This window comes from Hypomesus nipponensis, chromosome 14 (assembly GCF_054491055.1).
Source record: "Hypomesus nipponensis isolate SF chromosome 14, ASM5449105v1, whole genome shotgun sequence".
NCBI lineage: Eukaryota > Metazoa > Chordata > Actinopteri > Osmeriformes > Osmeridae > Hypomesus > Hypomesus nipponensis.
In genome coordinates this window covers 7,749,949-7,822,037 of record NC_140374.1, presented here as the reverse complement: position 1 = coordinate 7,822,037, position 72,089 = coordinate 7,749,949, and the positions used below count along the sequence as shown (strand labels likewise).

General features: G+C 42.2%; 1 long non-coding RNA gene and 1 pseudogene across 2 annotated transcripts; both read left to right on the top strand.

Annotated features, from left to right (window-relative positions):
• The first annotated feature begins 33,869 nt into the window (after positions 1-33,869).
• Positions 33,870-44,165, top strand: LOC146258475 (uncharacterized). Of its 2 annotated transcripts, XR_014729789.1 has the most exons (4): positions 33,870-34,477; positions 43,665-43,740; positions 43,834-43,915; positions 44,051-44,165. It is a non-coding gene; the product is annotated as an uncharacterized LOC146258475 (long non-coding RNA). The 2 variants fall into 2 exon arrangements; XR_014729788.1 differs by lacking the exon at positions 33,870-34,477 and having other exon boundaries at positions 42,869-43,740.
• A 24,588-nt stretch (positions 44,166-68,753) lies between these two features.
• Positions 68,754-69,686, top strand: LOC146258474 (uncharacterized; annotated as a pseudogene).
• The last annotated feature ends 2,403 nt before the right edge of the window (positions 69,687-72,089 follow it).

Genomic DNA, 72,089 nt, shown 5'->3' with positions numbered 1-72,089 from the left:
CTTGTGAAGATTAAAGCGCTTCACTTCTTGGCTTGAAATAAAGGCCCTTGTGGATGTTGATGTTATTGCATTTCAGATTTGGTATCCCATTGGAAATTCTGCAGCATTGATTTTTCTATACAGTTACAATTTGTCAAGAATATACATTTTTCAATGGTTCGCAATGCTTTACATGTAAGCCAGTCAAACAAGTTCATATGAAGACTCTTGAGAATGTTTAGTACACAAATCTGAGAAAAAGTTGACTCTAAGATGAAAGGTCGATTTTTGGTGAATCTTTGAAACATGCATGCTTGGCTAATTTCTAGGGAAATTTACAATGAAATGTGTCCCCTGCTCCTCCCCGCGCATGCTCCAAATTCTCAGACACTCATTCTTCCCTTGACACGCGCGGGCTTGGCAAGACACACACGCAACATATCAGGACTGTGTGGGCTGACCAAGCCCCCACTCATTCCTTGAATATCAGCATAGGCCCTTGAGGACCTTGGTGTCATTGCATTTCCTACTTTGTATGCAATAGTAAAAAGGTCTCCAAATCCTGACACATTGACAGTACAGGCCAAGAGTAACTACCACACTTTACCCAAAGCCCATGTGGATCCTGTTGGTATTGCATTTCCGATTTTATATGCAATGGTAAAAAGTTTTTAAAATCCTGAAACATTAATAGTATAGGCCAAGAGTAACTACCACACCACAAATGTCCCACCATTACCCATAGGTGGCGCTACAGGCCACGCCTTAATGCATAAAGATACAAGGCTTTCTGGAATGGATAAGCTCACCAAGCCCCCTTCCTTCACTTACTGGCTTGAAATAAAGGCCCTTGTGGATCTTGATGGTATTGCATTTCAGATTTGGTATGCCATTGGTAATTCTGCAGCATACATTTTTCTATACAGTTACAATTTGTCAAAAATAAACATTTTTCAATGGTTCGCAGTGTTTGGAGGAATCCGCCATTACTGCTTGCAGTTATATTTATTAGGATTCCTCCGTAAGGAGGAAACCTATTGTTATTGGTGGTTTTATTATTAGGATTCCTCCGTAAGGAGGAAACCTATTGTTATTGGTGGTTTTATTATTTGTAATTCTTGTACCATGGGAGTCAATGGCAGCCCCTAGACCCCATCGACAACTTTTTGTGAAATTTGGCACACTCATTAAGGACAGTTTCTTCTATACCTACACCAAGTTTCATGTCTCCCATTAGACCACTCTAGCGCCACCAATGGGTCAAAGTTGGACTTGTGTTTACACACGCAACTTTTGAACCGTATGACTCATTTTCAAAAATGAGGTACCATTGGATTCCCTGGATCAAGCCGAGTTCAACGCACACCATGGCGTTAATTTCCGGTTATATAGATTTCCCGCCATTTCCGGTTTTATCAAAAACCTTTGAAAGCCTACTCCTCCTACAATTTTTGTCATATCTTCTTCAAAATCACCAGAGATGATCTTCAGACCAAGCCTCACAAAAGCTATCAAAGGAATTTTGATCCTCATAACCGTCTGTCCGGTACAGCCAATCAAATTCATCAGAAAAGCCGCCAAACAGGATGTGAAGTCATGTCTCAGCAAATCTTTGAGATATCAACACTAAACTTGGTAGATCGGAGGAAGACACTACAACATGTTACCATGTGCAAAGGCAAATTCATATCTCAAAAAATGATTGATATAAAGCAAATTGAACTTATCGCTAACGCTAAAATGATGCTTTACACATCAGCCATTCAAAAACTGATACTCTGATTCAATCACAAGTTCATATGAAAACTCTTGAGAATGTTCATAACACAAATCTGTGAAAAAGTTGACTGTAAGATGAAAGGTCGATTTTTGGTGAATATTTGAAACATGCTTGCTTGGCTAATTTCTAGGCAAATTTCCAATGAATGTCTCCCTTGCTCCTCCCCGCGCGTGCTCCAAAATCTCACACACACTCAGCCTTCCCTTGACACACGCGCGGCCAAGACGCACACGCAACATTTCAGGAGAGTGTGGGCTGACCAAGCCCCCACTCATTCCTTGGTCTTTAGCAAAGGCCCATGTGGCTCTTGATGGTATTGCATTTCCGATTTTGTATGCAATGGTAAAAAGGTCTCAAATCCTGAAACATTGATAGTGTAGGCCGAGAAACACTTTAACAAAAGCCCATGTGGATCTTGTTGGTATTGCATTTCCGATTTTGTATGCAATGGTAAAAAGTTATAAAAATCCTGAAACATTGATAGTATAGACCAAGAGTAACTACCACACCACAAATGGCCCACCATTACCCATAGGTGGCGCTACAGGCCACGCCAAAAAGCACAAATATACAAGGCTTTCTGGAATGGATAGGCTCACCAAGCCCCCTCCCTTCACTTATTGGCTTGAAAAAAAGGCCCATGTGGCTCTTGATGGTATTGCATTTCCGATTTTGTATGCAATGGTAAAAAGGTCTCAAAATCCTGAAACATAGATAGTATAGGCAAAGAAACACTTTAACAAAAAGCCCATGTGGATCTTGTTGGTATTGCTTTTCCGATTTTGTATACAATGGTAAAAAGTTATAAAAATCCTGAAACATTGATAGTATAGACCAAGAGTAACTACCACACCACAAATGGCCCACTATTACCCATAGGTCTTCCCTTGACACACGCGCGGGCTTGGCAAGACGCACACGCAACATTTCAGGAGAGTGTTCCTTGGTCTTTTGCAAAGGCCATGTGGATCTTGATGGTATTGCATTTCAGATTTTGTTTGCCATGGTAAAAAGTTCTCCAAATCCTGAAACATTGATAGTAAAGGCCAAGAGTAACAACAATACTTTAACAAAAGCCCATGTGGATCTTGTTGGTATTGCATTTCCGATTTTGTATGCAATGGTAAAAAGTTAAAAACATCCTGAAACATTGATAGTATAGGCCAAGAGTAACTACCACACCACAAATGGTCCACCATTACCAATAGGTGTCGCTACAGGCCACGCCCTAAAGCACAAAGCACTTCACTTCTTGTGAAGATTAAAGCGCTTCACTTCTTGGCTTGAAATAAAGGCCCTTGTGGATCTTGATGTTATTGCATTTCAGATTTGGTATCCCATTGGAAATTCTGCAGCATTGATTTTTCTATACAGTTACAATTTGTCAAGAATATACATTTTTCAATGGTTCGCAATGCTTTACACGTAAGCCAGTCAAACAAGTTCATATGAAGACTCTTGAGAATGTTTAGTACACAAATCTGAGAAAAAGTTGACTCTAAGATGAAAGGTCGATTTTTGGTGAATCTTTGAAACATGCATGCTTGGCTAATTTCTAGGGAAATTTACAATGAAATGTGTCCCCCGCTCCTCCCCGCGCATGCTCCAAATTCTCAGACACTCATTCTTCCCTTGACACGCGCGGGCTTGGCAAGACACACACGCAACATATCAGGACTGTGTGGGCTGACCAAGCCCCCACTCATTCCTTGAATATCAGCATAGGCCCTTGAGGACCTTGGTGTCATTGCATTTCCTACTTTGTATGCAATAGTAAAAAGGTCTCCAAATCCTGACACATTGACAGTACAGGCCAAGAGTAACTACCACACTTTACCCAAAGCCCATGTGGATCCTGTTGGTATTGCATTTCCGATTTTATATGCAATGGTAAAAAGTTTTTAAAATCCTGAAACATTAATAGTATAGGCCAAGAGTAACTACCACACCACAAATGTCCCACCATTACCCATAGGTGGCGCTACAGGCCACGCCTTAATGCATAAAGATACAAGGCTTTCTGGAATGGATAAGCTCACCAAGCCCCCTTCCTTCACTTACTGGCTTGAAATAAAGGCCCTTGTGGATCTTGATGGTATTGCATTTCAGATTTGGTATGCCATTGGTAATTCTGCAGCATACATTTTTCTATACAGTTACAATTTGTCAAAAATAAACATTTTTCAATGGTTCGCAGTGTTTGGAGGAATCCGCCATTACTGCTTGCAGTTATATTTAGGATTCCTCCGTAAGGAGGAAACCTATTGTTATTGGTGGTTTTATTATTTGTAATTCTTGTACCATGGGAGTCAATGGCAGCCCCTAGACCCCATCGACAACTTTTTGTGAAATTTGGCACACTCATTAAGGACAGTTTCTTCTATACCTACACCAAGTTTCATGTCTCCCATTAGACCACTCTAGCGCCACCAATGGGTCAAAGTTGGACTTGTGTTTACACACGCAACTTTTGAACCGTATGACTCATTTTCAAAAATGAGGTACCATTGGATTCCCTGGATCAAGCCGAGTTCAACGCACACCATGGCGTTAATTTCCGGTTATATAGATTTCCCGCCATTTCCGGTTTTATCAAAAACCTTTGAAAGCCTACTCCTCCTACAATTTTTGTCATATCTTCTTCAAAATCACCAGAGATGATCTTCAGACCAAGCCTCACAAAAGTTATCAAAGGAATTTTGATCCTCATAACCGTCTGTCCGGTACAGCCAATCAAATTCATCAGAAAAGCCGCCAAACAGGATGTGAAGTCATGTCTCAGCAGATCTTTGAGATATCAACACTAAACTTGGTAGATCGGAGGAAGACACTACAACATGTTACCATGTGCAAAGGCAAATTCATATCTCAAAAAATGATTGATATAAAGCAAATTGAACTTATCGCTAACGCTAAAATTATGCTTTACACATCAGCCATTCAAAAACTGATACTCTGATTCAATCACAAGTTCATATGAAAACTCTTGAGAATGTTCATAACACAAATCTGTGAAAAAGTTGACTGTAAGATGAAAGGTCGATTTTTGGTGAATATTTGAAACATGCTTGCTTGGCTAATTTCTAGGCAAATTTCCAATGAATGTCTCCCTTGCTCCTCCCCGCTCGTGCTCCAAAATCTCACACACACTCAGCCTTCCCTTGACACACGCGCGGCCAAGACGCACACGCAACATTTCAGGAGAGTGTGGGCTGACCAAGCCCCCACTCATTCCTTGGTCTTTAGCAAAGGCCCATGTGGCTCTTGATGGTATTGCATTTCCGATTTTGTATGCAATGGTAAAAAGGTCTCAAATCCTGAAACATTGATAGTATAGACCAAGAGTAAATACCACACCTCAAATGGCCCACCATTACCCATAGGTGGCGCTATAGGCCACGCCCAAAAGCACAAAGATACAAGGCTTTCTGGAATGGATAGGTTCACCAAGCCCCCTCCCTTCACGTATTGGCTTGAAAAAAGGCCCATGTGGATCTTGATGGTATTGCATTTCCGATTTTGTATGCAATGGTAAAAAGGTCTCAAAATCCTGAAACATAGATAGTATAGGCAAAGAAACAGTTTAACAAAAAGCCCATGTGGATCTTGTTGGTATTGCTTTTCCGATTTTGTATACAATGGTAAAAAGTTATAAAAATCTTGAAACATTGATAGTATAGACCAAGAGTAACTACCACACCACAAATGGCCCACTATTACCCATAGGTCTTCCCTTGACACACGCGCGGGCTTGGCAAGACGCACACGCAACATTTCAGGAGAGTGTGGGCTTACCAAGCCCCCACTCATTCCTTGGTCTTTTGCAAAGGCCTTGTGGATCTTGATGGTATTGCATTTCAGATTTTGTTTGCCATGGTAAAAAGTTCTCCAAATCCTGAAACATTGATAGTAAAGGCCAACAGTAACAACAACACTTTAACAAAAGCCCATGTGGATATTGTTGGTATTTTTTTCCGATTTTGTATGCAATGGTAAAAAGTTAAAAACATCCTGAAACATTGATAGTATAGGCCAAGAGTAACTACCACACCACAAATGGCCCACCATTACCAATAGGTGTCGCTACAGGCCACGCCTTAAAGCACAAAGCACTTCACTTCTTGTGAAGATTAAAGCACTTCACTTCTTGGCTTGAAATAAAGGCCCTTGTGGATCTTGATGTTATTGCATTTCAAATTTGGTATCCCATTGGAAATTCTGCAGCATTGATTTTTCTATACAGTTACAATTTGTCAAGAATATACATTTTTCAATGGTTCGCAATGCTTTACATGTAAGCCAGTCAAACAAGTTCATATGAAGACTCTTGAGAATGTTTAGTACACAAATCTGAGAAAAAGTTGACTCTAAGATGAAAGGTCGATTTTTGGTGAATCTTTGAAACATGCATGCTTGGCTAATTTCTAGGGAAATTTACAATGAAATGTGTCCCCTGCTCCTCCCCGCGCATGCTCCAAATTCTCACACACTCATTCTTCCCTTGACACGCGCGGGCTTGGCAAGACATACACGCAACATATCAGGACTGTGTGGGCTGACCAAGCCCCCACTCATTCCTTGAATATCAGCATAGGCCCTTGAGGACCTTGGTGTCATTGCATTTCCTACTTTGTATTCAATAGTAAAAAGGTCTCCAAATCCTGACACATTGACAGTACAGGCCAAGAGTAACTACCACACTTTACCCAAAGCTCATGTGGATCCTGTTGGTATTGCATTTCCGATTTTATATGCAATGGTAAAAAGTTTTTAAAATCCTGAAACATTAATAGTATAGGCCAAGAGTAACTACCACACCACAAATGTCCCACCATTACCCATAGGTGGCGCTACAGGCCACGCCTTAATGCATAAAGATACAAGGCTTTCTGGAATGGATAAGCTCACCAAGCCCCCTTCCTTCACTTACTGGCTTGAAATAAAGGCCCTTGTGGATCTTGATGGTATTGCATTTCAGATTTGGTATGCCATTGGTAATTCTGCAGCATACATTTTTCTATACAGTTACAATTTGTCAAAAATAAACATTTTTCAATGGTTCGCAGTGTTTGGAGGAATCCGCCATTACTGCTTGCAGTTATATTTAGGATTCCTCCGTAAGGAGGAAACCTATTGTTATTGGTGGTTTTATTATTTGTAATTCTTGTACCATGGGAGTCAATGGCAGCCCCTAGACCCCATCGACAACTTTTTGTGAAATTTGGCACACTCATTAAGGACAGTTTCTTCTATACCTACACCAAGTTTCATGTCTCCCATTAGACCACTCTAGCGCCACCAATGGGTCAAAGTTGGACTTGTGTTTACACACGCAACTTTTGAACCGTATGACTCATTTTCAAAAATGAGGTACCATTGGATTCCCTGGATCAAGCCGAGTTCAACGCACACCATGGCGTTAATTTCCGGTTATATAGATTTCCCGCCATTTCCGGTTTTATCAAAAACCTTTGAAAGCCTACTCCTCCTACAATTTTTGTCATATCTTCTTCAAAATCACCAGAGATGATCTTCAGACCAAGCCTCACAAAAGTTATCAAAGGAATTTTGATCCTCATAACCGTCTGTCCGGTACAGCCAATCAAATTCATCAGAAAAGCCGCCAAACAGGATGTGAAGTCATGTCTCAGCAAATCTTTGAGATATCAACACTAAACTTGGTAGATCGGAGGAAGACACTACAACATGTTACCATGTGCAAAGGCAAATTCATATCTCAAAAAATGATTGATATAAAGCAAATTGAACTTATCGCTAACGCTAAAATTATGCTTTACACATCAGCCATTCAAAAACTGATACTCTGATTCAATCACAAGTTCATATGAAAACTCTTGAGAATGTTCATAACACAAATTTGTGAAAAAGTTGACTGTAAGATGAAAGGTCGATTTTTGGTGAATATTTGAAACATGCTTGCTTGGCTAATTTCTAGGCAAATTTCCAATGAATGTCTCCCTTGCTCCTCCCCGCGCGTGCTCCAAAATCTCACACACACTCAGCCTTCCCTTGACACACGCGCGGCCAAGACGCACACGCAACATTTCAGGAGAGTGTGGGCTGACCAAGCCCCCACTCATTCCTTGGTCTTTAGCAAAGGCCCATGTGGCTCTTGATGGTATTGCATTTCCGATTTTGTATGCAATGGTAAAAAGGTCTCAAATCCTGAAACATTGATAGTGTAGGCCGAGAAACACTTTAACAAAAGCCCATGTGGATCTTGTTGGTATTGCATTTCCGATTTTGTATGCAATGGTAAAAAGTTATAAAAATCCTGAAACATTGATAGTATAGACCAAGAGTAACTACCACACCACAAATGGCCCACCATTACCCATAGGTGGCGCTACAGGCCACGCCAAAAAGCACAAATATACAAGGCTTTCTGGAATGGATAGGCTCACCAAGCCCCCTCCCTTCACTTATTGGCTTGAAAAAAAGGCCCATGTGGCTCTTGATGGTATTGCATTTACGATTTTGTATGCAATGGTAAAAAGGTCTCAAAATCCTGAAACATAGATAGTATAGGCAAAGAAACACTTTAACAAAAAGCCCATGTGGATCTTGTTGGTATTGCTTTTCCGATTTTGTATACAATGGTAAAGAGTTATAAAAATCCTGAAACATTGATAGTATAGACCAAGAGTAACTACCACACCACAAATGGCCCACTATTACCCATAGGTCTTCCCTTGACACACGCGCGGGCTTGGCAAGACGCACACGCAACATTTCAGGAGAGTGTTCCTTGGTCTTTTGCAAAGGCCATGTGGATCTTGATGGTATTGCATTTCAGATTTTGTTTGCCATGGTAAAAAGTTATCCAAATCCTGAAACATTGATAGTAAAGGCCAAGAGTAACAACAACACTTTAACAAAAGCCCATGTGGATCTTGTTGGTATTGCATTTCCGATTTTGTATGCAATGGTAAAAAGTTAAAAACATCCTGAAACATTGATAGTATAGGCCAAGAGTAACTACCACACCACAAATGGCCCACCATTACCAATAGGTGTCGCTACAGGCCACGCCCTAAAGCACAAAGCACTTCACTTCTTGTGAAGATTAAAGCGCTTCACTTCTTGGCTTGAAATAAAGGCCCTTGTGGATGTTGATGTTATTGCATTTCAGATTTGGTATCCCATTGGAAATTCTGCAGCATTGATTTTTCTATACAGTTACAATTTGTCAAGAATATACATTTTTCAATGGTTCGCAATGCTTTACATGTAAGCCAGTCAAACAAGTTCATATGAAGACTCTTGAGAATGTTTAGTACACAAATCTGAGAAAAAGTTGACTCTAAGATGAAAGGTCGATTTTTGGTGAATCTTTGAAACATGCATGCTTGGCTAATTTCTAGGGAAATTTACAATGAAATGTGTCCCCTGCTCCTCCCCGCGCATGCTCCAAATTCTCAGACACTCATTCTTCCCTTGACACGCGCAGGCTTGGCAAGACACACACGCAACATATCAGGACTGTGTGGGCTGACCAAGCCCCCACTCATTCCTTGAATATCAGCATAGGCCCTTGAGGACCTTGGTGTCATTGCATTTCCTACTTTGTATGCAATAGTAAAAAGGTCTCCAAATCCTGACACATTGACAGTACAGGCCAAGAGTAACTACCACACTTTACCCAAAGCCCATGTGGATCCTGTTGGTATTGCATTTCCGATTTTATATGCAATGGTAAAAAGTTTTTAAAATCCTGAAACATTAATAGTATAGGCCAAGAGTAACTACCACACCACAAATGTCCCACCATTACCCATAGGTGGCGCTACAGGCCACGCCTTAATGCATAAAGATACAAGGCTTTCTGGAATGGATAAGCTCACCAAGCCCCCTTCCTTCACTTACTGGCTTGAAATAAAGGCCCTTGTGGATCTTGATGGTATTGCATTTCAGATTTGGTATGCCATTGGTAATTCTGCAGCATACATTTTTCTATACAGTTACAATTTGTCAAAAATAAACATTTTTCAATGGTTCGCAGTGTTTGGAGGAATCCGCCATTACTGCTTGCAGTTATATTTAGGATTCCTCCGTAAGGAGGAAACCTATTGTTATTGGTGGTTTTATTATTTGTAATTCTTGTACCATGGGAGTCAATGGCAGCCCCTAGACCCCATCGACAACTTTTTGTGAAATTTGGCACACTCATTAAGGACAGTTTCTTCTATACCTACACCAAGTTTCATGTCTCCCATTAGACCACTCTAGCGCCACCAATGGGTCAAAGTTGGACTTGTGTTTACACACGCAACTTTTGAACCGTATGACTCATTTTCAAAAATGAGGTACCATTGGATTCCCTGGATCAAGCCGAGTTCAACGCACACCATGGCGTTAATTTCCGGTTATATAGATTTCCCGCCATTTCCGGTTTTATCAAAAACCTTTGAAAGCCTACTCCTCCTACAATTTTTGTCATATCTTCTTCAAAATCACCAGAGATGATCTTCAGACCAAGCCTCACAAAAGTTATCAAAGGAATTTTGATCCTCATAACCGTCTGTCCGGTACAGCCAATCAAATTCATCAGAAAAGCCGCAAAACAGGATGTGAAGTCATGTCTCAGCAAATCTTTGAGATATCAACACTAAACTTGGTAGATCGGAGGAAGACACTACAACATGTTACCATGTGCAAAGGCAAATTCATATCTCAAAAAATGATTGATATAAAGCAAATTGAACTTATCGCTAACGCTAAAATTATGCTTTACACATCAGCCATTCAAAAACTGATACTCTGATTCAATCACAAGTTCATATGAAAACTCTTGAGAATGTTCATAACACAAATCTGTGAAAAAGTTGACTGTAAGATGAAAGGTCGATTTTTGGTGAATATTTGAAACATGCTTGCTTGGCTAATTTCTAGGCAAATTTCCAATGAATGTCTCCCTTGCTCCTCCCCGCGCGTGCTCCAAAATCTCACACACACTCAGCCTTCCCTTGACACACGCGCGGCCAAGACGCACACGCAACATTTCAGGAGAGTGTGGGCTGACCAAGCCCCCACTCATTCCTTGGTCTTTAGCAAAGGCCCATGTGGCTCTTGATGGTATTGCATTTCCGATTTTGTATGCAATGGTAAAAAGGTCTCAAATCCTGAAACATTGATAGTGTAGGCCGAGAAACACTTTAACAAAAGCCCATGTGGATCTTGTTGGTATTGCATTTCCGATTTTGTATGCAATGGTAAAAAGTTATAAAAATCCTGAAACATTGATAGTATAGACCAAGAGTAACTACCACACCACAAATGGCCCACCATTACCCATAGGTGGCGCTACAGGCCACGCCAAAAAGCACAAATATACAAGGCTTTCTGGAATGGATAGGCTCACCAAGCCCCCTCCCTTCACTTATTGGCTTGAAAAAAAGGCCCATGTGGCTCTTGATGGTATTGCATTTCCGATTTTGTATGCAATGGTAAAAAGGTCTCAAAATCCTGAAACATAGATAGTATAGGCAAAGAAACACTTTAACAAAAAGCCCATGTGGATCTTGTTGGTATTGCTTTTCCGATTTTGTATGCAATGGTAAAAAGTTATAAAAATCCTGAAACATTGATAGTATAGACCAAGAGTAACTACCACACCACAAATGGCCCACTATTACCCATAGGTCTTCCCTTGACACACGCGCGGGCTTGGCAAGACGCACACGCAACATTTCAGGAGAGTGTTCCTTGGTCTTTTGCAAAGGCCATGTGGATCTTGATGGTATTGCATTTCAGATTTTGTTTGCCATGGTAAAAAGTTATCCAAATCCTGAAACATTGATAGTAAAGGCCAAGAGTAACAACAACACTTTAACAAAAGCCCATGTGGATCTTGTTGGTATTGCATTTCCGATTTTGTATGCAATGGTAAAAAGTTAAAAACATCCTGAAACATTGATAGTATAGGCCAAGAGTAACTACCACACCACAAATGGCCCACCATTACCAATAGGTGTCGCTACAGGCCACGCCCTAAAGCACAAAGCACTTCACTTCTTGTGAAGATTAAAGCGCTTCACTTCTTGGCTTGAAATAAAGGCCCTTGTGGATGTTGATGTTATTGCATTTCAGATTTGGTATCCCATTGGAAATTCTGCAGCATTGATTTTTCTATACAGTTACAATTTGTCAAGAATATACATTTTTCAATGGTTCGCAATGCTTTACACGTAAGCCAGTCAAACAAGTTCATATGAAGACTCTTGAGAATGTTTAGTACACAAATCTGAGAAAAAGTTGACTCTAAGATGAAAGGTCGATTTTTGGTGAATCTTTGAAACATGCATGCTTGGCTAATTTCTAGGGAAATTTACAATGAAATGTGTCCCCTGCTCCTCCCCGCGCATGCTCCAAATTCTCAGACACTCATTCTTCCCTTGACACGCGCGGGCTTGGCAAGACACACACGCAACATATCAGGACTGTGTGGGCTGACCAAGCCCCCACTCATTCCTTGAATATCAGCATAGGCCCTTGAGGACCTTGGTGTCATTGCATTTCCTACTTTGTATGCAATAGTAAAAAGGTCTCCAAATCCTGACACATTGACAGTACAGGCCAAGAGTAACTACCACACTTTACCCAAAGCCCATGTGGATCCTGTTGGTATTGCATTTCCGATTTTATATGCAATGGTAAAAAGTTTTTAAAATCCTGAAACATTAATAGTATAGGCCAAGAGTAACTACCACACCACAAATGGTCCACCATTACCCATAGGTGGCGCTACAGGCCACGCCTTAATGCATAAAGATACAAGGCTTTCTGGAATGGATAAGCTCACCAAGCCCCCTTCCTTCACTTACTGGCTTGAAATAAAGGCCCTTGTGGATCTTGATGGTATTGCATTTCAGATTTGGTATGCCATTGGTAATTCTGCAGCATACATTTTTCTATACAGTTACAATTTGTCAAAAATAAACATTTTTCAATGGTTCGCAGTGTTTGGAGGAATCCGCCATTACTGCTTGCAGTTATATTTAGGATTCCTCCGTAAGGAGGAAACCTATTGTTATTGGTGGTTTTATTATTTGTAATTCTTGTACCATGGGAGTCAATGGCAGCCCCTAGACCCCATCGACAACTTTTTGTGAAATTTGGCACACTCATTAAGGACAGTTTCTTCTATACCTACACCAAGTTTCATGTCTCCCATTAGACCACTCTAGCGCCACCAATGGGTCAAAGTTGGACTTGTGTTTACACACGCAACTTTTGAACCGTATGACTAATTTTCAAAAATGAGGTACCATTGGATTCCCTGGATCAAGCCGAGTTCAACGCACACCATGGCGTTAATTTCCGGTTATATAGATTTCCCGCCATTTCCGGTTTTATCAAAAACCTTTGAAAGCCTACTCCTCCTACAATTTTTGTCATATATTCTTCAAAATCACCAGAGATGATCTTCAAACCAAGCCTCACAAAAGTTATCAAAGGAATTTTGATCCTCATAACCGTCTGTCCGGTACAGCCAATCAAATTCATCAGAAAAGCCGCCAAACAGGATGTGAAGTCATGTCTCAGCAAATCTTTGAGATATCAACACTAAACTTGGTAGATCGGAGGAAGACACTACAACATATTACCATGTGCAAAGGCAAATTCATATCTCTAAAAATGATTGATATAAATCAAATTGAACTTATTGCTAACGCTAAAATAATGCTTTGCACATCAGCCAGTCAAAAACTGATACTCTGATTCAATCACAAGTTCATATGAAGACTCTTGAGAATGTTCATAACACAAATCTGTGAAAAAGTTGACTGTAAGATGAAAGGTCGATTTTTGGTGAATATTTGAAACATGCTTGCTTGGCTAATTTCTAGGCAAATTTCCAATGAATGTCTCCCCTGCTCCTCCCCGCGCGTGCTCCAAAATCTCACACACACTCAGCCTTCCCTTGACACACGCGCGGCCAAGACGCACACGCAACATTTCAGGAGAGTGTGGGCTGACCAAGCCCCCACTCATTCCTTGGTCTTTAGCAAAGGCCCATGTGGCTCTTGATGGTATTGCATTTCCGATTTTGTATGCAATGGTAAAAAGGTCTCAAATCCTGAAACATTGATAGTATAGACCAAGAGTAAATACCACACCTCAAATGGCCCACCATTACCCATAGGTGGCGCTATAGGCCACGCCCAAAAGCACAAAGATACAAGGCTTTCTGGAATGGATAGGTTCACCAAGCCCCCTCCCTTCACGTATTGGCTTGAAAAAAGGCCCATGTGGATCTTGATGGTATTGCATTTCCGATTTTGTATGCAATGGTAAAAAGGTCTCAAAATCCTGAAACATAGATAGTATAGGCAAAGAAACAGTTTAACAAAAAGCCCATGTGGATCTTGTTGGTATTGCTTTTCCGATTTTGTATACAATGGTAAAAAGTTATAAAAATCCTGAAACATTGATAGTATAGACCAAGAGTAACTACCACACCACAAATGGCCCACTATTACCCATAGGTCTTCCCTTGACACACGCGCGGGCTTGGCAAGACGCACACGCAACATTTCAGGAGAGTGTGGGCTTACCAAGCCCCCACTCATTCCTTGGTCTTTTGCAAAGGCCTTGTGGATCTTGATGGTATTGCATTTCAGATTTTGTTTGCCATGGTAAAAAGTTCTCCAAATCCTGAAACATTGATAGTAAAGGCCAACAGTAACAACAACACTTTAACAAAAGCCCATGTGGATATTGTTGGTATATTTTTCCGATTTTGTATGCAATGGTAAAAAGTTAAAAACATCCTGAAACATTGATAGTATAGGCCAAGAGTAACTACCACACCACAAATGGCCCACCATTACCAATAGGTGTCGCTACAGGCCACGCCTTAAAGCACAAAGCACTTCACTTCTTGTGAAGATTAAAGCACTTCACTTCTTGGCTTGAAATAAAGGCCCTTGTGGATCTTGATGTTATTGCATTTCAGATTTGGTATCCCATTGGAAATTCTGCAGCATTGATTTTTCTATACAGTTACAATTTGTCAAGAATATACATTTTTCAATGGTTCGCAATGCTTTACATGTAAGCCAGTCAAACAAGTTCATATGAAGACTCTTGAGAATGTTTAGTACACAAATCTGAGAAAAAGTTGACTCTAAGATGAAAGGTCGATTTTTGGTGAATCTTTGAAACATGCATGCTTGGCTAATTTCTAGGGAAATTTACAATGAAATGTGTCCCCTGCTCCTCCCCGCGCATGCTCCAAATTCTCACACACTCATTCTTCCCTTGACACGCGCGGGCTTGGCAAGACATACACGCAACATATCAGGACTGTGTGGGCTGACCAAGCCCCAACTCATTCCTTGAATATCAGCATAGGCCCTTGAGGACCTTGGTGTCATTGCATTTCCTACTTTGTATGCAATAGTAAAAAGGTCTCCAAATCCTGACACATTGACAGTACAGGCCAAGAGTAACTACCACACTTTACCCAAAGCCCATGTGGATCCTGTTGGTATTGCATTTTCGATTTTATATGCAGTGGTAAAAAGTTTTTTAAATCCTGAAACATTAATAGTATAGGCCAAGAGTAACTACCACACCACAAATGTCCCACCATTACCCATAGGTGGCGCTACAGGCCACGCCTTAATGCATAAAGATACAAGGCTTTCTGGAATGGATAAGCTCACCAAGCCCCCTTCCTTCACTTACTGGCTTGAAATAAAGGCCCTTGTGGATCTTGATGGTATTGCATTTCAGATTTGGTATGCCATTGGTAATTCTGCAGCATACATTTTTCTATACAGTTACAATTTGTCAAAAATAAACATTTTTCAATGGTTCGCAGTGTTTGGAGGAATCCGCCATTACTGCTTGCAGTTATATTTAGGATTCCTCCGTAAGGAGGAAACCTATTGTTATTGGTGGTTTTATTATTTGTAATTCTTGTACCATGGGAGTCAATGGCAGCCCCTAGACCCCATCGACAACTTTTTGTGAAATTTGGCACACTCATTAAGGACAGTTTCTTCTATACCTACACCAAGTTTCATGTCTCCCATTAGACCACTCTAGCGCCACCAATGGGTCAAAGTTGGACTTGTGTTTACACACGCAACTTTTGAACCGTATGACTCATTTTCAAAAATGAGGTACCATTGGATTCCCTGGATCAAGCCGAGTTCAACGCACACCATGGCGTTAATTTCCGGTTATATAGATTTCCCGCCATTTCCGGTTTTATCAAAAACCTTTGAAAGCCTACTCCTCCTACAATTTTTGTCATATCTTCTTCAAAATCACCAGAGATGATCTTCAGACCAAGCCTCACAAAAGTTATCAAAGGAATTTTGATCCTCATAACCGTCTGTCCGGTACAGCCAATCAAATTCATCAGAAAAGCCGCAAAACAGGATGTGAAGTCATGTCTCAGCAAATCTTTGAGATATCAACACTAAACTTGGTAGATCGGAGGAAGACACTACAACATGTTACCATGTGCAAAGGCAAATTCATATCTCAAAAAATGATTGATATAAAGCAAATTGAACTTATCGCTAACGCTAAAATTATGCTTTACACATCAGCCATTCAAAAACTGATACTCTGATTCAATCACAAGTTCATATGAAAACTCTTGAGAATGTTCATAACACAAATCTGTGAAAAAGTTGACTGTAAGATGAAAGGTCGATTTTTGGTGAATATTTGAAACATGCTTGCTTGGCTAATTTCTAGGCAAATTTCCAATGAATGTCTCCCTTGCTCCTCCCCGCGCGTGCTCCAAAATCTCACACACACTCAGCCTTCCCTTGACACACGCGCGGCCAAGACGCACACGCAACATTTCAGGAGAGTGTGGGCTGACCAAGCCCCCACTCATTCCTTGGTCTTTAGCAAAGGCCCATGTGGCTCTTGATGGTATTGCATTTCCGATTTTGTATGCAATGGTAAAAAGGTCTCAAATCCTGAAACATTGATAGTGTAGGCCGAGAAACACTTTAACAAAAGCCCATGTGGATCTTGTTGGTATTGCATTTCCGATTTTGTATGCAATGGTAAAAAGTTATAAAAATCCTGAAACATTGATAGTATAGACCAAGAGTAACTACCACACCACAAATGGCCCACCATTACCCATAGGTGGCGCTACAGGCCACGCCAAAAAGCACAAATATACAAGGCTTTCTGGAATGGATAGGCTCACCAAGCCCCCTCCCTTCACTTATTGGCTTGAAAAAAAGGCCCATGTGGCTCTTGATGGTATTGCATTTCCGATTTTGTATGCAATGGTAAAAAGGTCTCAAAATCCTGAAACATAGATAGTATAGGCAAAGAAACACTTTAACAAAAAGCCCATGTGGATCTTGTTGGTATTGCTTTTCCGATTTTGTATACAATGGTAAAAAGTTATAAAAATCCTGAAACATTGATAGTATAGACCAAGAGTAACTACCACACCACAAATGGCCCACTATTACCCATAGGTCTTCCCTTGACACACGCGCGGGCTTGGCAAGACGCACACGCAACATTTCAGGAGAGTGTTCCTTGGTCTTTTGCAAAGGCCATGTGGATCTTGATGGTATTGCATTTCAGATTTTGTTTGCCATGGTAAAAAGTTATCCAAATCCTGAAACATTGATAGTAAAGGCCAAGAGTAACAACAACACTTTAACAAAAGCCCATGTGGATCTTGTTGGTATTGCATTTCCGATTTTGTATGCAATGGTAAAAAGTTAAAAACATCCTGAAACATTGATAGTATAGGCCAAGAGTAACTACCACACCACAAATGGCCCACCATTACCAATAGGTGTCGCTACAGGCCACGCCCTAAAGCACAAAGCACTTCACTTCTTGTGAAGATTAAAGCGCTTCACTTCTTGGCTTGAAATAAAGGCCCTTGTGGATGTTGATGTTATTGCATTTCAGATTTGGTATCCCATTGGAAATTCTGCAGCATTGATTTTTCTATACAGTTACAATTTGTCAAGAATATAAATTTTTCAATGGTTCGCAATGCTTTACACGTAAGCCAGTCAAACAAGTTCATATGAAGACTCTTGAGAATGTTTAGTACACAAATCTGAGAAAAAGTTGACTCTAAGATGAAAGGTCGATTTTTGGTGAATCTTTGAAACATGCATGCTTGGCTAATTTCTAGGGAAATTTACAATGAAATGTGTCCCCTGCTCCTCCCCGCGCATGCTCCAAATTCTCAGACACTCATTCTTCCCTTGACACGCGCGGGCTTGGCAAGACACACACGCAACATATCAGGACTGTGTGGGCTGACCAAGCCCCCACTCATTCCTTGAATATCAGCATAGGCCCTTGAGGACCTTGGTGTCATTGCATTTCCTACTTTGTATGCAATAGTAAAAAGGTCTCCAAATCCTGACACATTGACAGTACAGGCCAAGAGTAACTACCACACTTTACCCAAAGCCCATGTGGATCCTGTTGGTATTGCATTTCCGATTTTATATGCAATGGTAAAAAGTTTTTAAAATCCTGAAACATTAATAGTATAGGCCAAGAGTAACTACCACACCACAAATGGTCCACCATTACCCATAGGTGGCGCTACAGGCCACGCCTTAATGCATAAAGATACAAGGCTTTCTGGAATGGATAAGCTCACCAAGCCCCCTTCCTTCACTTACTGGCTTGAAATAAAGGCCCTTGTGGATCTTGATGGTATTGCATTTCAGATTTGGTATGCCATTGGTAATTCTGCAGCATACATTTTTCTATACAGTTACAATTTGTCAAAAATAAACATTTTTCAATGGTTCGCAGTGTTTGGAGGAATCCGCCATTACTGCTTGCAGTTATATTTATTATTATTATTACACTTCTTCTGTCATTGGAGTCTATGGCAGCCCCTAGAACCGTATGGTAAAAAGTTGTGAAATTTGGCACACTTATTAAGCACAGTCCCCTCTTTATATTCACCAAGTTTCATGTCTCTCATTGGAGCACTCTAGCGCCACCAACTGGTCAAAGTTGGACTTGTGTTTACACACGTAACTTTTGAACCGTATGACCGATTTTCAAAAATGAGGTACCATTGGATTCCCTGGATCAAGACGAGTTCAACACACCCTATGACGTCAATTTCCGGTTATATAGATTTTCCACCATTTTGAATTTTAAGGAAACACGTTTTTTCGCTTCAACTACTTTTATTTTTTTCAAATCTTCCCCAGAATTGGCACACATTATCATCAGACCAACCCTCACAGAAGTTATCAAAGGATATTCGATTTTCAAAACCGTTTGTCTGGTACAGCCAATCAAAATTGGCAACAAAGCAACCAAACAGGAAGTTGCGTCATATCTCAGCTAATCTTTGAGAAATCAACACCAAACTTAATATGATGACTCGGAACCCTCTTCTGAGGCTGTCCAATTAATTTGGTGTCATGTGATCACTGGGCGTGGCCGCAGGAAGCAAAAATGTGTTTTGGCCAATAACTGTTGATTTGTTTGCTTTTATGAAGGGATTCCTTTGTCTCATGATATGTTGGGACATCCCGTGTGTGATACATGATAACTTATGATAATAGCCGAATTGATCCGGCCGCCATTTTGAATTAATTGAAAAACGTTTTTTCTTTACTCCTCCTACACATGTTGTCCAATCTTCACCATATTTGGCAGAGAGTATCTTCAGACCAAGCCTCACAAAGAGCTTCACATGATTTTTTGATTTTCAGAACCGTTTGCCCGGTACAGGGAGTCAAAATGTGCCATTAAGCCAGCAAACAGGAAGTTGGGTCGTATCTCAGAAAATCTTTGATGGATTCACACCAAACTTGATGCATGCCCTCGGAACCCCGTTCTGAGGATTTCTTAAGTGTTTTATGGGTCATTTGACTGCTTGGCCACCACATTGCTGCTTGCAGCTATATTTTTCTTTTTATGATCTGTCATAAAGGAGCATGACCCCTGAAGTGTCAAGTTTTTCTTAGTAACATAATCCAAGCTTGTGTTTATTGCATGGAAAAGGTAATGAACAGTTGAAAAGAATATGGTAAGAGACTGGTAACGCCATGGAAACAAACACGGCTTCCTTTTACAGTCCAGTTTCAGATTACTTACTGAGTACATAGCCATGTTTTACCTTGTATCGTCTTGCAACGTATAGTACAAGTTCATACGAAGGGTAACATTGACAAAGTGGTATTCGCTCACAAAGAATATGGTAAGAACCTGGTATCACCATGGTAATAAACACGTCTTCCTTTTACAGTCCAGTTTTAGATTACTTACTGAGTACATAGCCATGTTTTACTTGGTATCACCTTGGAACTTAAAGTACAAGTTCATACGAAGGGTAACATTGACAAAGTGGTATTCGCTCACAAAGAATATGTTAAGAACCTGGTAACACTATGGAAACAAAAATGGCTTCCTTTTACAGTCCAGTTTCAGATTATTTACTGAGTAAATAGTCCAAACATGCGCAGGAACATACCCAGTATCCAAGAAGATTTACTATGATAGTAGAGGAAACTCTTCCCGCGGAGGTAGGTATACCAGCCAAGTAAATGAGGCCATCATTGATAAATGTATCTGAAAAGGTATTTTATTGGAAAGTACTATCTTATATTCTCATTAGACGTGGACTGTTACCGACATCATAGGAAGGACATACATCCATCCTACTCTCACTGCTGTAAAAAGTTAGTCTACTGTATAAAAAAAAACTTGGTATTAAAATGAACATGGCTTCAGTTTACCAAGTAATCAATATGCTTGGTCAGTGGTTCTCAACCCTGGTCCTCAAATACCCCCTGTCCTGCACGTTTTACATTTATTCATTTAGCAGACGCTTTTATCCAAAGCGAATTCCAAGAGAGAGCTTTACAAAATGCATAGGTCACGATAATAACAACAAGATAGCCTCAAAGCATTGCGGGTAGCCAAAAACAAGAAGCACACATTGTTAACAACCAAAAAAAAAGTGCTAAAGGGAAGAAACCATACGAGCATGTAGTTAAGCAAGTTACTATTAAACAACATGAATCTCTAAGTGCAAGTGTACCTGTAGGAAAGCAAGCAACAGTAAAATAAAATAAAAAAATAGGATTAACTAAAATAGAATACAACAGTTTAAATCAGCTACCACTAACCAACAACAGCACTACAGTATATACATACTATATAATACATTTCTGTCATGCAGTCCATGATTGAAACAATGTACTGTATTTACTGTAATTTGCTGAATACTTTCATTTGTCTCCACAAATGTATTTGCTGTGTTTACAGTATGTAGCGTACTATACAGTTTTCAGAAATATGTTCTGATTTTCTGTGAAAAATGCAACCTTTACATAGACAACATATAAACATATTAATGTACTTGTACGTACTCTACTGGAACAATATCTCTGACAAACTCAAGCAGGTTATATCATTAGAAAGGGATAGTTAGTGTAAAAATGTTTTAAATGTTGCACTACAGTGTATAACTGGTTCAAACAGAGTCCAATTTTATGAACCATGTGTGTGGCATAAGGTGACAGAAATAGGTATTTATTAGGGCTGTCAAAGTTAACGCGTTAAAAACTCGTTAATGCAATCTCATTTTAACGCGACAAAAAAAACAGTAAAAATAAGATTAACTAAAATAGAATATTTTGCAGCGAATACAACAGTTTAAATCAGTTGCCACTAATCAACAAGAGCAACAAGTCTCTCAGCAAGAGTCATTGTGATCCTTGAGGAAACTAGCATTGGGTTCAGCAAACCATTCCTAAGTACCGTTGTACTGCCCGGTGTGCGTCTTGAGCCTTGTCTTGAAAGTGGAGAGACAGTCTGTGTCTCTGATGGAGGTGGGGAGTTGATTCCACCACTGGGGGGCCAGGCAGGAGAAAAGCTTGTGTTGGGACCGGGCGGTCTTGAGCGGTGGGACCACCAAGCGGTTGTCTGAAGAAGACCGTAGGTGGCGGGTGGGGATGTAAGGCTGCAGGAGAGACTTGATGTAGTCGGGTGCAGTCCCGTTCACTGCTCGGAAGGTCAGTACCAGCGTCTTGAATCTGATGCGGGTCGTTATGGGTAGCCAGTGGAGGGAGATGAGGAGCGGGGTAATGTGGGAGTGTCTGGGTAGATTGTAGAACAGGCGGGCCACTGCGTTCTGAATCCTCTGAAGAGGGCGGGTTGCGCATTCTGGGAGACCGGCGAGCAGCGAGTTGCAGTAGTCCAACTTGGAGAGGACAAGTGCTTGGACAAGCAGCTGGGTGGAGTGCTCAGGCAGGTATCTCCTGATCTTCCGGATGTTGTAGACGGTGAATCTACACGACCGGGAGACTGCAGTAATGTGGGCCGTGAGGGAGAGCTCGTCATCCATGGTAACCCCAAGGTTCCTGGCAGAGGATGAGGGGGCACCATCGCAGATCCCAGGGTGATTGAGAGGTCGTGGGAGATGGAGGGGTTTGGCCGGGATGATGAGAAGTTCTGTTTTGGCGAGGTTCAGCTGGAGGTGGTGCTCGGTCATCCAGACGGAGATGTCTGCGAGGCAGGCCTCAATCCTAGCTGAGATCCCCGGATCGGTCGGGGGGAACGACAGGTACAGCTGTGTGTCGTCAGCGTAGCAGTGGTAGGGGAAGCCATGGGAGGTGATGATTGGTCCAAGTGAGGTGGTGTACAGAGAGAAGAGGAGGGGTCCAAGGACGGAGCCCTGCGGGACACCAGTGGAGAGCTGGTGAGGGTCTGACAGTTTGCCTCCCCAGGAGACCTGGTAGGATCTTCCCAACAGGTAGGACGAGATTCACTGGAGTGCAGTCCCAGTGATGCCCATCTCAGAAAGTCTGGAGAGCAGGATCTGGTGGTTAACCATATCAAACGCTGCAGAAAGGTCCAGCAGAATGATGACGGATGACCTCAAAGCCACTCTGGCAGACTGGAGGGCTGTGGTGACTGAAAGGATGGCAGTCTGTGGACTGGCCGGTCTTGAAGCCTGATTGGTTGGGGTCAAGCAGGTTGTTCTGAGAGAGAAAGTTAGACAGTTGGTTAGATACAGCACATTCAATTGTTTTAGAGAAAAAGGGTAACAGTGATACCGGTCTGTAGTTCTGGAGGACCGCAGGGTTAAGGGAGGGTTTTTTGAGAAGAGGGGTAACTCTGGCCTGTTTGAAGGCAGAGGGGAAGGTGCCAGAGGTAAGAGAGGAGTTTAGGACATGGAGCAGAAAAGTTATGATAGAGGGGGAGATGGTTTGAAAGAGAGGAGAGGGGACAGGATCAAGGGGACAGGAGGTGGGGCGATGAGAGAGAATGAGGTCAGACAGCTCTGCCTCGGACAGGGGAGAGAAAGAGTTTAGACATTTAGTTGGGTCAGTCATGGAGGGTGAGGGGGTAGGAAAGGTGGGTTTAGGGAACCAACTGCTAATGTTGTCAACTTTTTTCTCAAAGAAGGAGGAGAAGTCGTCTGCTGTCAGGGTGGAGGGAGGGGGTGGGGGAGGTGGGTTAAGAAGGGTGGAGAAGGTAGAGAAAAGTTTGTCGGGGTTTGAGGCAGAGTTAATTTTGTTAAGAAAGTAGAAGGTTTTAGCACCAGTTATGTGAGAAGAGAAAGATTTAAGGAGGGAGTGATACTTATCAAGGTCCAGACCGTCTTTGGACTTGCGCCATCTCCTCTCAGCTGCTCGAAGGGTGGACCGTTCTTCACGAATAACATCCGTAAGCCACGGGCAGGAGGGGGAAGATCGTGCAGGCCTGGTTGACAGGGGACAGAGAGAGTCAAGTGATGCAGTTAAAGTGGTTAACAGGGTGTTAGTGGCAGTGTTAGTGGGGTGGGACGAGAACCCGTCAATGGGAAGGAGGGAGGATGTTACTATAGAGGAAAAATGGGAGGGGGATAGGGAGCGGAGGTTGCGCCGGAAAGTTACGAGGGGAGGGGAGGTAGGAGGGGTTGGAGGGAGAGAGACAGAGAATTGGATAAAGTAGTGATCAGAAATGTGCAGTGGGGTTACAGAGGTTAAGTCAGTGATACAGTTACGTGTCAGGACAAGGTCTAGCTGTTTGCCTGCCTTGTGGGTCGCCGGTGTGCTCAGCAGCTTCAGGTCGAAGGAGGTCAGGAGAGACAAGAAGTCGACGGCCAGCGTTCCTTGGAGGTGGATGTTGAAGTCCCTAAGGACTATCAGGGGGGTTCCATCATCCGGGAGGACGCTGAGGAGCATGTCCAGCTCCTCCACAAAGTCGGCTAGCGGTCCTGGTGGGCGATAAAGAACAATTAAGCATGCTTTGATAGGATCAGTTAGCATCACATAATGGTGTTCAAATGATTTGAGAGTAAAAGAGAGTGGTGTGGATGTGTATTTAATATGTGGGGAAAGAAGCAAACCTGTCCCACCACCCCGCCCAGTTGAGCGGGGTGAGTGAGTGAAGGAGTGGTTGACGGAGAGAGCAGCTGGAGTTGCAGTGTTCTCTGGGCGGATCCACGTCTCTGTCAGCGCAACGGCATGAAGAGAAGCCTGGGATGCAAACGCCGGGATGAAGTCTGCCTTGTTCACAGCAGACTGGCAGTTACAGAGCCCTAAAGAAAGAGAAAGGGCAGGTGGAGAAGAACTGGATAGGTGGTGAAGGTTAGAAGTTGACTGAATATACTTTGTGACATGTCTACGGGTAGTGTAATGAACAGGAATGCTAAGGAAACACATGCTAGCTATGAATAGGTTCTAGGTAGAATATAATCAAATTTATGAATATGAATAGGTTGATACTTGAAGAGGTGATCCGCCTCTTCGGCCTTCCTCGGTGGACTCCGCAGGTAGACTCCTTTGTCTTTGTTCGACTGAGTATTTGTGCACCAAGGCTGGCAGACGAGGCTGCCTCTGTAGTGCTAACTGCCTTAAATATGCTAATGAACAGATACAACGCCCCCAATTACTGTAAAACAAAATAATACCCTGAGTACCCTGAAACCGAAACTGACTCACTGGCTAGCTACTTCTTGACCAGTTTGAACTGGTTATCTAACTTATCTTAACTGCTGACCATTCAGCTCTACCCAAAAGACTAAGTTTGAGCTAAACTCAATATTATACTACAGCCTTGATCACTCGCAGTCAATGCAGCGCTCTCGGTGTTCACTTCAGTAGGACGCTATACTCTCTCTATAATGACAGTGTTGGGAAAGTTCACTTTCTACATGAACTAGTACAGTTCATAGTTCACAAATTTTAAAATGAAGTAGTTCAGTTCATAGTTCATAATTCAACATTTTTAACTAAGTTCACAGCTCCAAAAATGATTCAATATGTTGCAGCTATAATTGAAATCTCTATCTGTGTACAATACCGCTCTTGGCCTCTACGCAATTCGGCGCTCTCACACTTGCCAGGTATAGGGCTGAAACCTTCAGACGCAACATTGATGACAAAGACAAAAAACAACAGAACGTTATACTTTTAGGTAGTGTTAAAAATCTGCTATCAATTTTGGGGGGGACAATTATAAGACATTTTTTCAAGAGCAATTCCTGAGGGGGAACACCAAAATTACTGCTGTAACACATAAACTACATTGTAATAGGTTTATGTATATTATTAATATTATTTAAATTTCCTTATGTTTATAGTGATTTATTGAGGGGGACAAATCTTTTCCTAGGATGTGGGGGGTCATGTCCCCCCTATCCCCCCCCCGGGAATTCCGCCTATGCGTTTAGGTTTTATGTTTCTGGCAGACAATGTTCCCAACCAGCTGCATTCAGGGTCCAGGTGAGCTAAGCGTGCATAGTATTGTTCTCAAATACATTGAAGTTATGGTTTTGCAAAAAAAAACATAACTAAAGTTTTAGCTAAACTCAATAATATACTACAGCCTTGATCACTCGCAGTCAATGCAGCGCTCTCGATGTTCACTTCAGTAGGATGCTATACGCTCTCGTTTTAGATGTTTCCCTGCTCCAACACACGGGATTCAAATGAATGGGTCGTTATCTAGTAATGAAGAAGCCTGTTAACAACCATTCATTTGAATCAGGTGTGTTGGAGCAGGGAAACATCTAAAACGTGCAGGACAGGGGGTACTTCAGGACCAGGGTTGAGAACCACTGTGCTAGGTAATGACAGTGTTGGGAAAGTTCACTTTCTACATGAACTAGTACAGTTAAAAGTTCACAAATTTTAAAATGAAGTAGTTCAGTTCATAGTTTGTAATCCAAAATGTTTAACTAAGTTCACAGCTCCAAAAATGTATTTCAATATGTTGCAGCTATAATTGAAATCTCTATCTGTGTACAATACCGCTCTTGGCATTTACGCAATTCAGCGCTCTCACACTTGCCAGGTATAGGGCTGAAACCTTCAGACGCAACATTGATGACAAAGACGTTCAAAAACAACAGAACGTTATACTTTTAGGTAGTGTCAAAAATCTGCTATAAATTTTGGGGGGGACAATTATAAGACATTTTTTCAAGAGCAATTCCTGAGGGGGACACCAAAATTACTGCTGTAACACATAAACTACATTGTAATAAGTTAATGTATATTATAAATATTATTTAAATTTCCCTATGTTTATAGTGATATATTGAGGGGGACAAATCTTTTCCCAGGATGTGGGGGCTCATGTCCCCCCTATCCCCCCCGGGAATTCCGCCTATGCGTTTAGGTTTTATGTTTCTGGCAGACAATGTTCCCAACCAGCTGCATTCAGGGTCCAGGTGAGCTAAGCGTGCATGGTATTGTTCTCAAATACATTGAAGTTATGGTTTTGCAAAAAAAAACATAACTAAAGTTTTAGCTAAACTCAATAATATACTACAGCCTTGATCACTCGCAGTCAATGCAGCGCTCTCGGTGTTCACTTCAGTAGGATGCTATACGCTCTCGTTTTAGATGTTTCCCTGCTCCAACACACGGGATTCACATGAATGGGTTGTTATCTAGTAATGCAGAAGCCTGTTAACAACCATTCATTGAATCAGGTGTGTTGGAGCAGGGAAACATCTAAAACGTGCAGGACAAGGGGTACTTCAGGACCAGGGTTGAGAACCACTTTGCTAGGTAATGACAGTGTTGGGAAAGTTCACTTTCTACATGAACTAGTACAGTTAATAGTTCACAAATTTTAAAATGAAGTAGTTCAGTTCATAGTTCATAATTCAACATTTTTAACTAAGTTCACAGCTCCAAAAATGTATTTCAATATGTTGCAGCTATAATTGAAATCTCTATCTGGGTACAATACCGCTCTTGGCATTTACGCAATTCGGCGCTCTCACACTTGCCAGGTATAGGGCTGAAACCTTCAGACGCAACATTGATGACAAAGACGTTCAAAAACAACAGAACGTTATACTTTTAGGTAGTGTCAAAAATCTGCTATCAATTTTGGGGGGGACAATTATAAGACATTTTTTCAAGAGCAATTCCTGAGGGGGACACCAAAATTACTGCTGTAACACAAACTACATTGTAATAAGTTAATGTATATTATAAATATTATTTAAATTTCCCTATGTTTATAGTGATATATTGAGGGGGACAAATCTTTTCCCAGGATGTGGGGGCTCATGTCCCCCCTATCCCCCCGGGAATTCCGCCTATGCGTTTAGGTTTTATGTTTCTGGCAGACAATGTTCCCAACCAGCTGCATTCAGGGTCCAGCTGAGCTAAGCGTGCATAGTCTTGTTCTCAAATACATTGAAGTTATGGTTTTGCAAAAAAAACATAACTAAAGTTTTAGCTAAACTCAATATTGTACTACAGCCTTGATCACTCGCAGTCAATGCAGCGCTCTCGGTGTTCACTTCAGTAGGACGCTATACTCTCTCTGTGAGGTAACTTAATTTGGTAATTACTACGCTCCACTAGGAGGCGCTGCTGATTAGAGTTGAGGCTTGTCGCTACTGTGTTAGACTAAAAGAATGAGACTATCACATGTGTTCACGTGCGCTTACACGGTGTTCTGATCTCTGCTGTTGCACTGAATAAAAAGATATTGAAGTCAACTTCTATGAATCGGTGTAAAACATGACATGGTGTCAGAAGTGACTCTTTCACCCATTGGACAAGACTGAGGCAGCGACATGGCCAAGTTTCAGGCTCCGGAATCGTTTGATTTCACCCAGCCTTCGGCATGGCCGATCTGGAGACAACGTTTTAGCCGCTATCGGATAGCTACTAAGCTAGACCAAGAAGACGGTGATGTACAAGTGAATAAATTGTTATATGCAATGGGCAAAGAGTCGGAACCTATCTTTAGCACTTTCACGTTCCCAGACAACGTCGATAACTACTATGACGAAGTTTTGAAAAAGTTCAATGAACATTTTGTGCCAAGACGAAATACAATACATGATCGCTGACCGCTCACAGCTCCAAGGGGAGAGCGTGGAGGCGTTTGTCAGACAACTGTATAAATTAGCAGAGCACTGCGATTTTGGACAGACAAAAGATGAACAGATAAGAGATCGGATTGTGATTGGGATTGCAGATGGGGAAGTGTCACAGAAACTACAACTTGAACCGGAGTTGACCTTGGAAAAGGCGATCAGTATCGCACGACACTCCGAGCTGATTAAAACACAAAATGCCAACGCCAGAGCAACAAATGTTGAAGTGGGTGCCGTTGTTACGTCCCAACTGGTTCCCAATTTAACTGGTTCCCCAGCTGTGCGTGCACCTATCAGTCTGCCTCTATCACCAGATTCGTCACAAATTCACAAACATATTACTGGCGATTTTCAAGTCGGATCTCATATTTGCTGCGGCAAATATGAAAGTAGGCCTATAGGCTACGTGCGCACTACATTAGGCTACCATTTGCGACAAAATAAATGGAGACAAAATAAAACATTTGTAGGCTCGCATGAAGTGGGATTCGATCGCACTAGAGTAAAAACATGTACGCACTAGAGTCTGTTGATTAACACCACGAGCTATACCAGCTCACAAAATGTAGCTGAATCGTTAGGTATTTCTTAACTACGTTGGCCTTCAGGTAACATTTTGAATTGGCTTCTTCTGATTCAACTGGTTCCCATAGACACTACCCGAATGTAGGCTTACTATGCACGTATTTGGGGTTGTTTCGAGGCAATAGCCGTATTTTCCACGACATCACAGCTCCTTCTGACACCACATATTACAAATTCATACTAAGAACGTCGCTGCTAACCCAGACAATACGATCAAAATACGCGTAACACAACATGGAAACATTTGTTTCCTATGCGATTTCGTGTAGCCTATTGCTGAGTGTTTCTTCGCTATATCTTTTGAAATCAATTCATTTCATAATTGTATATTCTGAACAAATGTAGTAAGCACTACATTACAGCCATTCACGCCATAATAAATGGAAGCTAAGAAAATAAAAGACAAGATTCAAGTGGTATTCGACTTGAAAATCGCCAGTAATATGTTTGTGAATTTGTGACGAATCTGGTGATAGATGCAGACTGATAGGTGCACGCCCGGCTGGGGAACCAGTTAAATTGGGAACCAGTTGGGACGTAACACCGTAAATGCACGTAAGTTCAAACAGCCAAAGCAATATGACAAAAGGTATGCTAAAAACAAAGACAATGAACAATGTGCACAAATGTACACAACAGTCATCAAACAGAAAGGGCTGTACAAGGTGTGGGAGACAGCATGAGCACAGTGCATGTCAGGCTACAGGGAAACGCTGCCGTAAATGCAATAAGATGGGCCACTTCGAAGCAATGTGTAAAACCAAACGCGTGAATGCACTTACAGTTACTGACTGTGATAGTGATGAGGGCAGTGCCTGGTTTCTAGGGGCTTTTGCTGAGGTCGTTGACAGCGAAGAGGACAAATGGTATGAGGATTTAGAAATAAATGGCTCTACCGTCACGTTTCGGATTGATACGGGCGCAGATGTCACTGTGATTCCAGAGGAGACATTTTTGAAACTGCAACAGCGCCCTCTTCTGATCAAAACGAAGTCGACATTCACCAGCCCAGGTGGAACACTGATTTGTAAAGGCAAATTCATGACTCTCTGTGAAAGGTATGGTGAAATATTTCCTTTTGGGATTTATGTTATGTCTGGCCCCTTCACTACAAACCTGCTGGGTCGTAAAACAGCTATCAAAATGGGACTAGTGTGCAGATTTAATGGGCTTGAATCATATGATGACGTTTTTGGGGACATTGGACTATTGAAATGTGAACCAGTGAAAATAGAGCTGAGGCCAGACGCTCAGCCCTACAGCATTGCTACCCCACGGCGCATACCATTCCCAATCTTACCTCAAGTGGAGGAGGAACTGAAACGGATGCAGTCTCTGGGCATCGTAGAGGAAGTAAAAGAAGCCACAGACTGGTGTGCTCCTATGGTGCCTGTGATAAAAGAACAAGAAACCACGGATCTGCGTAGATCTGACTAAACTTAATAAAGCTGTTAAACGAGAGCGATTCATTCTGCCGAATTTAGAGGACATTGCTCCAAAGCTGTCAGGTGCAACAGTGTTCTCCACTGTCGATGCTTCAAGTGGGTTTTGGCAGATTCCGCTCGATGAGAACAGCAGGAAGCTCACGACTTTCATTACACCCGTGGGTCGTTTCTGTTTCTGCCGTTTACCCTTCGGCATTACATCGGCTCCAGAACTATTTCAACAGAAAATGAGTTCTCTTCTCAAAGACCTTGCGGGCACAGTGGTGGTAATGGATGACATTCTGGTCTATGGCAAAGACATGAAGGACCATGACCGGAACCTGCAAGCGGCGATGCAAACGATCAGAGCTTCAGGACTGAAGCTAAACAAGGATAAATGTCAGTTCCGCAAATCTGAGATCCACTACTTTGGACACATCATCGGAAAGGAAGGCATCAAACCGGACACTGAGAAAGTCAGAGCCATCGCGGAGCTTCCCAGCCCGACAAACATAACAGAACTGCGGCAGAGAATCGGGATGATTAATTATTTGGGGAAATTCCTCCCGGATCTTTCTACTACAATGCACCCCATCAACTCTCTACTGAAAAGCGACACAATGTGGATATGGGGAGAGGCACAAGAGAATGCCTTCGAAAAGGTAAAAGGAATGTTGATTTCAGCACCTGTTTTGGCATACTATGATGCAACAAGGCCGACCGTTGTAAGTGCGGATGCAAGCAGTTATGGCTTGGGGGGCGCACTGCTGCAGGAGCACAACGAGGGACTCCGCCCAGTCGCTTTTTGTTCAAGGACACTGACAGAGACGGAGCGCAGGTACTCCCAGATAGAAAAAGATTGCCTCGCCAGCGTGTGGGCGTGCGAGCGGTTCGGGAGATATCTGCAGGGCATGGACAGATTTGTTTTGCAGACTGATCACAAGCCCCTTGTTCCGCTGATAAACACATACGACCTGGACAAAGCACCTGTTAGGTGTCAGAGACTTTTGATGCGCTTAATGAAGTTCAATCCAGAAGCTGTTCATGTTCCAGGGAAGCAGCTCATTGTGGCGGACACTCTGTCTCGTAATCCTCTGCAGGACTGTACTGTGTCCGACACTGAGCATGAGGTAAAAGCTTATGTTCAGGCTGTGATTGAAACAAGGCCAATCACTAAAGACAGATTAAACAGGATAAGAGAGGCCACAAGCAACGATAACATTCTGCAAACTGTGATTCGTTACACAAACAATGGCTGGCCCTCAGATTTGTCACGCTTGCCACACAACCTGCTAAAATATCACACAGTTAGAGCTCACCTGTCAGAAGTCAGTGGACTTTTAATGCATGATGACTGCATTGTTATTCCATCCACAATGCAAAAGACTGTACTGTCACAAATACATGCGGGTCATCAGGGACTCACAAAGTGCCGGAAGAGGGCCAACATGTCAGTGTGGTGGCCAGGTGTCGGGAAAGACATTGCGGAGCTAGTCAGCACGTGAGTTTTGCTGTAAGAACAAACCAACCCAAAGAAAAGAGCCACTGATTACCACACCACTGCCACAAGGTGCTTGGCAGAAAATAGCAGCTGATTTGTGTGAGCAGGATGGTAAACAATATTTGGTAGCGACAGACTACTATTCACGTTACATTGAGATTTCACATCTGCCTACCACAAATAGTAACCAAGTCATCTCACAGCTTAAGAGTATGTTTGCGAGGTGGGGTATTCCTCTTGAGCTAGTCACGGATAATGGCCCCCAGTTCGTTTCAGGCGAGTTCCGACAGTTCAGTGAGACATACAACTTTCAGCACACGACGTCCAGTCCTCACTACCCGCAAGCAAACGGAGCGGCTGAGAGGAGCGTTGCCATCGCCAAGAGAATCCTGCGACAACCAGACCCACAGCTTGCCCTGATGAGCTATAGAGCTACTCCCATTACCGCAACAGGTCACAGCCCAGCTCACCTCATGTTTGGCCGTGAGATCAGGACTACGGTGCCGGTGTTGCCCCAGCAGTTACGTCCAACTGTAGTTGATCACCAAACTGTAAGACTGAAAGACCAACAGACTAAATCAGCCTACCGCTTCTTCTACAACAGGCGTCATTCAGCTAGGCCCTTGTCAACACTACAGCCGGGCCAGAGTGTTACAGTTAAGCTGGACGGGGAGAAGGGCTGGAGGACCCCAGCAAAAGTCATTGCAAAAGCACCAGAACCCAGATCCTATATCGTTCAAACCGACCATGGGACTGTAGCACGTAGGAACAGGAGGCATCTACAGGAAGTGCCCGAGTCATCAACCCAAGTTACTGCGTCAGAGACTCGTGACTTTGATATTCCTGACCCAGGTGACTCAGATGCCCCGCTCGTTGACACTAATGCATCTGTGCCCTGCGTTCCCACCATTCCTACTGGCTCTGGTTTGTCCCCAAAGAGGACCCTTGCTGGTCGAGCTATTAAGCCACCTGTTAGATTTAAGGATTATGTTTGAGATAGAAATGTCCTTTACTAATGATGTTTTGTTTTAAGGTACACCCTTCTAGAGCGAGTTAAGAGAAGTTTAGAAATACCAAACCAATTGCTATTGTTTGTTTTCCTCTTTCTTTTGGGCTGTGTTTACTGCATAGTAGAATTAACACATACAGCTAAATGTTATATTAGATATTGGTTAAGTTGAATCATAATTGGTACCTTCTTGATTGATTATAGACATGTTGCAAATGTTTATTCTGCTGTTGTGAATCAGCTTAAGAGGGGAGATGTGAGGTAACTTAGTTTGGTAATTATTACGCTCCACTAGTAGGCGCTGCTGATTAGAGTTGAGGCTTGTCGCTACTGTGTTAGACTAAAAGAATGAGACTATCACATGTGTTCACGTGCGCTTACAAAGTGTTCTGATCTCTGCTGTTGCACTGAATAAAAATATATTGAAGTCAACTTCTATGAATCGGTGTAAAACATGACACTCTATAATGACAGTGTTGGGAAAGTTCACTTTCTACATGAACTAGTACAGTTCATAGTTCACAAATTTTAAAATGAAGTAGTTCAGTTCATAGTTCATAATTCAACATTTTTAACTAAGTTCACAGCTCCAAAAATGTATTTCAATATGTTGCAGCTATAATTGAAATCTCTATCTGTGTACAATACCGCTCTTGGCCTCTACGCAATTCGGCGCTCTCACACTTGCCAGGCATAGGGCTGAAACATTCAGACGCAACACTGATGACAAAGACGTTCAAAAACAACAGAACGTTATACTTTTAGGTAGTGTCGAAAATCTGCCATCAATTTTGGGGGGGACAATTATAAGACATTTTTTCAAGAGCAATTCCTGAGGGGGACACCAAAATTACTGCTGTAACACAAACTACATTGTAATAAGTTAATGCATATTATTAATATTATTTAAATTTCCTTATGTTTATTGTGATTTATTGAGGGGGACAAATCTTTTCCCAGGATGTGGGGGGTCATGTCCCCCCTATCCCCCCCGGGAATTCCGCCTATGCGTTTAGGTTTCATGTTTCTGGCAGACAATGTTCCCAACCAGCTGCATTCAGGGTCCAGCTGAGCTAAGCTTGCATAGTCTTGTTCTCAAATACATTGAAGTTATGGTTTTGCAAAAAAAACTTTGGATTTTTTTTTTTTCTCTTCAACATTCCCGAGACAAAATTCCTGTGGAAACTTTCCGCCCCTTTGCAATCCTATTTACAACTCAAAATACTAAGATTGAAGAGTAGAATAAAATAGTTGTCTTCTCATTTCCCCTGCCAGAGGGAATGTTGATCAGCAACCAATCATTGTTGAATGAAAACCCTACATTTGGCAGACCGGTGTAAATTTTACCTAATTTCTATGACTTAAACGTCATTCTAAGATTTTCCCTGTTTTGATATTTTCAGGCATTTAGCCTACTCATATTACATAAATTAATTAATAAAGAACCCCCTTTTGAAGCTTATTTTAACAACGAAGTTACCAGCAGTAGCCTAGCTATCTCAGATGGAATCACGATTCAAATAGTACTGTCTGTTAACTGAAAATAATCCCCCCAAAACGTAAATAAGCTTGACATTTATTTAGGGGAAAATCCCTCATTGATAAAAATCTCAGTGGTAGCGATCATTGTCAGTAACAAGGCAAATGCGATACAGCCCTGTATGGAAAAGCTACCCCGGTAAACTGTGCTGTACTACTACTACTACTAGACTGTTCGTTTTGGTAGCGATTGCGTTGGTTGAATTTGATTTAACGTTAACTACTTCCGTTGTACGGTCTAGGCTGAAATGAATTATTTTCATGAACAGATTGACAAAGTTTAAGCTGTGGCAATGGAGTTCAGGTTAGTAGTCACTAGTCAGATAGTTTCACCTATTGAAAGACTTTTGATTTAAGTAAGGGTAGTGCCGAACATGTGCCGCCGTTTTGTTTGACTTTCTACTGTCAACAGCTGTGGAGATGTTTTTGTTAGCTACAGTAGACAAGTAGTAGGCTACACCGTTGCAGTGAGCTACACTGGTTTGAAACCACAGGTCATGATAATTTCACACACAAATTGTTTACTTGTAATCTAATGTTTCTTTTGACATCATACATTTTAGCCATAGCTGTGGCATTGAAGGCAGTAGCCTACTACTACACACTGCCAGTGAGGCTAACGTCAAAAAGACGCAGTCTCACTCAAATTCCAAGTTTTACACAAATCACAAAAATATGCTGATACCTGTTAGCTGTATTCACAATAGTCATATCGTCATAACATTTCCCTTTTTCAGTTTTTTTCGTGTAAAATGGAACTATAAAATTACGAAAATACTAGCTACTATGACGCTTTCTAGAATGGCTGCCGCCTAAAATACTAGTACTAGGCGGTCTCACGGCTACCCGCAATCGTTCAAATTACAAAGACCCACAACCTGAATCAAAAATCCGAGACGGCAGTTCCACTCGAAATCGCTTTCTCAACAAAGTCCAATAATTGGGACATTTTTGGGGAGGTATTTTTCACTCATAATCCAAGCTCCAACTTGCGTGCTAGAACGTCTTTATCACCAGGGTTGCCAGGTTTGTGTGACAAAACCAGCCCAATGGCCAATCAAAACCAGCCTAAAACCAACCCAATGGCCAATAAACCAGCCCAAAAACCAGCCCAATATCAGAACTCAAAATATGCCCCTGCCAAACCATATACACTGCTTTTTAAGTCCAACAGCATAGCTATCATTGCCAAATGTATTGTAATATCTACAAAGTAACACCAAATGTTTAGTATGCCAGCATTTAAAGCGGTTTTCTCTAAACAGTTATTTCACCTAGGTCCTAAAATGGCCTTGTGTAATTAGATAGCCTACAGTATATTATCATAAATAAAATATAGCTCTTTGAACGTGTAGACCAATTCACTGACGGACAAACTAACCTGTTACTTTGTCTTTTTCTTCCCATTTCCCTCTTCCTCCCTGCCTGGACAACATGAATGTACAGTTTTTACTTTATATGCATTTACATTTATGTATTTAAACTGAAACACCTGTTGCTTCACTATAAATGAATCATATACTAATAGTTCATACATGTGTAAATAGGATATGTATTTACTGAATTAAAATCATTGCAGCTTACCTGTTTGACTTGTAGATGGTGCCTTACAATAAAAAAGAAAAAAAGAGAAAAACTCCTTGAAATTTAACTATTTACAATTTCCGATGTCTTTTGTTTAGACACTTTGAGATCCCTCCCCCTCTTGGTCCTTGTCATACATGTCTGTACTAAACAAGGCCAGCATCTTTCTGGTTGGCTCAAACTGGTGGCAGCAGATTCCATGCCTCTGCATGGAGGCCCGAATGCGAAGGATGTTCTCCAGAAGGCTGTCTTTCATTTGATTGCGCACTTTGGTTTTGATCAAATTAATCTCAGAGAATGTGTGTTCCACAGCTGCGTTGCTGAATGGCAATGCCAGGAGTGAGAGGGCAAACGATCCAAGCGCAGCAAAGTCCTTGTCACCGGCAGCATCCGTGTGATTTTTCACTTCAATCCAGAACTGTTCCGTTTTGCAGTCTTCTGTATTCTCCCACTGAAGAGTGTCCAGCACTCTCCACTGTTGATCAAGCTTACTGAGGTTTCCTGTGTACAGGTGGAGAAATGACAGAGATGCAAGCTGGGTTTTTTTCTGAACACTGAGCACCGTAGATGGACTCAAGGCCCTGAGAAACTGGAGTTGTTGCATGTTGGTAGACAGACGTTGTTTAATTTGCTTCGCAAATTCAAGCAGGTACTCTTTGCAACGTTGTTTGACGTTCCCTGCAGCTGGTGCGCGTAGATTTGTGTTGTCCAGTTCCATCTGGAACCAAATTCCATAATCAACAGCGGAGAGGCCCCGTCAAAAGCTACGATCTCTGTCCACCTTGAGCTGTCCACGACCACGGTGCTGATGTTTGTGACTCTTCGTAGCAGGCTCAGATAGAACGTGATGAGTTCGTGGAAAAGCCTGCATGGATTTGTGTTTTCCATCTGAAACATCTTGTTCACTCGGTTTGCCTCTTGGACAATGGGCTGAAGGAACAGTAAGTACAGTTTGTTGACTGTATCTGAGTACATCTGATAGACAATCTCCGCACTGTAGCTTCGGTCCTTTTGCCAACTGGAAGTGCAATCTGAGCTCTTTGTACTGGTCGAGCACCCGATTCAGGCATCCGTTGACAGCTAGCCTTCTTGTGTCTGAAAGTTGGAGGATTTTTAGTGGAGCTTCTCCAACATTAATTGTTTCATAGAGTTGCTTGTAGTTTTGCTGGCGCAGAGTACTGTGTGAAAACCACGCATAAGTTTGCGAAATCTGGTATTCTACATTTCTCGGCAACACACGCATTGCATATGAGCAGCACAGCTAAATCGAGTGACACACACATTTCACAAACACGACGTTGGGGTTGTGCTCTCGAAATTTTGTGAGAAGTGAATGGTTCTTGCCGCACATAGTATTGCATCCATCGGTTGCGAGCCCAATGCATTGTTTTGGACACAGTTTGCATTCTTGCAAAAAATTCAGCAATGCGTCGGTTATTGAATTGGCATCTCCGCCGTCTACATTTTTGATACCAGCAAAAGTAGACACAATGCGCTGCTGTGTTTGGCTGTAGTATCGTATTACAACAGCAAGCTGTTTTTGCATGCCCACGTCGGTACTTTCATTGATAACTAAAGAATACAGTTCTTCCCCTATATCCTTTAGAAGCTGGTGCTGCATGTCTGGGCCGATTACGTGTTGTATGAGTGCAGAGCATTTTGCTTTGTGCAGTTTGATGTCCTTCTGTGCAATTTCACGAACAAGCTCTCCCAGGTGATCCACTGTCAAAATGCTTGAATGGCAAGCAACAGTGGCGGGAGGAAGAAATCGTGTGCCGCCTCCTACCCCGTCGGCCGCCCCACGACAGTGCCCCCAGAACGAGCACCGCTACAAACTGGCTGAGACAAACGAAAACGAAACTGCTGCACGGCAATCAGGGGTGCCTGCAGCTGCCTGAAGGGGGCGCCAGTATGCCAATTCCCCACTAACTGAAATGATTGATAAGAGAAAACCACGCAGATATTTCTTTTTTTTAAATGCTTGTGCGCCCCCCACGTGACGATAAAAACTGCCGCCCCGGGCGGCTGCCCGGTCTGCCCATGCCTAAAACCGCCCTTGGGTATAAATAAATTATTTCATTTAAAATAAAGGGATAAATTGATTTTATTTAAAGATATTCATGACATTTGCATAATGCAAAATAGGTCTACCCGAACCAGCGGACAAAAAATTAAACCCGCGGCAACACTTCAAAAGTAGCCCAATTCCGCGGGAAAACCGCGGACCTGGCAACACTGTCTATCACCTTGTATCCATGCGTCATTGCTGACGTAGTGACGTAGGTTAGTGAGTACTCTTGTTGACAGAATGCAGTTTTTTTGCCACAAAAACGTTGCAGCCTCCTAAACGTTACGTGCAACAGAAAGTAAATACAAATACAAGCAACTCATTCGCTAGCAAGTCAAAACTTTTGACAGCGACATTGTCTATGTAGTCCAAATATTGCCGGATCCTTACAGGTGGGAAAAGAAAGAATAATAAATATATATGTTAGATAACAATGGTTTGTGCTCGCAGAAGGCAAGCACACCCCAATTATACTCGGATAATTTTTATGAGATATAGGCCTATGCTTGATGCCTAAACATTTGAAATTACAAACTAAAATCCATACATTAACGGCTATGGTGTGTAGCCTATCAAAGCATTGGTCATCATTGTTTACAGTTTTTCACAATTGTTAACATACAAACAGCAAAACTTTGGCACAATTTTCACAACCTTAACATCATGTACCAATTGCTTTCCTTGTTTACACACTGATATCAATTACACATCACCTTGTTGTCAAAACAGTACACACTATGTTCAGTTGTTGCACACACTTCTCAAGTAAAGTCTCAAAGCATCAACCTACAACACACAACTATTCAAATCTCTAAACACTCAGGTCTGAGGCCTGTTCCATGAAGTGAGTTTACCGAATAAGCCAGGTCTGAGGCCTGTTCCATGAAGCGAGTTTACCGAATAAGCCAGACTTATGTCAGTTAGTCAGACTCATTTCTTGTTCATTCGGTTCCATAAAGCTAGCTCAACGTAGTTCGAACTCGGTTACTATGGCAACTTAGGCTACGAAACTAGTCTGATCAGGGTCAGACTAACTGTCAGGCTTAGCGTGACTTGGTGCTTAACCAGACGTCCCTGTAACACTGACCCAACGGGAAGACGATGATTTACCACATATATTCTCATTTTCTTATTCTCATCAGTTCAACATTAATAGAAAATCAACGTAAATAGCCTACAACATTTAGCCTAATGCATTAAACAATGATGAATAATGCTTTGATAGGCTACGCACCTGTGACAATCAGGTCCCCCTGTCTCAGATCAGCATCACCAGAGTACTAAGAGGGTACTCCCTCTTCACACCTGCAAACAATGAAACCAATCAGTCCACTCTCTTCTGCTCTGTATTCCTTCATTGCTTCCTTCACTCTGTGCTGAGTCTTGTTAACAGTAGAGTAACATTCTAAGCAATATACGGATAGACCCTGTGATATACTGACCTTGTTTTTGCCCCCGACTTTGTATCTGCTTCATCTGAACTATTCCTAGAGGCCGTGATCCAGACCCTTGCCTGTCCTGTGGAACTTGCCCAAGCCTAGCCTTCATTGCCCAGTCCGCACCTGTTTGACCTACGCCTGTGACCTGACTACCCTTTTGGATTTCCTCTCTGACTGTGTATGACCCCTGCTTGTCCGACCACGCCTAAATAGATCTGCACTTGGATCCAGTACCTGTTGTCTTGGGAGTCTGTCCGTTACAGAAGACTCAGCCATTACCAACATGGATCCAGCGGAGTTGAAGAATGCCTTGACATCTCATGGAACACTACTCGGAGATCACGACTTGCAGATTCGACACCTAGCTCAATCTCTGAGTGAACTCTCAATCTGGGTGGGTCATACACGTCTACCCTCCCAGGAACCTTCACCGGGGTCTGACCACGTAAGACCCGTCCAGTTGGCTATCCCAGAGAAGTATGACGGCTCGCCCAATGGATGTGATGGCTTTCTAGTGCAATGTTCTCTCTATTTTGCACACCAACCAGCTGCGTTCTCGGACGATGCGGCACGGATAGCCTTTTTGATAACGCTCCTACGCGGAAGAGCGCTACAGTGGGCTTCAGCCATCTGGTCCCGTGGAGGAGAGCTGACACGTTCGTTTGCGGACTTCACCAACCATTTCCGGGAGGTCTTTGATCATCCAGCTGAAGGACGGTCTGCGGGAGATCAGCTACAAGCGCTTCGGCAAGGATCGCATTCAGCAGCCGACTACGCTATGCGCTTCCGCACCCTGGCAGCTGCCAGTAGATGGAACGATCCGGCCCTACTGGCGGTCTTCCGTCAAGGACTGTCTCGTGAGTTGCAATCCGAGCTTGCCTGTAGAGACCAAGATGCAGACCTAGAACTTTTCATTCAGTTAGCCGTACGCCTTGATAACCTGGTACGGTCAAGAAGACACCCGCTGGTAATGCCCACTGTGCAGACGTACAGTTCTCAGACACACGCCTCCGCTCCCCAAGAACCTATGCAAATTGGACGTAACCACCTTACCTTGGAAGAACGAGAGCGCCGGATGGCCAACCAGCTATGCCTGTATTGCGGAAGTCCCGGCCACTTTCGCAATCAATGCTCCGTGCGAACAAGGACCGCATCCCCGAGACCTCCCCTATCGGAGAGTATAATTCAATGCCCCTTAGTGTCTCTTAAGCAAATGAAGGTATCCGGAGAAATCAAGTGGAAGGACACGTTACTCTCTATCTCCGCCCTAGTGGATTCCGGGTCTGCTGGCAACTTCATAGATGTCCACACTGCAGAACGTCTTGGTGTTCCCCTCCTGCCTTGTAAACCCCCTCTGCGGATCAGTTCAGTAGATAACCAACCAATTGGGACAGGACATATCTCTTATCGAACGGAAACCCTGTCACTCACAATAGGAGTCCTGCACCAGGAACCAATATCACTGATGGTTATCGATTCACCGGGCACCGACCTCATTCTAGGGCTGCCTTGGCTCTCCTATCATGACCCGGTCATCTCCTGGAGCGATGGGGAACTGCAATCATGGGGGAACCGCTGTTTCTCTCGTTGCATACCTGCTGCCTGTGGTGCTACTCATGTAGAAAGTCCCGACTTGTCAGCGAAGGCATCTCGCCAACTGCCAGCGGGACTGCTGGAACCACTTCCCATTCCACAACGCCCCTGGTCCCATATAGCGGTGGACTTTGTTACAGACCTTCCCCGCTCACAGGGCCACACCACCATTCTAGTAGCAGTAGACCGGTTCTCAAAAGCCTGTCGCCTAGTGCCTTTGAAGGGACTACTCACAGCCCTAGAAACTGCAGAGGCACTCTTCACCTTTGTGTTTCGGTGTTACGGACTCCCGGAAGAAATAGTGTCGGACAGGGGTCCTCAGTTCACCTCTCGTGTCTGGGCATCTTTCTTTCGTCTGCTGAATGTCACCATAAGCCTGAGCTCAGGGTATCATCCACAGTCCAATGGCCAAACCGAAAGGCTGAATCAGGAGATCGGACGCTTCTTGAGGTCATACTGCAGCAACCAACAGCAGGACTGGTGCCAATACTTACCATGGGCAGAGTACGCACAAAACTCGTTGGTGAGCAGCTCCACCGGTCTTACACCGTTCCAATGTATGTTGGGATATCAGCCCCCGTTGTTTCCGTGGTCCGGAGAGACCACCAACCTGCCAGCCGTGATGCCTGGATGAAGAAGAGTGAGGAGACGTGGCAAGCAGCCCATGTCAGACTACAGAGGCTGTCCGACGACAGAAACAACAAGCCGACAAGCATCGTCAACCTGCACCCCAATACAGCCCAGGTCAGGAGGTATGGCTCTCGACCCGAGACATCAGACTCAGGCTTCCCTGTAGGAAACTCAGCCCGAGGTTCATCGGACCATTTAAGATCATCCGGCAGGTGAATCCGGTTTCCTACCGCCTGCAACTGCCTCCTCATTACCGTATCGCCCCCACGTTCCATGTCTCCCTGTTGAAGCCGGTGGTCCGTGCAGCAGGTTCTCAACCTGATCCTGGCTCCATCCCTGCTGCCACTCCACCTCCTCCATTGCTACTGGAAGATGGGCCTGTATACGCGGTTCGGGCACTGCTTCGCTCCCGCCGTCATCGAGGTGGGTTGCAGTACTTCGTGGACTGGAAGGGCTACGGCCCGGAAGAGCGCTCCTGGGTTTCTGCTGCTGATATTTTGGACCCCTCACTCCTCACTGACTTCCATCGTGAGCATCCCAACGACCCCGCCCCCCGCCCTCGTGGGAGGCCCCGCCGTAGGGGCTCCTTGGCATCGGGAGCCGCCCGTGGGGACGGGGGTGATGTGACAATCAGGTCCCCCTGTCTCAGATCAGCATCACCAGAGTACTAAGAGGGTACTCCCTCTTCACACCTGCAAACAATGAAACCAATCAGTCCACTCCCTTCTGCTCTGTATTTAAGGCAGTCACTCCCTTCACTCTGTGCTGAGTCTTGTTAACAGTAGAGTAACATTCTAAGCAATATACGGATAGACCCTGTGATATACTGACCTTGTTTTTGCCCCCGACTTTGTATCTGCTTCATCTGAACTATTCCTAGACACCGTGATCCAGACCCTTGCCTGTCCTGTGGAACTTGCCCAAGCCTAGCCTTCATTGCCCAGTCCGCACCTGTTTGACCTACGCCTGTGACCTGACTACCCTTTTGGATTTCCTCTCTGACTGTGTATGACCCCTGCTTGTCTGACCACGCCTAAATAAATCTGCACTTGGATCCAGTACCTGTTGTCTTGGGAGTCTGTCCGTTACAGCACCATAGCCGTTAAATGTATGGATGTTAGTTTGTGATTTCAAATGTTTAGGCATCAGGCATAGGCCTACATCTCATTATAAATTATCCGAGTATAATTATCATAGCAATATAATTGTTAAAAGTAGCCTACAATTGCAAAACAAACCTATATCTGCCCCCCATTTCCCCGACACAAAACCCATGTTAAAAAGTTAGCACTAGGCTACTGGATAATGTTTTAATTAATAGTAGACTATTTATTTATTTGACAATGTCAAAAGTCAATTTAGACTAGTTTAGAGGGTATTTTTTAATCAACGAAGGTCTACGTTCACAACGTCAATCATGGCGTGTCATTTTACATTGATTGAAGCGGTGGATGAGGGAGCTGTCATTGTACACGATTTAAAGGGGACGTTCTTTCTGGAAGAAGTCATGTGGCCGTGCGCATTGCTTTTGCCGTGGTGGATTGTATGATCCATGTTTTACCTCTCGGGCTGTTAAAAAATAGGGTGCACGCACAATTAGCTTGACTACGTAAATCTGACTTGAATTAGTAGGACTGCGTGAGCTGAAATTGGCCTTTATGGAACCGCTTAAGCCCCGCTTGACTAATTAAACTTATTCAAATCTAGTTTAGGACTTTAAGTCTAGCTTTTTTGAGTGGCCTTTATGGAATAGGCCCCTGGTGAGCAATTTGCAATCAGGACTGCAGCATAAAAAGGGCCTTGAGCCTCTGTTTTGTTGGGTGAACAATGGAGAACTTAAAACATATCAACAACCAGAGAAGGAGATTGGTAAGAGTGAGAGGAGGACAAGGAGGAGGAGGAGAAGAAGCAGAAGGTGGAGGATAAAGAAGGAGAACGGTGATCTCTAATGAGATTCGGGCCACCGTGGTTGACCATGTGCTCAACCATGGTTTGAGCCTGAGGAAGGCTGGCCAGAGAGTTCAACCAAATCTCAGCCGCTTCACAGTTGCTGCCATCATTAGAAACTTTAGAATGGAGAACAGGTATGAATTATGTTTGCCTTGTGTACTGAAATATTGCCTATAAATAGTGTGCTAACTGTTTGCACTGTTTGTGCTAATTTGTTTTTTTTGCAGGACTGAAAGAGAACCACGACGTGGAGGAAGAACATGCACTTTCACAGCCGAACAGGAGACTGACATTATGAAAATGGTTCGTGAAAACAGCACTATCACATTCTGACCATGCCACATTCAGAAACATCCAGACCATCAGCCTCTCTACACTGTACCGTTTTCTCCGCAGGAATGCCATGCGGATGAAACAAGTGTACAGGGTCCTATTCGACCGGAACACAGACCACATCAAGGAGTTACGGCAAGAGTTTGTAAGTCCCATACATTCAGCACTGACACATGCATGTATTGCACCTGTAATGTGTCTCACTGTATTGTGAGTGTGTTGATCCATCTGTGTCCATACTATACAGTAACTTGCATTATCATGCTGTCTGTTCCAGCAGATCCGGGAGCATGACACAGCTAAAGATATATATGAATACATATTCATTCCTGGTGAAGAGGAGGCGCCGGGGCAGAAATGTCATTGGCCAGCGCACAATTGTTGAGGTCCCCGCCAAGCGTGGTGGGAACATCACTTTGTGTGCTGCAATGGGTTGAGCAGGCCCGTTGACAGTACTGTACATGTTAAAAAAAATAAAACTTGTTTTGCTGCATATGTGTGCTGTTTTATGTTTGACTATGAAAAAATTTGGCCTACACTGAGACATTTTACAAAAGTTGAAATGACTCATTCTCCAGAGTCATTGTCATTCATATGGTGTGTTCCGTTTCGAGAATTGTGTTTTCAATTTTGCACTACTGTGTGCTGTGAATGCTTTTTAGTGTGCAGCAAATGCTTATTGTGTGTACTGTTATGAATGGTATGTGTGTGTCATTTGAAAATATGGCTGAGAACACAGGTTCCATTTTGTAAACAGGTGAGAGATTTGATGGCAAAGAGTCATCTTGCAAAGGGAATGTCAGGTTTAGCATTTTGTGTGTGAGGTTTTTAGTTTTGTGTGTGCAGTTTTGAGAAAGACGTTATTGTTTTGAGAAATGTGTGTTAACAATTGTGAAAAACTGTAATGCATTAGACTAAATGTTGTAGGTAGGCTATGTAGGCTATTTAAGTTGATTGTCTATCAATGTTGAACATATTGAACTGATGAGAATAAGAAAATGAGAATATACGTGGTAAGTCTTCGTTTTCCCGTTAGGTCAGTTTTACAGGAACGATCTGGTTAAGCACCAAGTCACGCTAAGCCTGACAGTTAGTCTGACCCTGACCAGACTAGTTTTGCAGCCTAAGTTGCCATAGTAACAGAGTTTGAACTACATTTAACTAGCTTTATGGAACCAAATGAACTAGAAATGAGTCCGACTAACTGACATGAGTCTGGCTTATTCGGTAAACTCGCTTTATGGAACAGGCCTCCGGATGCTGTGTTCTCCTTTTTTTTGTGTTGTGTCTAATGATTGCTCCATAGTGTTTATATAATGATTGGTCTGAAAAATTGAAAAAAAAATGCAAAATGTCTTAGTTCTACGATATGGGGAGATACTGCAGCCATCATTTTTACTTTGAATTTCGCGGGGATTACGCTTAGCTGGTGTAATGACGTCAGCTGCGCAAATGTCCAGTAATATCTCAATTTTAATTGGTCCATGTTTGATACGTAACGTAGATGATTACTGGCATAACATATTTACATGCAAAGGCACAGCAGAGTTGTGCTTTTCGACGTACATGTTAAAGAATACAGGATCAAAGTGCGCATGCGCAACATGAGTTTTTCGTTGTCGTCCGCAATGAATGGACAGTAGAAGCACTGCTTAATCTACCATTTTGTTGTATTTGATTATGCGTTACTGCTACATTTGTCATCGTAACGTCTAAACAATTGGAATAACACATATATTGCATATATAAATCACAAGAATAATCAGTAAAAATACAAGTTTATTAAATACAATTATTTAATAAACATTTTTACGTTTGAATTTTCGCAGGGGAGGCAGTGCCTACCCTGACTGCACGTCACTGCCTATGCGCAGGAGCACCAATTGGGAGAGTAACAGCTGGCAAGCTGTAATCTGACCTGTTTGGATTAATGTATGGTGTGAGTACTGGGGGAGGTGGGGTGGGCTGGGGGCCTAGTTCAGGTCTTGGGTAATGTCTATAGTTATGGGGATCATAGTGGTAGTGCAATTGAGGATCAGCAAACTGGGTGATATGGTTAGTACGCTTGGTTCTCACTATTTGCTGTGGGCTCGCTGTGCCCGGGTCTGGCACCACCACCTCATTCAAATAATGAGTTTGAGTTCTATTTGAGTCCAGTTGGTGGCTTGTTGCAGGCCCGGGGGAGGGTTGAATGCTCAAGGCAGCTGCAAAGGGTCCTTCCAGCCCTTGTGGGGAGTCAGTGTGGTCACCGAACATTTTTCAACTGTTATCTTACTACAGTGTAATAAAATGATATGTGCAACACAACTATCAAACAATCAAAACTTATATCAAAAGTGAATTTAAGCTTAATTTATCAATCTGCATCTCTTTGTTCAATTCAAAGCATAACCCTTAACCACTAGCATGAATATTGTTACCAAAAAACTGTTTAGATTATATAATCTAACACTGGAATTGGCCTACAGCCATGTAACAAAGCAGTTCAGTCAAATAAAATCAAATAAAAGTCTCAAAATAATTGTACTGCAACACATTGCTGTTTCACTCTACTTTAAAGGATATACTTTCTAATGCAGTGCCTACAATTAGTATCATAAATCGGCTTCTCTAAACACAGTTCACCGGACGTCTGTCGAGCACTGCCTCTGTCTCTGTCCTGGTCATCAGAGCGCCACAATCCGGGTCACGGCACCAAAGATGTAACCCACTCCCTCTGTGCGACTGCCGCCTGTGTCGAGCCCCTCGGCGCTGCTGGTATACTCTGCTTTGTGTTAGATGTTAGGGGTGCAGTGCGGAGAGAAAGAGGCACGGGACGCGGGGTCGAAGATTGTGGCTGAGACCATCGAGGTTTATTTTCACAGAGAAGGCTGGTCCGATCCTTAACGGAGCACAAACAGTTCTCTTCTTACTTTCTTCAGTTAACAATAAATCCACAAAACAAACTATCTTAATGTAAAAAGAATACAGTGTAAAATAAATAGTTCTACAAAGCTAACTGAAATATAGCACTCTACCAAAATATCTAATGCTAGCCCACCGGCTAGCCACAAAAGTTTCATGTACACCAGTACATGAAATAAAATAATTTGTAGTACTTGACCCTACTCACTGTATCTATCCACTTAAATAACCAACATATGAATAAATGATGTGAGCGGGTAATTATCAACATATTCACACTGATACCCGCCCGCGATTGACCTGCCTACCTTAACGGAGCACAAACAGTTCTGAATAAGCGCGTTGACCTACCCAGAACGAGTGCTAACTACGGTGGCTTGTAAGGTACAACAACTGCCCCCCTACAGGCCTTAAGGCTACTATCTTACAAATACAAAGGTAACTCATCTGTACTTTGAAATCATGGATGCAAATATCAGAGGAAGAGGCTGAATTGTCAGAATGAGAGGTGGACAAGGGAGATGAAGAGGAACAATAATCTCAAATGAGATCCATGCCACACTATGACAGAAATCCCTATGACAGAACAACCTTCTCCAAACCATGGAAGAAGCTTGTGGGACATTACTATGGAGTCTTGTCAGGGAAGGCTCAGGCATTCACGGGCATTTTCCCTGCTGTTTGGCTTGAGAAAACATTGCCTGAGATGTTGAGGAAAATCTCTGGCCTGACCCTCGTCAAAGATAGGATGCTGACCCAGAAAGAACAGTACTGTTTCATACTCAAGCTCTGTTACACAGGTACAAATTATTTGTTTGTTTCGTTGTTTTCTTATAGGCCATAAGGTGAACTAGGAAAAAGTGGCTAGAAATTGATTTTTGTTCCCACACCTGGCCACTACTTTTTAAATGCATTTTTGCATAGACAACACCCTTATGGACATTATGTTAAAAGTTCTCAGCAAAATATCCTGCAGTTTTTTGTCACGATCCATAAATGTATATAAATAAAAAAACGAAATTCTTATGCTGCTGGTTTTGCTTGTAACTTTATTTTTATTCATTTTAGCAACACAAAATAGCTCTCAAACTGTCATTTATACATGTACCAAACATTGCACATTGGTGCAATAGTATACCAAACATTGCACATTGGTGCAGTAGTATACTCAAGTGTGAATGTAGACCATGAAAGATGGTACATTTGTAGAAAATATGCTTATACTTTACCGATTGGCACCAAATAAAATTAAACATTGTAAATTTAGCAAAACTGTGATGTTTTATACATCAACATGTTCAGTAGGCACAGTGTAATCACAGACAGATAAAAAGAAGAAGCACACTGGCCCATGTCATGCCATCATCTACCGCTTGTCCGGGGGTCGGGTCGCGGGGGCAGCAACCTAAGCAGGGAGGCCCAGACTTCCCTCTCCCCGTCCACTTCCACCAGCTCTTCCTGGGGGACCCTGAGGCATTCCCAGGCCAGCCGAGAGACATAGTCCTTCCAGCGTATCCTGAGTCTTCCCCGGGGCCTCTTCTGAGTGGGACGTGCCCAGAACACCTCACCAGGGAGGCGTCCAGGAGGCATCCTAATCAGATGCCCGAGCCACCTAAACTGGCTCCTCTCGACGCGGAGGACCAGCGAATCTACTCCCCTCCCGGATGACCGAGCTTCTCACCAATCTCGTTTTTTCGGTCACTACCCATCGTTCGTGACCAGAGGTGAAGGTAGGAACGTAGATTGACTGGTAAATAGAGAGCTTCGCCTTTCGACTCAGCTCCTTCTTCACCACGACGGACCGATGCAGCGGACCAAACTCTTGGCACCGGTTGTATAGGGACCGGACAGCCCCGATCAGGGAATCAGAAGGATTTTATTCACCATGAATGTTTTCACAAACAAGGAATTTACTTGGCTGTTGTGACCAAACTATTTTCCACAAGTCTTTGCGTTTTTGGACATGCCGCACTGCATGCTGGGTACCCAAGGGATCTGACGCTGATTATCTAGCAGTGCTCCGACTGCGTGATATGAGTATTAGTTTTTTTGTCAGCTTTGGGACAAAGGTTAAGAAACGGTTGACATTTCAAGGTTAAATTGCCTGAAATTGTGCATGGTATCAGAATGATGTCTGACAGTTTAACTAAACAAGTCATGAAAATTATGACAGGCCAAAAGACTGCCTGGATTCAAACTTGTGACCTTATGCTTTGCAGTACAATGTTTCAACCCATTGAGCTGCCCGCAAGGCTGAGAAATGTGGTCAGTTTCTGTAAAAAAAAAAAAAGAAGCTGTATATCCTGTAGCATGTCTTGTTCGATTCGGCCAAAGCTTATACAGCTGTAATTCAATGATCTTTTGACATATCAAGGTGAAATTGCGCATGGTACTTCAGAACGATGTAATCCTGTTTAACTAAACAGATATTCAAATTTAAGACTGGCTAAACGACCTTAACGACCTTATGCTTTGCAGGTTGCCGTCCAAGCCCAGTGAGCTAATCTCAGTTTTGAGTTTTTCACGTTCAGTTACTGTATAAAAAAGTACGCTGTTTCTCCTGTGGTAAGCGAAAGTTGAAACAGCTCTAATTCAACCATATTTTGACATACCAAGATGAAATTGTGTACGGTACGTCAGAGTGATGTCACCTTAAAGCCTATTAGGTTTGAAAAACCATCATTGAAAATGACATTTGATTTAGTGACACAAACATATTGAGTTAATGTGGACATTTACATAAATACACCCCTTTCAGCCATTTTGTACTTGATTCAATTGCCTTAAGTAACATTTTTCAATACGTCAATGATACATATATGTACCAAATTCCAAGTCAATTAGACCTTTGGTTCAAGAGAAGAGGAATTTTGAATGTTTTCCCAAATTATCACTGTACAGGAAAATCCATCATGGCGGACCATATGGGTCCTTGAGGCTTTTTTGTTCCTCATGAAAAATTAGGCTTGCACACAAAGTTTCAGAAGAAATGGAGCAATGGGGTGGAAATGCAACCACTCTGAAAAGTGGACATTTGGGCGTCGCCTGTGGCGCCCCCTATGGTCTGATGTGGGCCAGTCTGTGTTTGGGCCGTAATTGTGGCATGTATCAATATGCCAAATTTCAATTTTTTTTACCTATGTGTTCATGAGATAAATTATGTTAGGTCATGCCAGGTGCTTACGTTGTCTTGTCTGAAGAATTTCAGTGCCCAGTCTGACCTTGCTGTTCTGTTGTTCCATTGTTCTGTGCATCTGACAATGAAATACTTGAAAATGAACAAAGTTACAATGGTCCAGGTTAAAACTGCTACCCAGATTTGTAAATGCAGTAAGGTATACATCTTTCTCACAAGCAACAGAATATGCATTTCTTTTGCCTTTGCCATAAATGTCAATGAAACGCCTGTAGGAAGTGGAGTGAAACCCAGTGTCTTCGGGAACATTGTCAAACTCAACTTCTAGACAATGTTTGTATGTTTCCTCTATTTTCCGATTCTCACCCTGCAAGCCAAGCCACCGTTTGGCCCCGTTTCTGAATGTATCCCACCGTGTGCAGGTAACATACTTTTTCTTTCTTTGTGGACGTGAGATGCATATAGCATTGTTTAAAATCCTTACCATGTAGTTTTGAAGGTTTGGCCTTAATTTCCTTGTTTTCGCTACTTGATATTGACGAGATTGATTGAGAAAACATCTTGGACTCTTTAAATGTTGTTCCAAAAAGCGGCCACTTTATTGGTCTAGCAGTAAGCATGTGATGATTTCCTCATCACTCATTATCAAAATATAATTAAGCGATGAAAGAACTAGTACTGACTTTAAACACTAATACAAAATTAACTGCAGGATTCCACATGAAGAACTTTTTTTCTCTTGCTCAAAACCAATAGGTGTTTTTTTTATCAGAATCAAAGGAATGTAGTGCCCCATATATGGGAACGGGATGAAACGAAAAGCGGCTTCACCTTACGGCCTATTAGCCTTTGTTCACCAAATTACAATTTACAGCAATACATTTGTGCAGTACTACTATTTGCATCCTGTGACCACTACAGTAACAAGAGCTCAAAATGCAATTGCTGTATAATGTAAATAGAAAATAAACAGCCTGTAACAAGGTCAATTGCAGTAATTGTGAGTTTTCTGATTTACATCATGTCAAACTCATGAGGAGAAACATATCTAAAATTCAGGTACATGTTATAGTCAATGGTTCTTCAAAACCTTTTTATAATAGTGTTTTTAATTCCTCCCAGCAGTGTGTAAAGGGTATTCAGAAGGTTGAATTTATTTGAGGGCTTTGTGTGTATTTTGAATGCAAAGTTAGGTTTACCCAGTTTAAACTGGTTATCTAACCGCTGACCCTTCAGCTCCACCCAAGAGACTAAGTTTTAGCTAAACTCAATATTATACTACAGCCTTGATCACTCGCAGTCAATGCGGAGGCCTCGATGTTCAAGGATAACTAGCTAATTTCAGAGCCAGTCGAAGCCAGTTAGAAAAAATCGTGTAGAACGAGTGGGGGGGGGCGGACGGACGACGCACAGACCTAGTTGGCTTTAGAGGGCTGTCAACGGGGCATGGAAGCTCCTATTGGTTCAAGCAATGTGTCAATTGAAAGGGCAGTGTAGCAGCCATGTTAAGACTATTCCCGCATTTTTACTCAACCCAAATCTCCTCCTATGAGCGATAGTGCGTGAGAGACTGAAAAAAAGAAATATTGGCGAAGGAAGAATGAAGCAACAAGATCGTGGATATGTGTGGATATAATTCATTGTTTGGACAACTACTTGACATGGTTAGATACTTTGGACCTTTGGGAATTACGCAGATTAGATTTTGAAGGGTTGTGTGCATACCTGGAACATTCCGAAGTAATGGTAGGTAAGTAAAACGTTTTTCTCTGGCTTTGTTGAAGGAAATGTCACCGGACAAAGATGTTGACGGTACTTACTGTTGCGAGTTGAGCATGAATTGGTTCATTTCAATGGAAGCACAAGAATCGTAGCTTTCCAATGATGTATCATTTGTATAGCTGTCTAAAAAATATATTAGTTACGATTGAGTGCGTTGTAACTGAGGGAAGGAGGGGCAGCATTTTTGTATCACGGGCGTTACAGGACAGTGAACAGGTTTTAACTGCATCACTTGACTCTCTCTATCCCCTGTCAACTACGCCTGCACGATCTTCTCCCTCCCGCCCGTGGCTTACGGATGTTAAGGCTGATTTATACGTATGCGTTTCAATGCACACGCACACGGGGAACGCCCTCTCCGTCAAGAAACGCCCTCTCCGAGCCTCTCGCAGACCTCTGCGTGTACCTTCAGATTTTCCTGACTATCCGTCTGTTGTTTTACAGATACCCCTTGGCTGTGATTGGTCCGTATTAAGAACCGCTTGCGTCAGGGGCGGGGGCGGGGTTGCCGTGACCAACAAGAGAACAGAATCCTTTGACCGCCATCGTTGTAAGTTTCTACAATTCATATTCAGTACATGTAAATCAGCATCTGTATTAAAAAGTGACGAGAAATGGGCAGTGTAGTTGCTAAGAATGTGCTTATTTTATTGATGAAGCGGCTAATTTGTAAATTTGCTCCGACTTTTTGATAACCTAGCGAGCATTGCAGTGCAGCGCCATCTACTGTTCTAGCGGTTAATTGATTTCAGCACGCAGAGCCGTCGGAGTAGGATAAATTCAACCAATCCGTCCGACTCCGTCCAACTCCGTGCGTGCGTCTGTCCATTAACGGAGACGCAGAAGTATAAATCGGCCTTTATTCGTGAAGAACGGTCCACCCATTGAGCAGCTGAGAGTCGATGGCGCAAGTCCAAAGACGGTCTGGACCTTGATAAGTATCACTCCCTCCTTAAATCCTTCTCTTCTCACATAACTGGTGTTAAAACCCTCTACTTTCTGAACAAAATTAACTCTGCTTCAAACCCCCACAAACTTTTCTCTACCTTCTCCACCCTTCCAAACCAGCAGACGACTTCTCCTCCTTCTTTGAGAAAAAAGTCTCCGACATTAGCAGTCGGTTCCCTAAACCTCACCCTCCATGAACCAAGGTGAAATCTGTTTCAAATTCGAGATTCAACAGACAAATGAGACAAAGAGTTGACAATCCGAATGTTTCTTTAATATATTTGTCAAAATCGACCATACAAACTTCAAACTTGTTTCACATTCTTCTACTACTATTTGAACAAGTTGTCCAAGTTTTGGTTTGGTGATAAAGACAATTATTGATTAACCAGGGCCATAACAATAAATCAATAAAAACTTTTCAAGTATTTCCTCAATATCTTTACCAAAAATAACCACAGAACCTTCGGACCTGTTTCAAATTATTCTACTACTAGCTGACCAAGTTTTCTAAGCTTTGGTTTGGTGATAAAACTGATTATTGATTAACCCATAGCCAATAAATAAACAAAAACTCAAATATTTCAGGATTTCCTCAATAACTTTGTCAATAATGACCATAGAACCTTCAGACCTGTTTCACATTCTTCTACTACTAGCTGACCAAGTTTTCCAAGCTTTGGTTTGGTGATTAAATTGATTATTGATTAACCCATAGCCAATAAATCAATAAAAACACAACATTTTCACTATTTCCTCAATAACTTTGTCAAAAAGGAACATAGAAACTTCAGACCTGTTTTACATTATTCTACTACTAGCTGACCAAGTTGTCCAAGCTTTATTTTGGTGATAAAGACGATTGTTGATTAACCAGGGCCATAGCTAATAAGTCAATAAAAACACCAATATTTTGGTATTGTATACCAATATATTGGTAATAGTTTGAAGTTTCTATGTTCATTTTTGACAAAGATATTGAGGAAATACTGAAATATTGGTGTTTTATTGACTTATTTGCTATGGATTAATCAATAGTCAACTTTATTACCAAACCAAAGCTTGGAAAACGTGGTCAGATAGTAGTAGTAGAATCCACAACAAAAATATTGAGGAAATACTGAAATATTGGTGTTTTTATTGATTTATTGGCTATGGTGTGGTGGAAAAAAACATCACACTGCTGTAATTATGAAGTTGAAATGATTCTGGATTATATGATTGATAATGAACCTCTTAATCACCTTTCTTAGTTTCTTAGCTATATTACTGAAAACCACATGCAAAGCGGTTGACTGATTAGTATTACCACTAAAACGTAGAAGATATAAAGGCTAAAATTTGGAAGTCCAGATAGATAGAGTTTGAGAGCAACAGAGAGAAGTGTGTGTGTAGGCCCCTCCCATGAAAGACTACAAGGCCCAGATATTGAGAACTACAAGCGCCAGACATCAGGGGACAGATTTATGTCCTTAAACTCTGTATGACCGTGCAGCTGGGCTGCAAAGCCTCACGACGGCCCTGGAGGGACAAAATTAGGAAAAGTCCAGCCTATGCAAATTCTGTGACAATGGACCAACTGAGTGTGAAAATGCATACATAAATCTATGACCACATATAATGTACCAATGATAAAATTGCATAAAATAATGGAGGAAAAATATATAAGCAAATGTCCGGAGAAAGGTTTGAGTCACACTCCGGGGTCTACTCGTGTTTGTTGGAACCAATCCTTTGTGTTAGATTCGAAGAAACACTTTGCATCAAACTTTGCTGCCGTTTCCGTGCTGCTTTACTTTTTGATATTGGCTAAAAACAAACTATTTTTTCGACGACAATGGGTTAATCAATAATCAACTTTATCACCAAACCAAAGCTTGGACAACTTGGTCAGCTAGTAGTAGAAGAATGTGAAACAGGTCTGAAGGTTCTATGTTCATTATTGACAAAGATATTGAGGAAATACTGAAATATTGGTGTTTTCATTGACTTATTAGCTATGGATTAATCAAAAATCAACTTTATCACCATACCAAAGCTTGTACAACTTGGTCAGCTAGTATTGGAAGAATGTGCAACAACTTTGAAGTTTATTGATTTAAAAATAAACATAGAAACTTCTACTATTACCAATATATTGGTATACAATACCAAAATATTGGTGCTTTTATTGACTTATTAGCTATGGCCCTGGTTAATCAATAATCAACAATTTCACCAAACCAAAGCTTGGACAACTTGGTCAGCTAGGAGTAGAATAATGTGAAACAGGTCTGAAGGTTCTATGTTCATTTCTGACAAAGATATTGAGGAATTCCTGAAATATTGATGTTTTTATTGATTTATTGGCTGTGGGTTCATCAATATCAATTTTATCACCAAACCAAAGCTTGGAAAACTTGGTCAGCTAGTAGTAGAATAATGCGAAACAGATCTGAAGTTTCTATGTTCTTTATTGACAAAGATATTGAGGAAATACTGAAATATTGGTGTTTTTATTGATTTATTGGCTATGGGTTAATCAATAATCAACTTTATCACCTAACCAAAGGTTGGAAAACTTGGTCTGCTATAGTAGAAGAATGTGAAACAGGTCTGAAGGTTCTATGTTCATTATTGACAAAGCTATTGAGGAAATACTGAAATATTGGTGTTTTTATTGATTTATTGGCTATGGATTAATCAAAAATCAACTTTATCACCAAACCAAAGTTTGTACAACTTGGTCAGCTAGTAGTAGAAGAATGTGAAACAGGTCTGAAGGTTCTGTCATCTGGTCATTCAAGTTAAAGTGGTGGATCTAGAAAAATATTCATGGGGTGGCAAGAAGGTGGCAGGAGATTTTGAGGGGTGGCACCCCCGTGGCAGAAGTATATATGCTGATTTAATCACAGTCATATCAATCAATGTTTATTTGGAATCAATGTTTATTTGTAATGTCCCCAAATTAAGACATTTTAACTCAAAAACATAAGGCTACATTATTATGGCACATTATTAAAGCCTTAATTCAAAGATATTGAGGAAACACTGAACACAAATTTCCATTGATGTGTTTTCGTTGATTTATTGGCTAATCCATAATAAACATTTTCATCAAACCAAAGTTTGGACAACTTGGCCGGCTAGTAGAAGAAGAATGTGCCACAAGTTTGAGGTTTGTATGGTCCATTTTGACAAAAATGTTGAAGAAACACTGAAAATGGTGTGTATTCAAATGGCTGCTATATTTTTCTACTCTTTTACCTCGGTCCCTAAATATGATACGGAGCCTGAACAGAGGTACAAATATGAATGTCTGTTGAATCTCGAATATAAAACTGATTTCACCTCGGTCTCAGACGGCGCAGTGGGGAGGGTGGTTGGAGTCGTCTAGTGCTGCATTCACTTGCAGTGGGATATTAGTAGGCAAAATTTGCGAGCAAAAACGTTTTACGAAAACCCGTGGAATTTCAAATAGAATGCATTGGTCTGAGGCAAGATTTAAATGAGCTTGTCAACTCATTATGTCTGTATTCTTTTCGAAATGTTTAACCTGTAAACAAAGACCAAGCAAAATTACAGGAATAGACAAGGACAGTGAGTGTTCAGAAGATCTTTGTGAGGATGGATCAATACTTTTCTGCAGTCTGTCACGATTCAATCGACCATAGCCTATTCCGCGTCAAACTGTTGTGGAACATCTTTGGTCACTCCGACAAAAGAACAGGAAGGCTATCGTAATACCGCAGTTTGTTAATCTAAATTACCGCAGCAAATGTAAAAAAAAATCGGCAGATTTCTTTGGGCTTGTATAGAAATTCGCTCTTGCAAATGTAGGAGTGGGTAGGGGGGTTTGAGTCGTGTAGTGCTGCATTGACTTGCAGTGGGATATTAGAAATTCGCTGTGGCAAATGTCCAACTCGGCGGAGTGGGGAGGGCGGGTTAAAGAATGTATAATACATTACAGTACAATTCTAGAACTATAATATATGTACTTGTTGATTTCCAACTGCTGCATTAAAGCTGATATTATCGGAACTCTGCGACTCCAGACCACTCTTTCTAGAACACATATTTGTGTCATTAAATAACATCATTACATATTGGAATAGACACAAACAATCTACATCCTTCAGAGTCGTCTCATGCTGCATTCGCTTGCAGTCGGACATTAGAAATTCGCTCTCGCAAATGTCAGCTGAGCCACAACTTTTCTTTGTTTTCAAAGCTGCCAACTGGGGTGGCAGCTGGGGTGGCAAGGCTATTTTTAATAGCCACCCCGGTAGATCCGCCCCTGGTTCAAGTCTTTTATTTGTCAGATACACAGAACAACACAAGGTTAGACTGGGCACTGAAATTCTCAAGACAAGACAACGCAAGCACCTGGCAAAACTTAACATATAAGTACACGGAACATAATTTACATCTATGCTGAGCTTAAATAAGTGAAACTTCCTTAATATACAGAACAATAAATAATCGACTAAACTAACCCTAATACTAAAACTTCCAAAATTACAGATAACAATAAATAGTACACTATACAAACCTAAATGCACAAAAAAACCTGTTTCAACCCTATAACCTATTCTAACCTAAGTAGAGTACAGTGCAATAGTGCAAATTTGCAGATCAGTGACAATGTCAATGACCATACAGGAACCTGGTGGCGAGGTACAGTGAGGTACAGTAGTGCAATGTAACTGATAGAGCAACCAGTAGCTGAAAGTGACAGTGTATAAGTGACTAGTGTGCAGTAAATCAATGTCCATATCAGTGTCCATTCAGAAGCCTGATGGCCCTTGGGTAGAAACTGTTGTCCAGTCTGTGTGCGCGCGACCGGGTGCTGCGGTAACGCCTGCCAGAAGGCAACGGGGTAAAGAGACTGAAGGATGGGTGGGAACAGTCTCTTAGAATCCTGCCGGCTTTCCTTAGGCAACGTGCGTGGTAGGTGTCCTGTAGGGCTGGGAGCTTTCTGTCGTTGATGAACTCAGCAGAACGGACCACACTTAGTAGGGCCTTGCGGTCCCGGTCTGTGCAGCTCCCATACCACACTGTAATACAACCAGTCAGAATGCTCTATAGTGCATCTGTAAAAGTTAGTGAGGATGACTGAGTCCATACCAAACTTATTCAGTCTCCTCAGGAAGAATAGGCGCTTACGGGCCGCTTTGACCACCTTGTCCGTGTGAACTGACCAGGTGAGGTCATTGCTGATGTTCACCCCGAGGAACTTGCAGTTGACCTTCTCCACTTCCGATCCATTGATGAGTAGGGGTGCATGCTCCTCCTCCTGCCGCCTCCTATAGTCCACAATCATCTTCTTGTCTGTAGACCTGTTGGACTGGTATGCAAACTGCATAGGGTCCAGTGTGGGGGGCAGCGAGGAGCAGATGAATGATTTGACTAGCCGCTCGAAGCACTTCATGATGACAAAGGTCAGTGCTATTGGGCGATAGTCGTTCAGACATGTGACCTTGGTGTTCTTGGGCACAGGGATAATGGTGGTCCTCTTGAAGCAGGTGGGGAGTACAGACAGGTTAAGGGAGAGGTTGAAGATGTCACTGAAGACCCCTGCCAGCTGGTCAGCGCAGCCCCTGAGGGCCCTACCTGATATGCCGTCTGGGCCAGGTGCCTTGTAAGGGTTGATCTTCTTAAAGCACAGCCTCACCTCGGCTACAGTTAGTGTAGGCACACCGCTGGCTTGGCCTTCAGGTAGCGCTACTGCAGGGGGGTCACTGTCCTTCTCAAAGCGAGCAAAGAAGGAGTTCAGCTCGTCTGGCAGTAGGACAGAGGACTGGGTCTCAATGTAGCCTCTCCCTTTGTAGTCTGCAATGGCTTTAAGTCCACTCCACATGCGCCTGGGGTCAGAGCCATGGTAGCTGGACTCCACCTTGGTCCTGTAAGCCCTTTTCGCTGCTTTGATGGCCTTCAGAAGGTCGTATCTGGCCTTCCTGTACTCATCAGGGTCCCCAGAGTTAAAGGTGACAGTGCGGGTTCTCACCTTGGCCCAGACCGCGGCATCAACCCAGGGCTTCTGATTTGGGAAAGACCGGACAACCTTCTTTGGGACAACGTCATCAATGCAGTGCTGGATGTAGCTGGAGACAGTGTCTGAGTATTCGTTAATGTCCCCATCTGCTACCTCCCTGAACATCAGCCAGTCAGTGGTGTCAAAGCAGTCCTGGAGGGTCGCCACACACTCGTCACTCCATAGGTGAACTGACCTCTCAACCGGTCTCACCTGTTTAAAGGGGCAATTGACTGCAAAACCGATTTTACCTTGTCATAGTTGAATAACGACAGTTCGGTGGGTAAAATGAACATACCGTGAATATCAAAGTCCATTGACACCTCTTTCCTATTCAAATCTCAAAAAGAAAAAATTTGGCTGTAAAACGCTAACTTTTCAACAAAGCTACCGGTCCTACGTAGGACCGGTGATCGCCCTCTTATTGGCTCTGGTCTGTATCTTTGTCACGCCCCAGAATTTACATCCAGACCAGCCCGAAGTAGCGTCTATCTCCGATACTAGTTTAGCTGCGCGCTGCTCTGTGTAGGCTACTTATGAGGAATTACAAAGAAGAACGTTTTGAATTATAACAAGGATATTGAAAATGGACCACGGTCGTAAATGCTGTGTTCCAGGCTGTAGCCTACAGGGAAGGCTAACACTCACAGTCTTCCCAAGGAGCCAAACATTCAACAGGCATGGCTGCTGTTGTCTTATGAGAAGATCCCGGCGAAGTTCGACACTCAATCATTCATTTGCTCTGAACATTTCACCCAAGACAGTTTTGACAACCTTGGACAATTGCAAGCAGGATTTGCTAGGAAGTTGAACCTGGAAAGAGGTGCTGTTCCGACCGTATGCTCATTGCAACCGCCTATAAGGACAGTATGATGTTGTGCTAACAGTTATTAGCAATGCTAACGTTTCCTGTATAATATAGCATACCAGGTAGAATGCTAAATACGTTTCTACACACATCAAATGACTCTAGCGAGACTAGCTGTAGTCGGCATTAGAAGGGAAGCTTCCGAAAAATAGCCAGAAAACGAACAGCAGTCTGGCTTATTGCTAACGCCTGTCAAGATAATCTATTTGAAAGAACTGGAGAAAGGCAGGTGCTTGATACAGGATACGTTAGCATTGCTAGTAACTGTTACTAGTAACACCTAGACTGTAGGCATGTAAACAAGTTTAGCTTGCTAACGCAAGAGCATAGGTAGAATGTGTGATAATTTAGCCTAGTTTATTGGCAATGGGGCTAACGTTGATTCATGTTCCTGAATGTGTTTCATTCAAATAAATAACCTGTGTAATGTAAATCTACAATTCAAGATGCATGCTTGTCCAGATCTTGGTCATGTTATTTTTCAGCAAGTTATTTAGAGCTAGCTAGCTAACTGAAGCCGAGTAGAATCAGGATATGGTTTGGTTGCTAAGCTGTAGCCTAACGTTCTACCCACCCAAGTCAATCCAGTTTGCTTCAACAACAGAAGTGGAAACAAGTAATGTTATCATTTCAAATGATGTATAGTCAATCTGTTGAAAACAGTGCTGTGTAGACACAATAGATTTATTTGCAAGTTTTTATTTCAAGTCTCCAACTTCGGTGTTTCAGCGCGTGCTGCTGTTGGCCGTGTTGCGTTTTTGCTCCCCAGCTTCACTCGTTGCAAACCAACCAATCAGCGCGCAGCTCATCTAAATATTAATGAGCATACCATAAAAGGAAAAAAGCTAGTGTTTTTTCCCGGGAACATTTCAGAGGATCTGTCAGTGGGCATAGAACAGCAACCGGGCCATTTTCAACCCAACCAATGTTACATACCCTATTTGGAGACCTTAAGGAACAGTGTGAAATACCCCCAAAAAACAGTCAATTGCCCCTTTAAGCTTTTGTTCACATGCGGGAAGGAGAAGAATGGAGTTGTGATCAGCCTTACCAAAAGCAGGGCGGGGGTTTGTAACTGCCCTTGAATGTTGTATAACAATGGTCAAGGATCTGGTCTCCACGTGTGAAGAAGTCAATATGCTGATAGTACTTGGGCAGGATTTTCTTCATGTTAGCTCTGTTGAAATCACCAACAACAATGAAGGCTGCCTCTGGGTGCACATTTTCCAGACCATTGATAATCCCATACAGTTCATCCAAAGCAGCGGCCTTGTCTACCTGGGGGGGGATGTAGACTGCACTCATGACGACCGCAGTGAATTCCCGAGGTAGATAGAAGGGTCTGATTTTTATACAGTTAGCAGCTCAAAGGACCGGAGAGCAGTGAGATGCTAATACCGCTACATCCGTAGCCCAGAGAGAGTTAACCATAACACAGACCCCTCCGCCCCTGCACTTCCCTGAATCAGCTGTTCTGTCCTGGCGTTATATGGTGTATCCCAACGGTGTAACCACTGCGTCGGAGATATCCGGAGACAGACAGGTCTCGACGAATGCCAGTACACAGCAGTTCCTGATGTCCCGTTCAATTTGACACGAGCGTTAAGTTCATCTATTTTGTTGTCGATGGACTGAACGTTAGCTAGTAAGATGGTTGGAAAAGCAGGTTCGAAGCACCGTTTCCGAGTTTGAACAAGAACTCCAGCACGCCGTTTCTTCTTCCTCCGTCTTGCAGGTAAACAGAGCGGTGGAAAAACAAAGGGCCAGCTGCAGTCTGAGCTCGCACTCCAAAATGTGGAATTAAAGTTTGCAAAATATTCCTTGTGACAACTTAATGTCCAGAAGTGTCTGCCGGTCGTACTGAATAAACGACAATATAACGTTGACAAAACAAGTAACAAACACTAACATGACAAACAAAAAGCTAGGTTTTTGCGGGCCATCTCTTAGGCGCACCGGATGTCATTTTTGGCAAAGATAATGAGTAAATACTTGAAAATATGTGTTATATTGATTTATTGCTATGGCCATGGTTAATTAATAATCGTCTTTATCACAAAACCAAAGCTTGGACAACTTGTTCAGATATTAGTAGAAGAATGTGAAACAAGTTTGACGTTTCTGTGGTAATTTTTGACAAAGATATTGAGGAAATACTGGAAAATGTGGGATTTTATTGATTTATTGGCTATAGGTTAATTAATACTTAACATTATCACCAAACCAAAGCTTGGACAAATTGGTCAGTCAGTAGTAGAAGAATGTGCAACAAGTTTGAAGTTTGTATGGTTGATTTTGACAAAGATATTGAAGAAACATTTGGATTGTCAACTCTTTTACCCCGGTCCCTAAATATGACACGGAGGTACGAATATGAATGTCTGTTGAATCTCGAATTTGAAACTGATTTCACCTCGGTCCTCTACCGCATGACTGACCCAACTAAATGTCTAAACTCTCTCTCTCCCCTGTACGAGTCAGAGCTTTCTGACCTCATTCTCTCTCATCGCCCCACCTCCAGCCCCCTTGATCCTGTCCCCTCCCCTCTTTCAAACCATAATTTTTATGATGTGAAAAAATATGTGATTACTTAAGGCCAAATATATTTTATCAAGGTGGTTTCAGGCAGCCATTTTTTTTTAACAAAAACTTCTCCATCCACCATACCTCATCAGACACCTTAATTGTTAACCACTTAAATTACAAGATGGAGAAAAACTTTGAGGTGGAATATCCACAAATCTGTTGGCAATGTAGAACAGAAGACAGATTAGAAATATCATATTTTGATTAAAAGTTATAACCATTCTAGTGACTAGTGGAGACATAGGGGAAACCGGAATTATCCTCCCCCAAAAGTAGCTAGCGCTATACTCCTCGATAACTAAAAAAACGTTTGAGATTCTTCCACAATCGACCGAATTGGCCAAACAAGGCATGTACATTTAGCTTACAGTGTACATAATCTAGCTAGTTAATGTTGTTTTTCCAAGTTTTTTAGAAATCTGCTCAAATCGAAGCTAAACAGTGCTACTACCGTCATAGCTGCTCTGGATAAGAGCGTCTGCTAAATTACTAAAATGACCCTCCTTTCAGTCACCACTGCCCTCCAGTCTGCCAGAGCGGCTTCAAGGTCATCCGTCATCTTTCTGCTGGACCTCTCTGCAGCGTTTGATACGGTTAACCACCAGATCCTGCTCTAAAGACTTTCTGAGATGGGCATCACTGGCACTGCAGTGATCCACTCCAGTGGATCTCATCCTACCTATCGGGAAGATCCTACCAGATCTCCTGGGGAGGCAAACTGTCAGACCCTCGCCAGCTCTCCACGGGTGTCCCACAGGGCTCCGTCCTTGGACCCCTCCTCTTCTCTCTGTACACCACCTCACTTGGACCAATCTTCTTCTACCACTGCTACGCTGACGACACGCAGCTGTACCTGTCGTTCACCCCGACCGATCTGGGGATCTCAGCTAGGATTGAGGCCTGCCTCGACCACCCGGTCCCAACACAAGCTCTTCTCCTGCCTGGCCCCCCAGTGGTGGAATCAACTCCCCACCTCCATCAGAGACACAGACTGTCTCTCCACCTTCAAGAAAAAGCTCAAGACGCACTTGTTCCAGGAGTACAACGGTACTTAGGAATGGTTTGCTGAACCCAATGCTAGTTTCCTCAAGGATCACAATGACTCTTGCTGAAAGACTTGTTGCTCTTGTTGATTAGTGGCAACTGATTTAAACTGTTGTATTCGCTGCAAAATATTCTATTTTAGTTAATCTTATTTTTACTGTTTTTTTTGTCGTGTTAAAATGAGATTGCATTAACGAGTTTTTAACACGTTAACTTTGACAGCTCTAATAAATACCTATTTCTGTCACCTTATGCCACACACATGGTTCATAAAATTGGACTCTGTTTGAACCAGTTATACACTGTAGTGCAACATTTATTTATTTTTTACACTAACTATCCCTTTCTAATGATATAACCTGCTTGAGTTTGTCAGAGATATTGTTCCAGTAGAGTACGTACAAGTACATTAATATGTTTATATGTTGTCTGTGTAAAGGTTGCATTTTTCACAGAAAATCAGAACATATTTCTGAAAACTGTATAATACGCTACATACTGTAAACACAGCAAATACATTTGTGGAGACAAATGAAAGTATTCAGCAAATTACAGTAAATACAGTACATTGTTTCAATCATGGACTGCATGACAGAAATGTATTATATAGTATGTATATACTGTAGTGCTGTTGTTGGTTAGTGGTAGCTGATTTAAACTGTTGTATTCTATTTTAGTTAATCCTATTTTTTATTTTATTTTACTGTTGCTTGCTTTCTTACATGTACACTTGCACTTATGTATATATGTATGTATATACTGTAGTGCATATAGTAGGCTACATTTTACTGTACTGTGTAGACAGTAGACAATAGTAGTTTTCTTGTGCTCTTGTTAAAATGTCCAAATTACTGTTGCAACAGTATATCTGTTGAAGTTGGGCTAAACTCTGTCCAGCCTCTCTCAATGTTACCCTATGGTTCACAACAAGTTCAACCAATGCTCAATGTTGTTTGAATTTTACCGTTTTTTTTTTCAAATGCTTACACACAAATTCCATACTTTTCACACAATTTCTGGAACCTGTCACTCAAACACAAGAGCCATACCTCAAATCTGCGAAACTATATGCAAATTTTTGGCCTTTGATTCAGTTTTCAATTCAATAAACACACTGTAACATTACACAGTAGAGTGGATTCTGATTTTATGATTACTTTTTGCAAAACACAACACACAATTCTCCACGTAACACACAAAATTCTATCAGGGAGCATCTTCATTTTCTATTTCAAACACAACCAAAATCAAAATGCCACACTAATTCATCAATGCCTCACCTTAACTCCTCACATGTGCAAACACTTATTGCTTTACTCAACACCAACCAATGATGACTTTAGAATAGGCCTATAAATAACCTAATTTGAGACGATTTACAAAGGTGAGTATCATTTGAACCTTTACTGTAGAAATGATAACAGGTATGTAACAATCTACTGTAATGTACTGTAGCGTCACGAGAAGAGCTGACTAGGGCAGACAAGAGGCAGTGCAACAGGGTGGGATGGACCACTCAAAAACAGGTTTCACAAGAAGAGGGCACTCTATTTTCCAGGAGCAGACAAAAAAAATCTAACTCAGGCAGGCTCCTTCTTCAAACTTCCACAGTCCAACAAAAATCCACAAAAGTCAAACAAAAATGACTTTCCCCTTCAAAGTAGTCCTTCAGTCACCCAACGGGGCTTAGTATTCCACCTGCTTCTCTCTGGTCCAAACTAACCAGCCATGTGCCCTTCGTCTCTCTGGTTTATCTCCCTGCTCTTTCCCCTCCCCCTCCTTTTGTAGTCCTAACTTAGTTTTTTTTCAAATGCTTACACACTTTTTTACTTGTGCTCTTCTTTTCAAAACTTAACACTCAAATCCAACAATTGCACACACAAAATGCCTCGCTTCTCTTGCAAAAAAAGGCACTGCATTCAAAATATCACAAACGTGTCAAAAGCAAACTTTTGTCTCATGTTGCAAACTCTTTTGCCATTATATTACATGTTTGGCTATATCATATTCACACAGTTATTCAAAACCTAAAGCTCTTCTTTCATGAGCTCCCATGTACATCTCTGTACAAGATTGAAAGTAAATGGCAGAGATGATGACAAATCCATGGCACAGTATAAACACGAAAACAAGATTGAAACCAAACCATTTATTTTTGTACTGTAATCATTTGTGGGTGTAAATACAGTATTACACAGTACAAAAGAAAATACTAAATTTACGTACAATACATCAAACAATTGTAGTTGGATGGAAACCAAACATTTCTACGTAAAAAGGTGATTACAGTATTCCAAAATAATGGGGTGTGTGTGTTTCTTGGTGGGCGACATGGTTGGGAGTATCTAGACTCCATCTCTCCTCCGGGCTAGATCCGGCCTCAGTACTTCATCCACGTCACATGGTATGTTCTCTCTTGCCAGACACTGTGGAAAAAACCTCCTTGTATGGCATATCCAACCTTGGATGGAGGCAGCGTTGATGTCTCCACATGGCTCCTCCATTGCCTCGAGAAGTGTCATGTTGACATAGGGACGACGATCGTACACTTTCCAGCGCCACGAAGAGAAAAATTCCTCGATAGGGTTTAGAAATGGTGAATATGGAGACAGGTAGACAACAGAAAAATGTGGATAAGCAGCAAACCAGTTTTGGACCTGACGGGCGTGATAAAAGCTGACATTATCCCAGATGATGACAAATCTTGCCTGGTCTTCATTCTGCAGACATTGCACAAGCATATCATGAACTGCATCCAGAAACCGTATGATGTGATCAGTGTTATAGGGACAAGTTTAGCATGATGGTGCAGGACACCATTCTGTGTAATTGCAGCACACATTGTAATGTTTCCGCCACGTTGTCCAGGGACATTGACAATGGCCCTTTGTCCAATGACATTTCTCCCCCTTCTTCTGATTTTGCTGAGATTGAAGCCCACCTCATCCACATAAATGTATTCATGGATGATGGGATGGGCATCCAACTCCATAATTCTCTATAAAATACAAAACAATATGTCAGTAGATGCACAACCCAATAGCCTGACTTGGTTGGTGCAAGTCTGATATTTTGGAGAAAGTGTTATATACATACCTCCACAGTCATGTCGAATATTCTTGACTCTGTCACAGTTCCTTTCGAAAGGAACCCTGTACAGCCGTTTCATTCTGAGATGATTTTTCGAGAGGACACGGTGTATTGTTGAGAGGCTCACAGCATTTATGTTAGCAAACATTGTGGCATCATTAAGGATATGATTGCGTATTTGAGAAAGAGTTATTGCGGGAGTCAGATGGCTGAGCGGTGAAGGAGTCGGGCTAGTAATCAGAAGGTTGCTGGATCGATTCCCTGCCGTGCAAAATGACGATGTGTCTTTGGGCAAGGCACTTCACCCTATTCATGATAGCAGTCTCTTGCTCATCAGTGAACATGTGACCTCGCCCACCACAAAACCTTTGCCTTTCCACTCTGTAGAAGATTCAAGAACAGTGTGAGTGTGTGCCATGAACTGTAACCTACTGAAATATATTTATTATTTTCTACAATATTGTCAGAATGTCTTCTTACAGTCAGCTCTACTGTTGCACAGTATGACACAGTAATCCACCAGACTGTGACCAATCATGCAGTGCACTGCAGTCAATGGATGCTAAAATATATTTATACTATTATTATTATCATCATCATTATTATTATGTACATTACAGTAGATTGTTACATACCTGTTTCTGAATGTTCGAACTATACCGGCCACTGTAAAGCAACTCAAACCGTGGTTGATCACATGATCAATGACAGTAGCCCTAATGTCATCAGAAACCACTCTTCTTGTTCCTGGTCTTTGTCCTCCTCCTCTTCCCCTTCCAACTCGTCCTCTTCCTCCCGTTGCTCCCCTTCCAACTCTTCCTCTTTCTCCTCCTCCTCCTCTAATCCGAACTCTGCCTCCTCCTCTGACTCTCCCTCCACCTCCCCTTATGCTGGGGACACACTAAACGATTTTTTTGATCTTATAAGATCTTCAAACTGTGAGACCACACACATGAAGACAAAAAGTCGTAGATTTAGCCGTTTCACTCCTACAATGTGTGGTGTGCCATGATTGGACATAGACAGCACACCACACACAAACAGATTTCCAACAAGTGTCCCGACTTACACAAGAAATCTCGCAAAATCTCTCGAGACTTAAGAATAAGCATGGCGGACGATATGCAGGAAGAAATTGCGATGATAGTCTTTGCAATGATTTTCACAGAAAATTCACAGGAAAAAAAGATAAGGGTTTGCTGTTGCCACAAATCAATTCCATTTAACTTTGTGCTGCGCCGTGACTCAGTTTGTTATGCTCCCGTGTTCTCTCAACTTGCTTTCTGATTGGATATTGTTTCGTTTCACGTGATAAACTCTGCGTTTGTCCTCGGGATTCCCCCCACACATCAGGATTTCTGATCGCAAATATTCAACATGTTGAATATTTAGGATTCATGATCGCGGCGCCTCCGACGTCCTTCCGAGCAGATTCGGTCACTCTTGACACACCTCACACCAAGGGAACATCTGATAAAATAATCTGTAGAACCATCAAGATAATCGGGACGTTACCTAGGATTGTCGGAAGGGGCAAAATCGGTCCGATTATCCTGTAGTGTGTCCCCAGCATTACTCTGTCTGCATTGTTTGCTTCCATTGTTCGAGACCTTTACTTGACCTTTGGCCTATTTATAGGCCTATTCTAAAGCCATGATTGGTTGGTGTTGAATAAAGCAATGAGTGTTTGCACATGTGAGGAGTTAGTATGAGGCACTGATGAATTAGTGTGGCATTTTTACAGTTTTTGTCCGTTGCTTGAATAGACACATGCTTAAACCAAAGTAACATAACTTGAAGTTGTTGTTACTATACCTTAAACAAAGTGTAACCATACCTTAAACAAAAGCGCTGCTTTGCACTTTAGTTGCAATTCTGTAACACACTTGCTCCTTTCTGCAACACACTTGCTCCTAGACACTACACACTATTTCATACATAAGACACTTAGTTCAAAAACGAAATCTCAGGGTACCATTGGGAAAACACATCTATTCAAAATACAACACACATTGGTTAATTGAAAAGACATAGACGCACACCTGAAAACACTTACTTACAAAACTGAACACCAATTAGCCAGCTACAAAAAGGCCTCAGTTGCCATTTTGACAACTTTGCAAGCATGAAGGCAGGGAGAGCTAGAGGCGGAGGCGGAGGCGGAGGCAGAGGCGGACGTGGTCAAAGAGCCCACGCAAGGACCATTATTTCGGATGACACAAGAGCAACTTTGGTGGACCATGTCATAAACCATGGCCTGACTATGAGGGAAGCTGGGCAGAGTCCATCCTAATCTAAGCCGCTTCACAGTTTCATCCATAATAAGGACATTCCGACTGGAAAACAGGTATGTCTTCAACTCTCTACTCTACTCAGACTGTATCTAGAGTATTTACAGTACTGTGCCATATCACATTTCTGTATTACATGTATTGTATTCCAGGGTGGCTAATGCTCCTTTTTCAACAAAAGTGGTAGTTCTGTGAAACATACCGTGATAACGTGTTGAGATGTTTCAGTACTGTGTATGGTAAATACAGTAAAGTTCAGTATACATAGTACTGTAAAAATTAAGCAAATAAGAACAATTTGTGGTTGCATTTTTCTACAGAATGGCTAGAAGACCTACTGGGGGTGGACGCCAACACCTGTTCACCCAACAGCAGGAACTTGCCATAGTGAACCTAGTCAGAGCAAACAATGCAATCCGTCTCCACCAGCTACAGCAACAAATACTTGCAGATGGGCAAGTATTCAACAACATAAATCGAGTAAGCATTACAACTATTAGACGGATCTTGGTAAAGCACAACATGACCATGAAGCAACTGTACAGGGTCCCATTTGAGAGGAACGGTGTCAGGGTCAAAGAACATCAACATGAATATGGACAGGTAAGTGTTTCAGTCCTTTACATATACAACAAAGAATGGGTGCAGTCCAGTCACAGATGAATATGTACCACTGGATTAGTACCACATAGATACATTCAGGTACCTGTGTGGTTGGGGGGGTGGGTCGGTTCTGTATATGTAGTCAATGTATTAAGTGTGTGCTTTGAGTAAAGCCATCCAATATGTCTTTTTTGTTACAGAGAATCTTGGACATGGATGGAGCTGCCCAGCCGCATGAATGTATTTACATTGATGAGGCTGGATTCAACCTTAGCAAAAACAGACGACGCGGACGTTATATAATTGGCCAAAGGGCAATTTTGTGTCCCAGGGAAGCGCGGGGGAAACATCACATTGTGTGCTGCCATAAGTCTTCGAGGGCTACTGCACCATCATGCCAAACTGGGTCCCTATAATGCGCAACACATAATCTCATTTCTAATGCACTTCATGATGCAGTTGTACAGGATGGACCAGAGCAGCCCAGATTTGTTGTTGTTGTTTGGGATAATGTTAGTTTCCATCCGGCTGCTCTGGTCCAGAACTGGTTCACCAACCATGATCAATTTGAAGTTCTGTACTTGCTCCTTACTCGCCATTTCTAAATCCTATAGAGGAATTCTTTTCCGCAAGGAGATGGCGCGTATATGACCGCCAACCACATGCCCGTATGCCTCTTCTGCAGGCAATGGAACAGGCCTGCGGAGACAGAGGTGAGGCCAATCCAGGGATGGATTCGCCACACAAGGGGATATTTTTTTTTCCCCGATGCTTAGCGAGAGAAGACATTGGCCGCGTTTCCCAGATTCGAACGTTCTTAAGGATTTAAGAAGGCTCTTAAGAAGGGTTCGGCTAAGAAGGAGTGCTAAGATAGGGGTGTTTCCCAGACACGTTCTTAACTGCCTTCTTAAGATCCCGCCAAAGAAGCCTCTTAAGAAGCTCTTAGTGGGAGCTGTCCACCGCCGTGGTGTTGAAACTAAATCAATCGATGCCAGGAAAATCGATCACCCACCACTTTATCAGCGCACGAATCACACACAACACCGTGTAAGGCCGTAATCATAATACATATTGGGGGGACACATCCCCCCCCACTATTCAAATCTGGTCAAAATGTCCCCCCCAATATATTGATATAAAAATATAAATGTTCTACGCTACGACAGGAAACCACGCACGCAGTCAGAAATTATCATAAAAAATGTAATTCGTACCCCCCGATGTTGACTCCATGGCTACGGCCTTGAGCCCTATACATGATAGTTGATGTGTGGTGGTAGTGGGTTTATTGTTGGGAGTAGTCCACTTGCGTGGACTTCAGCAACGCCTTTATATATAGACTGAGGTGGAGCCTCGATCTCTTGATGAGGTTCCAGCCGAGTTCAATTACACCTGTCAGTTTCCCTGATTTCTGTGAAATACCACAGGGTTGTTGATGTTTTTATATCTAACGTCAACTCATGCAGATGCCGAATGTTTGTGAAAACGTAATGAGTGATAGTAATGATGATTCATTTTATTTATGTAGCTACAGGAACACATGAGCAATTTATTTTTATATCGTAATTTTTCTTATTATGCTATTATTTTTCTTGCGTCAGTGTTCTGCAGCTGTGGGCGCACATTTATCATCACGCATGGTTTTAGTATTCCTTTGAGTGTCAGATATAACTTTCCCTGACGCGGCTGCAGTGAGCGTTTGGTCGCTAAGAAGGCTGTTAAGAGTGGGTCAGGCTGATCTTACATTTCCTTCTTAGTGAAAGATCTTCTTAAGCTAAGAATGACTCTGGGAAACACGTACTTCTTTCACGGCGCTCTTAAGAGCGCTCCTAAGAAGGTTTCAGCGCTTAAGAGCTTCTTAAGGAATCTGGGAAACGCGGCCATTGCTTGTGATGTTGATGAGATCCTGTGGCCAGACCCCAACAGACGGCAGGATCCATAAGCCCACTTGCACACAATTGTGTTTACAGTAGTGTATTGTTTGTTTTATTTTTGATTTAACTGAATTTACTGTCAAATATACTAATGTAATGATTTTGAAGTCATTATTTCATTTTTTTGGTTGTTGTGAAAACATGCCCTCTATGGAAATGAATAAAAATATTGAAAACAAGACTGCAGTTTTTTATATAAAGTAGACTAGTGTGTTGCTGCTGATCTGAAAGTGTATTCATATGGTACAAGTGGGTATCATTTTGTCATCAGTGACATTTTGACAAAGGATTGTTAGGTTTTGATAGCAGAGTTTCAATTTGACATACATGCGAATAGTTTATTTCCCAGTGTTGTGTCTTATTTGCTTGTGTGTAGAGTGTTGACACAATGAGCCAAATTTTGCAAAATGTGTGTAAGCAATAGGCAAAAACTGTATTGGTTGTGTTTGAAAAATGAAATAAAGATGCTTCCTGTTTGAATTGTGGAACATGGAAAATTGTGTGTTGTGCAAAAAGTGTTTTATGAAATTGGATACTGAGTCAAAGGCCAAAAAATGTGTGTATGGTTTTTCAGATTTGAGGTGTGGTTCTGGTGTTTGTCAGGTTTCAGAAATTGTGTGAAAAGTAAGGAATTTGTGTGTAAGCATTTGAAAAAAACTGTATTCGGTGTTAAGGCAGTGTCCAAAAAAGGCAACGAAGTGACACAGAAATTACATTTCTGTTTCTAGTGTAGAAAAGTGTTTAATGATTTGCAAAACAATGTGTGTAGTATTTAGCAAATAGTGTGAGGATGAGAATGTGCTTATAGTTGTGTAGTTCTGGCCTTCTATTGTGCTCCTTGTCAGATTTCACTAACTGTGTGTTATTTGCCATTTCTGTGTCCAAGCAATCGGAAAAAACTAACTGTTCACAAAATTGGACTTTTTTCATTTGGTACACACAGCCATATTTTCAAATGACACACATACCATTCATATAAGTACACACAATAAGCATTTGCTGCACACTACCAAGCATTCACAGTACACAGAAGTGCAAAATTGAAAACACAATTCTAGAAATGGAACACACCATATGAATGACAATGACTGGAGAATGAGCCATTTCAACTTTTGTAAAA